Source organism: Pinus tabuliformis, chromosome 9 (genome assembly GCF_031772625.1).
Source record: "Pinus tabuliformis cultivar Carrire ecotype Pingquan chromosome 9, CPIR1, whole genome shotgun sequence".
NCBI classification, from domain to species: Eukaryota; Viridiplantae; Streptophyta; class Pinopsida; order Pinales; family Pinaceae; genus Pinus; species Pinus tabuliformis.
In genome coordinates, this window is record NC_142307.1 from 642,847,469 (window position 1) to 642,919,557 (window position 72,089).

The window sequence follows — 72,089 nt, forward strand, 5'->3', positions numbered from 1 at the left end:
GTGGAATTTGGCCCTAGTTGCCAATTTTAACATATTCCCCTGAAGGTTGTAATCATCCCATCTAAATTCATGGTCGTTCCTCAACATTTTGGAAATCAGTCTAGATATTTCAGCAAAGTTGAGACAATGCCATAATTATCTTCTTCAAAAGACCAAGTGGAATTTGGCCTAGTTGCCAATTTTAACATATTCCCCTGAAGGCAGCTCTATTGTAATCATCCCATCTAAATTCATGGTCGTTCCTCAACATTTTGGAAATCAATTTAGATATTTCAGCAAAGTTGGAAATCTTCCCTAGGAAAGACTGGACAGCCTTCTTCTTAGTTCTGGGCAAAGGGATCCCTCAAGCAAAGTCCAAACCTATCAAGGGGAAGAACTATGGACACAAACAAGCAAAATTGCCCACTGTCACTTTAGCAATTTTGCCCCTCTTCTTGGCTAGTTCTTTAAACGAATTTAGCAATTTTGCCCCTCACTTCTTGGCTAGTTCTTTAAACCAAAGGGGGGCTTCCCTATGTTAAAACTCAATTCTAAACCTGCGGTTGGTATGGTGAATAGCAAAATTCAAAGAGGACTAGATTTTTTGTATTTCTTCAAAAAATACTAGATATGCCAATTTAGGAGTATTCAAAGAGTGCATTTGAACAAATGATGCATCAACATGTAGCAGCCATACACATATGTAAATGACATTCACTCAAATACCATTTTCTTAATACCATTCAGATGCTTGCAAAATTGTAACATAAGATGAAGCTTATTTTGTTGAAATGTCACACACCAAAGAGTTAATGCACCATTAATGGATTAAAAAGTTTTCCCAACATGTCATATGAAATTTGTGTGAAGTGTCTTAATCTTCCATGTAAATAATCATCTTCAAAGGAAACAATATGAAATCATGAATTTTTGCAATGCAGTTTCTTAACAGGGCTCAATGCCAAACTCTCATGAGATGATGAAAATATTTAAGGAACCAATTTTCTGAGTATCAAAAACATTCCAAAGAACATGACCATTGCACTATCGACTTCATTTGCCCAAATAACTGTTTAAAAAAATAATTCCAAATGAAAATTCGATTTAGGATTTCATATGCATACGATTCCTCATATGTTGTGCGCTGTTACAGCTTGTTTAGAATCCAACAAATGAGCATTCGAAAATGGCATTCGGTTTTCAAGTAGTGAAAATGTGTACCATGAAACGAAATTATTTGCAATTGCACCAATCTTTGTAATATTTCAAGATGCCTGTTACTCGTTTTAGGGTTTAAAATTCAGAGTTTAATTCCCCAATTAAATTCAGATTCGTAATTGCTATCAATTCACCAAAGTTGCAAATTTATTCTACCTCAAAGGTATGAAATTCAAACCTGTAGAAATGAAGTACTGCTGCTGAAGATGAACCTGCAGGTCGACTTAGAGAGAGGCGAGCCAGTTGTCTTTCACTTCATTGACCAAGAGCCAACCTGTAAGTCGAGTTGCAGGGTTGAGAAGGGCTTGAGTGATAACTGAGCGACTGGTATGAAGAGCCTGGCCGCAGGAAATGAGAGTGCCGCAAAGCTTATGAAAAACGGCCTGGAGCTGCGGGCTTGATGCCCTGAATTGGCTCAAACGATGGCTCAATGCCACAATGAGAGCAGGCCGCAAGAGAGGAGCGTTGGTGCTCCGATGGCTTGCTCAAAAAATGGTCCGTTCGCAACCGAAAGTTGTCACGACAGAGAGCAAGGAAACGCCAATTTGAAAAGGGCTCTGCTTTGGAAACAGTGGCCAATATGCAGAGCGTAGAGCCAGGGGTTCGACGGCAGAATTATACCGAGGATACAGGTTGGGATCTACGTACGTAACTCGCGAGTAATTCTTTTCTGTTTTTTTAACGGTTTCAAACTAATTTTAAAACTAATGTGAAACAAATAAAATTTCAAATACCAGGGTGAAGGGAAAAATAGAAAAACAAAACCCACACGAAAAATAGAAAAACAAAACCCACACTCAAATTTTAAGGCAAAAAATAAATAAATAAGGAAAAGATTAAAAACGAAATTCAGATTTTAAGTCAAAATATAAATAAATAAAATGATATTTTAAGGTTTATTAATTATGGTCTATGAGATTATTAGGTCAATTTTTTTGCGGTTCAAATTGATGATGAACTGGCCCAACTTCCAACAATCCCCTCGCTAAAAAGACAATGCCAAGAAACTAATACTAATAAAGAAGTAAAGCAAAACTTAATTTTTAAAGTAAACAAAGAAATCTAAATAAAATAAACCCAAATGAAATATTCATAAAAATAAAAATAAATTCTAATTTAAAGGAAAATAAATCTAATCTTCAAAATCATTTTTTTTAAATACAAGACTAAAATATTTAATCCAAGAAAAATGTCTAACATAAAATAAATATAATCCAAAAGGTCTTCCAATCTAATAAATATAAACTATTTCAAAATTTAAATCTCTTAAAATATAAATTTAATGAACCTTAAGTTTAGGAAATTTATAGCAAATGAAATAAAATTGTTGTGTATTTGATTAATGAAATGATCTTTGTATTCATAATCTTTCTCCTCAAAATTATTTAATTCCAAACTAATATCTTGAATTTCTCCCCTAGGACATAAGAGAAAAATCAAGAACCCAAATCAAATCCTCTCTTCACACTCATGTACTCACAATATGATATTGTGAATTCCTTCCACTTGAAAGTGTGGGAGGAAAATCAAATACCCAAAAAGAAAAACTTCCACTTGAAAGTGTGGAAGGAAAATCAAATACCCAAAAAGAAAAATGGAAGAGCTAAAGAAGAAATGTTAGCATTTTTTTATTATTCCTCTCGAAAGTATTTTCGTCATACAAAAGGGGGATCGTGGCATAAGATAAATCCGTTTGCAAAGATCCTCCTAAGTCAAAAGAAAATTTTCCAGACAACAACATTCCCTAAGAATCGGGTACATTAATGACCACAATGTACATCAAAAGAGTAATGTCATGATTTAGAATTAAGTGCACAACCAAGTTTTTAATAACACCATAGACCTTAACTTCTCTTCCATCCATTGTGCACACATTTCGATAAGGTCTAGTTGTTTTCAAGGCTAATTTTTGTATGACACTAAGGGGCTTGATGTTGGTGGAAGCCCCAGTGTCGAGCATGCAATCATGTAGATAAAGGTCATTAATAGCTAATGATATGTAGAAAGGATCATACTTCCCATTTTCCCCTCCTCTATCAGTTAATTGCAAGAGGATAGGTTGATCCTGAGAGGGGTCACCTTTCATAAACCCTGACATGTTACCTACCCTCTTTTTAAGTGATGGGATTTTCAAAATTTCAAGCAAGGGAACAATAATATCAACCTTGGTCAAGTATGATTCCACATCAATATTTATTTCTACGTCACTTGACACCTTGGAAGTTGATGTTCCTTCTTGATTATCCGTTCGTTGACTTGGTCTCTTAAGTATTCTTTTAGGTTGACTCTACTCTTGAGATTCTTGAGCCTGATCTTGTTGCCTCCCCTTTCTATGATAAGACATCTATTTGTTATCCATTATTATTCTCTTAATTTCTTCTTGGGAAGGCTTGGGGACCAAAAGTCTTTGCACAACCTCTTGATCAGCCACCAGATCATTAGCATAAATGTATTGGTCACTGGCTTGACTTGGTGCCTCTTCTACATAGTTGTTGAGATCATTTGGGTTTTCCTTGTTTCTTTCATTTGCAAGTTGTGTTATCTCTTTGGCATACATGCAAGTTTCTTGTCAATGAGGCATGCAACAAGGAAAACCCTAAGGAGTTTGTTCTTATTGCACCAAATTATTACTGTTAAGAGGAGCAGGAGGTTTTTTATTATGTTGATTGGATCTTGGCCTATCCCAATTTGGGTTTCCCCTAGGCTGAAATCTACTTTTCCTTTCTAATTAAAGAATCTTAATTTGCATAGCCTAGTTTTATTATTTGAGGGATTCAGTTTGTTTACAAAAAAATGTCTCCACTCTTTTCATTGCATCGGCTAACAATTATATCATTTCAAATGTTGATTCAATGGCACTTGTGGTATTGTTTTCAACCTTAGTCTTGGATGAAGAGGGCCTAGAAGGGTTAAATGGTTTGAGATTTAATGATTATAAATTATCTTCTATTGTAGTAGCATACTCCTTAGTTTCCCCTAGAGTTGTTGGGGCCTTATCCCGCAACAAGAAACTAGATTGTCCTTCAAACTCTAGTGTAATGGAGCAATATCATGTCATCACTTGGTTTCAAGTTGTCAGGGAATTTTGCTATTAATTTTTCAAATCTATCATCAAACTCCTTAGAAATTTCATTTTCTTTCTTCTTCATCTCATAGAGTTGGGTGAGCATTAAGAGAGGATCTTTTCTAACTGCCCATTTCTTCATGAAAGCATTCCAATCCATGATGCTATTATCAGGGAGACAATTAAACCATGTTCTATAATTCCCAACTAAGCTTAAATAAAAAAAATTCATGACCACATCTTCATCTTCATTTGTTACATCATGTTCACCTACTTGTAAAAAATTTCAAGATGTGTTTCAGCCTTAATCGTGTCATCACTAGCAAACTTTGGTAACCACTTCTCATATTTTTCAGGCATATTGTGAGGATAACCCCTAATTTTGGACATGTCAAGTGGCTTCTAAACATTTTTCACTCAAGGCTTGTCACCCATGATGATTGTTTGAGTTTGGCTCACAGAAGGATTTGGATTCACAGGAATACTAATAGAGGAAGTTTGGGAAACCTCTTTCTTCCTTCTTTTATAGACTTTTTCAGGGTTTGAAAGGCTACGACAGAGTGTTTGATTTGAACTTTGAGTTGAATACCCTCGGTTAGACCCTTCACTCAATGGAGTAATTAGGTGAGCCAATTAATAAATCTTTCAAAATTTACTCACCAAGTTCTATTGAAATCAATGTTGAATACCTAGGGAATGTACTTTATCCTTGGCAATGACACCAAAAATGTTATCTCACAAGTTCTCCCTAAAGCAAAGTCCAAACCTATCGAGGGGAAGAACTATGGACACCAGAAGCAAAATTTCCCATTGTCATTTTAGAAATTTTGCCCCTCACTTCTAGACTAGTTCTTTAAACCTAAGGGGGCTTCCCTGTGTTAAAGCTCAATTCTTAACTTGTTGTCTGTAGAAATTTTGAATAATATAACACTTATTCACAGAGATTATCCCGATTATACACTATTTGCGGAATGCATGCATAATACATAACCTCCTCTGCGTTGATCATAAATTTTGCAAAATTAAGAAACGATCGCATGCGCACATTGAAACATCAATCACACATATCAACACAGTATGTACTGGGGAAATCATACAGCTGAAAACCCCCAACTATCTGTATATTATAATGATAGAGAACATGTAACAATACATAGTACAATACTCCTCACAAGTACTCAGTACTATCTCCACCTGCTACACACAAACTAGCTCAGATTTGAATCAAGTCACACAGTTCAAATCTCCTCCACTGTTTGCCTGCCTCTACTGCGCAATCCAAAGTGAGAATAGGAATGATCCAAGCTGGTTTTCCTTGGCTTGTACTACGCAATCCTCTTTGGCAATCTCAATCATTGATTGTACAATTCTCATGCACAGCTATAGTCACAACTGATAGTAGTCTCCACCTCGAACACCTGTCTCCACTGAACTGTCCATGCACTGAGTTAACTAATGTATTCTTTAGTTGATTTATGAGTTAATAATTAGTGAATTAATTAATAATTAATTCACATCACTCATGTATGTGGCAGTTAGACTAAATACAACTAGTTCAACTAAGTCAAACTGAACACAACTCCATCAACTCCTCAATCAACTCCACCAAACTCAATCACTTGAGTTCTAACTGAAGTCCATCGTGCAATAGCTCAACTAACCCATAAGAAAAGCGTATTTCCTTCTGGCAGTTGCATGTGCCACATCCGTAGCTCGAACTGAAGTGCTCCAAGAGGATAAGATAATGTTTATAGTCCAAATATTATTAAGAGCTAATAATATTCGATTGTTCTATTTTTAGACTAGCAGTATAAAAATAGACTCCGCCCATATGTCTAAAAATAGAAGTCCATCTATTTTTACCAACATGAGCAATCATCCACAAATAGCATCCTGCAACTCATAGACCATGATCCATATGTCTAAAAATAGACATAGTCTAAAAATAGACTTTGTGCCAAAAATAGTCTGCGTGCCCACTTAGTGAAGGTGACTTCTTTTCACTAAGCTCCATCATCTTGTTGCATTTTCAACACTCCCTCTCAACAAGATATGGATTATCTACAACCCCTATCCTGCAACTCTGGAATGTTCTGCATGCAACACATTTGCCTGGTCCACTTGCTCCAACAACACTTGAAACAAAAACACTCCCAACTGACCACTCTGTTGGGCTAGGAACATACTTTGATGTTGAAGCTCTACCTGCTGCTGACAAGTGCTCCCTCTCTGACATCTGCGCTACTGCAACATCTCCATGCATCTCGCACCATTGCACACTTCTCTGTGCCACCTAGCACTATGCAAAACACTTGTGCCTCTCGCATTGCTGCAGCCTGCTAGCTATGCACTGTCCTGGGATTCCCTACACTGTCACTCTCTCTGCCGCTCCATCCACATCTGTCTCTACCCAATCAGTCAGTTCTTGCTACTCCACATCGGGGCTCCCGTAGCAAGGTCTCATCCAAGAGGTTGGGTACCTCAAGGATCCTACCCCTCCTCCTTGGGACGATCACTCTATATCGCCCCACCTCCTACCTGGAGGTATGGCTGCATGTGATCCCTCAGCCCACCTGGCTCGAAGTTTCCCCCTACTGGAGGTCTCTGCATGAGTAGATGTCTCTATTCGATCTCCTCTCAGCTTCCCTTGTTGTGGCTGCTCCACAACCTCCTGAAGCTGCTGCACCAATTGTGGCTCCTCCACAATCGTCTAAGACTTCTTCTGGCTCTGCATGTTGAGAGGTAATATACGCTCCCTCTCAACCACCAAGTCTCCATCAGTTGCCTCACTGCTCAAGGCTTTGCATGCATCTTGAACCTCAAGAGCATACAGGTTCTTGACCCGTGAACCAATCTGCTTCACCTGTCTAATGATGATGTGTCCAAGGAAAACCTTTTCCTTACTGAAGACTACATCATAGCCTCTGTCTTCCAGCATCACGATCGACACCAAGTTTCTCTTCAGTCCTAGTACATACTTGACATCGGTCAAGGTAAGGTGAGCTCCATCCTCCCTCTGAAAAATAATCGTGCCTACACCTGAGACACTATACTTCTCATCATTACCCATCGCTATGAGTATCTGTAGATCTTTCTCCTCCAAAGTACTGAACAAACTCTTGTCACCGGTCATGTGGAAAGAAGCTCCACTGTCAAGAAACCAACCACTTCCCACCATGGATGAAACCATGCATGCAAAGAGTGTGAAATCCAACTCAAACTGTGAAGCAAGTGCCTCACCTTCAGATCCTTCCCCGGATCCCTTCTTGGATTTCCTCCGTGGACAATTTGCAGCATAATGGCCCACCTCATGACAACGAAAGCATCACACTTTCGATTTGTCAACCTTCTTCCCATCATTGGAAGAACTAGATTCGGAAAGAGAAACCTTCTCCTTCCCCTTCTTTTCTTTGGCAGCCAAAGCGCAATTTTCTTCATCAGATGCCTTTGATGAAGATCCGTCCCTGGTATTCCGCCTGATCTCCTCTTGCACAAGATCTGACCAAAGTCTCTCCCATCCTGGCAATTTCTCCCGACCATTAACAGAGTCCTGATAGGAATGCCAACTCTTCGGAAGACCAAGGAGAGCCAAGCTCACCAAGTCCTCATCATCGACAGTCACCCCCACACTTCCCAGCTCATCCCAGCATTGAGTGAACTTCGTGAGATACTTGGGCATACTGTCTCCTTTCTCACACTTAATGTTTCTGAGTTTATCCTTGAGCGCCAACTTCCTCTGGTTGCTCTTGCTTTGGAATAAATCTGTCAACGCTTTCCACATCAAGTATGGAGAAGCCTTTCCATGCAGGCTGGATACAATGTGATCCTTCACACCCTCCAACAGAATCCTTCGACACTTTGTTGTCTTCTTTTGCCAAGCCTCAACATGAGTAGCATCAGTAAGCTTTGGGACCTCAGCCTCTATGAAATCCTTCAACCCATTGTCATCTAACACCGCCTCCATCCTATCTTTCCATGCAATATAATTCGAGTTGCCTTCAAATGCATACTCCAATCGCAATCCGTTGAAAGACATTTCAACTTCGACACCAAGAAAACACTGCTGCAAATTCGAATTCCACCAGCTCAAAACTCAACCACTTCTGATCTAAAATTCGTGAGAACAAAGTATTTCTCGTACAGAGATTGACTGTATGGGCATTTACTGGATATCTCAACTTCCAAAATAAGGATGAATCCAGAGGCTACCTGGCCCGATTATAGACTCTGCCTGAAGAAATAAAATGTAATCACTTTATTAATAATAGATCTAATGATCAACTCTGCTCGGATACCATGTAGAAATTTTGAATAATATAACACTTATTCATAGAGATTATCCTGATTATACACTATTCGCGGAATGCATGCATAATACATAACCTCCTCTACGTTGATCATCAATTTTGCAGAATTAAGAAACAATCGCATGCGCACATTGAAACATCAATCACACATATCAACATAGTATGTACTGGGGAAAGCATACATCTGAACACCCCCCAACTATCTGTATATTATAATGATAGAGAACATGTAACAATACATAGTACAATACTCCTCACAAGTACTCAGTATTATCTTCACCTGCTACACACAAACTAGCTCAAGTCTGAATCAAGTCACATGTTCAAATCTCCTCCACTGTTTGCCTGCCTCTACTGCGCAATCCAAAGTGAGAATAGGAATGATCCAAGCTGGTTTTCCTTGGCTTGTACTGCGCAATCCTCGTTGGCGATCTCAATCATTGATTGTGAAAATCTCATGCACAGCTATAGTCACAACTGATAGTAGTCTCCACCTCTAACACCTGTCTCCACTGAACTGTCCATGCGTTGAGTTAACTGATGTATCCTTTAGTTGATTTATGAGTTAATAATTAGTGAATTAATTAATAATTAATTCACATCACTCATCACTAGTGTATTTGGCAGTTAGACTAAATACAACTAGTTCAACTAAGTCAAACTGAACACAACTCCATCAACTCCTCAATCAACTCCACCAAACTCAATCACTTGAGTTCTAACTGAAGTCCATCATGCAATAGCTCAACTAACCCATAAGAAAAGCGTATTTCCTTTTGGCAGTTCCATGTGCCACATTTGTAGCTCGAACTGAAGTGCTCCAAGAGGATAAGATAATGTTTATAGTCCAAATATTATTAAGAGCTAATAATATTCGACTGTTCTATTTTTAGACTGGTAGTCTAAAAATAGACTCTGCCCGTATGTCTAAAAATAGAAGTCCATCTATTTTTACCAACATGACCAATCATCCACAAATAACATCCTGCAACTCATAGATCATGATCCATATGTCTAAAAATAGACATAGTCTAAAAATAGACTTTGCGCCAAAAATAGCCTGCGGGCCCACTTAGTGAAGGCGACTTCTTTTCACTAAGCTCCATCATCTTGTTGCATTTTCAACATTGTCGGTATGTGAATAGCAAAAATTAAAGACGATTTATTTTTTTAATCCTTCAAGTATGCTAGATATGCCAATTTAGGAGTATTTCAAGAGTGCATTTGAACAAATGATGCATCAACATGTAGTTCTTCATGTTGGTTGATAAGATGAAAATACCTAGCTCAACACCTTCAACAACACATCCAGCTTCAACAAATGGTTAGACACCAACATAGATACGATAAATTAATCACAAGAAACTTAGCTAATGTTACCAATTTACTTAAGAACCTAACCAAGGGGACAACCTTACCTTTGTTACGCATGCCTTTGGGCTAAAACACAAAGTATTTCCCAAGTCTTCTAAGTTCGAGTAGGTGGATGATGATTTTTTTAAGGGGAATAAGGGATAATGTATCGATTAACTTCCAAAGTTATAAAGTGTGTTGAGGGTATAGTTTTGGTTCAACTAGCCGATTAAACTATGGCTAGGAACTTTATTTGCAAAGCCTTGTGAGAGGGAGCTCTTGCTACTTCGACCTACACTCACTTCCCCTTTATTTTATTTTATTTTTTCATTTGATTCTTTTTCTAATTCCTCTTTCTTTTGATAGGCATTCTACCCTTATGACTTTGAAGGTGGGAGGGTGGGGGCATGATGAAGTAGTTTCTTTTGAGTTTTTTTTTTCTCTTTACCTATTTAGCCCTTTATATAGTTTGATTTGATTATTTTTAGGCTATTCATTTTTTTTCTTTTTTGAATGACCCTATTTTGATGATCTTTGGTATGTTAACCATATGTCAAAATTTCAAGCAAGGGAACATTAATATCAACCTTGGTCAAGTATGATTCCACATCAATATTTATTTCTACATCACTTGACACCTTGGAAGTTGATGTTCCTTCTTGATTGTCCGTTGGTTGACTTGGTCTCTTAAGTATTCTTTTAGGTTGACTCTACTCTTGAGATTCTTGAGCCTAATCTTGTTGCTTCCCCTTTCTATGATAAGACATCTATTTGTTATCTTTTATTATTCTCTTAATTTCTTCTTGGGAAGGCTTAGGGATCAAAAGACTTTGAACAACCTCTTGGTCAGCCACCAGATCATTAGCATAAATGTATTGGTCGTTGGCTTGACTTGGTGCCTCTTCTACATAGTTGTTGAGATCATTTGGGTTTTCCTTGTTTCTTTCGTTTGCAAGTTGTGTTATCTCTTTGGCATACATGAAAGTTTCTTGGCAATGAGGCATGTCACAAGGAAAACCCTAAGGAGTTTGTTCTTATTGCACCAAATTATTACTGTTAAGAGGAGCAGGAGGTTTTTTATTATGTTGATTGGATCTTGGCCTATCCCAATTTGGGTTTCCCCTAGGCTGAAATCTACTGTTCCTTTCTAATTAAAGAATCTTATTTTGCATAGCCTGGTTTTATTATTGGAGGGATTCAGTTTGTTTTCAAAAAAATGTCTCCACTCTTTTCATTGCATCAACTAAGAATTGTAGCATTTCAGATGTTGATTCAATGGCACTTGTGGTATTCTTTTCAGCCTTAGTCTTGGATGAAGAGGGCCTAGAAGGGTTAAATGGTTTGACCTTTGATGATTGTAAATTTTCTTCAATCAGAGCATCATACTCCTTAGTTTCCCCTAGAGTTGTTAGGCCCTTATCCCGCAACAAGAAACTAGTTTGTCCTTCAACACTCTACTGTAATAAAGCAAGATCATGTCATCACTTGGTTTCAAGTTGTCAGGGAATTCTACTATCAATTTATCAAATCGATCATCAAACTCCTTAACAGTTTCATTATCCTTCTTTTTCATCTCAGAGAGTTGGGTGAGCATTAAGAGAGGATCTTTTCTAACAGCCCATTCTTCATGAAAGCATTCCAATCCCTGATGATATTATCAGCGAGACCATTAAACCATGTTCTAGCATTCCTAACTAAGGTGAAAGAAGATAACTTCATGACCACATCTTCCTCTTCATTTTTTACATCATGTTCGCCTACTTCCTTGTAAAAAATTTCAAGATGAGTTCCAACCTTAATTGTGTCATCACCAACAAACTTTGGTAACCACTTCTCATATTTTTCAGGCATATTATGAGGATAACCCCTAATTCTGGACGTGTCAAGTGGTTTGTAAACATTTTTCACACAAGGCTTGTCACCCATGATGATTATTTGAGTTTTACTCACAGAAGGATGTGGGTTCACATGAATACTAACGGAGGAAGTCTAGGAAACCTCTTTCTTCCTTCTTTTATAGACTTTTGCAGGGTTTGAAAGGCTGCGACAGAGTGTTTGATTTGAACTTCGAGTTGAATTCCCTCGGTTAGACCCTTCACTCAATGGAGTAATCAGGTGACCCAGTTAATAAATCTTTCAAAATTTACTCACCAAGTTCTATTGAAATCAATGTTGAATACCTAGGGAATGTACTTTATCCTTGGCAACGACACCAAAAATGTTATCTCACAAGTTCTCCCTAAAGCAAAGTCCAAACCTCGAGGGGAAGAACTATGGACACCACAAGCAAAATTTCCCATTGTCATTTTAGAAATTTTGCCCCTCACCTCTAGACTAGTCCTTTAAACCTAAGGGGGGCTTCCCTGTGTTAAAGCTCAATTTTGAACTTGTTGTCGGTATGTGAATAGCAAAAATTAAAGAGGACTTATTTTTTTAATCCCTTCAAATATGCTAGATATGCCAATTTAGGAGTATTTCAAGAGTGCATTTGAACAAATGATGCATCAACATGTAGCTCTTCACGTTGGTTGAGAAGACAGACAAATATCTAGCTCAAAACCTTCAACAACACATCCAGCTTCAGCAGCTGGTTAGACAACAAGATGGATAGGATAAATTAATCACAAGAAACTTAGCTAATGTTACCAAATTACTTGAGAACCTAACCAAGGGGACAACCTTACCTTTGTTACGCATGCCTTTGGGCTAAAACACAAAGTATTTCCCAAGTCTTCTAAGTTTGAGTAGGTGGATGATGATTTTTTTAAGGGGAATAAGGGATAATGCATTGATGAATTAATATCCAAAGGTATAAAGTGTGTTGAGGGTATAGTTTTGGTTCTACTAGCCGATTAAACTATGGCTAGGAACTTTATTTGCAATGCCTTGTGAGAGGGACCTCTTGCTACTTCGACCTGCACTCACTTCCCCTTCATTTTATTTTTTATTTTCATTTGATTTTTTTCTAATTCCTCTTTCTTTTGATAGGCATTCTACCCTTATGACTTTGAAGGGGGGAGGGTGGGGCATGATGAAGTAGTTTCTTTTGAGTTTATTTTTCTTTTTACCTATTTAGCCCTTTATACAGTTTGATTTGATTATTTTTAGGCTATTCATTTTTTTTCTTTTTTGAATGACCCTATTTTGATGATCTTTTGTATGTTAACCATATGTTAAGGGAATTGTGGATGGAATGGAAATGAAAGGGATTTAATAGAAAGGGTTAAATATGAAAGGGATATGAACACGCTACCCAACTTGATTTCCACGTAGTACCTAGTGGTCTATCTTAATGGTATACTATCCAAAAGTAATTATGTCCCAAGGGTTAGAAGTAGTAACATGGTAACATTTTTACTAAGTTAAAAGTGAGAAAGAATCCCTCTAATGCTACTATCTAAACAACAAGATGAAACCTTGTCGTCATTTTTAGATGAAGAGGCTAAGCAATGAAAGCATACCAACCATTAGTCAAAGCAACACGAAACAACATCTAGCACATATGAGATCAGGAGCACGACGAAATGATACACCATTGTGAATGATCTATGAGCACCAGGAATGTAATTAATGAGTGGAGAAAAGCGGGTCTAAGTTGATAAGAGATCTCATCCGAACAACAATAAATCACACCAACTGAGTGTGTCTATGTGCGAATTGCCTTATGGGCAACATCTGGCTCTACCTGTTGGTATGTGTGTTGTGCCAACGTGATAAGTGCACTAGGAAACAATGTGCTACCAATCAGTGGTTCTCCAAATACGTATTCTAAAAATATTGAATGGTTAATTAAATGGATGAAATTAATATGTGCTAACAAGATTATAGTAAGGAATTATTATGTTTAAGACAATTGTGCTAACATGATGCATGTTGAGACAACTGGTATGCACAGGAGTGCAAGGGGGTAGGACTAATGGCTGTTGCACAGAGAAAAACACGTATAACCTCCATACACCTTAACCAACAATCTGTAATGTAGAAAAAGATGTAACTCTGGGAAATGAGTTTGTGGGAACTTCATGGATGAGGTGGGGGGATGTTTTGTATGTCTTTGTTGTCGCAAATTTTCTTGTTGTATTTTTTTGAACTTGAGCATGGCCATGTTGCTTCTTGAATTTGCCTTTGTATTGTTATGGTGGTTTCTTTTGTTTTTGCTTTTTGTGGTTTGGTTTGGATGGTTGTTGGGTGTGAAGAAGGAAAAAAGGAAAAAGAGATATGGAAGAAGAGTTGAATAAGAAACCCAACCTAAAACGAAAACCTTCAACAAACCTTATGCACGAAATAAATGGTAGAAAGGAAACAAAAGAAAATGACAAAATAACTAAAATGGACATGACTAATTCCACCTGAACAAAAAAGATAGTGATAGAGTAGCCATGAGAATGGCGTAGGAAGGAAATTGTCCTAAGTTCTAATATTGCTTGGCTGATATATATTTGATATTGTGAAATCATGATAAAACCAAAATGATGCTATCTAATGTGACAGTTCATTAGTTCTGAACCATCATGAGTTGCAAGGTAAGTAATTAATCCTTCAAAATATTATAAAAATGGAATTGGTAATTCTCATGTTTGAGATTTTGCACTGAAGTCTTTTTATAGATTTCATGTTACTTGGAATATCCATTGGATAAATGTACAAGATGATTTATTGTTGTTAATTACTATTGATGATGTGCTTATATAGATTTCTAACCCTTGTTGGGTGCATGAATGTGTTAAACTCACACAAATTATAGACAAGACTAGATAACTTGTGATATCCATATTATTCACAAAGATGTAGATATAAAATACATGTTCTTACGATCCCTGGTTTTCATATCCAAGTGTTCTCTTGGACTCCATTGACTGTTCATATTCCACACCATAAGCCTTAGCAAATTAGCTATCCAACATTCCCCTCTTAATCCGAAGGGGTATATATGAGTCCAAGAAGAGAGTTGAAATACAAAAACTACAAAAAATCCATGGTAGGTTGATTGTGCTCTCTTAAATGATGGTATAAGGTGGGAAAACTCGAGGTCTCAATTGGTGGTTTTTTAAGGATGACCACCAACATTAGAACACTTAGTGCAATTCCTGAAACAATTCCAAATTTGGCTAGAGGCTGAAATCTTCTACTAAAGTAAGTGCTCCCTATTGTTGTGAAAAGGGAGAGCATTGAGGTCTCAACCTGGAACGCTTGATGTAGTTCCTAGAACAGTTCCAAATTCGGCTATAAGCTAAAGTCTTTTGCTAAAGGAAGTGTTCTAAAAAAGGGAGACCATTGAGGTCTCAACTTGCAATAGTTTAAGGAATGCCACCAACCAAAGGCTTAGTCATGGAGAATTGCTTTGTCTTTAGCTACAACTCTGAATCTGGGTATGGCTGACTTTGACTCTAGGCTCAAGTTGTGGCTCAAGCTCACTTGATGTATCTTTGAAGCTTGTAGATGACCATCAATCCCCCCCCTGTCAGATACAAGGTCAGAAGATGAAGAAATCTCAACTGCAATACGTGTCAATATTCGAGAATGTACTTTGAAGTATGACTAAACTAACTTCTTGATTGTTGAAGGCCATTGCCAACAAGCGATCCATCCAAGGTGAATCTTCGTTCTTACAAGAGGCTTGTTTCTGAAGCATTTATTTGAATGATGAGTATTTTTATGACAATGCTCACACGGGTGAAAATCAAAACAATGACCTTCCATGCCAACTCTGTCACAATGTTGGCATCTGACAATTTGTTGTGGCTACTGTGGAAGAGGAGCAGGATCTGGAAGAGGTGAAGATGAACCATCATGAATAAACCCAACACTTTGAAAATGAATGGGCTTAGAGCAGTACAGAATATGAAATGACACATCCTTGTCATATGCAATACTAGTTTTGTTCCTATTATTGACAAGCTCTTCCAAGGTCCGATGATTGGCTTAGAAAGTGCAACTTGAATTTTTGTATCTTTGTGCACATATAACCCTGAAATGGGCACTTGATGTGAATCATCCTCAACTTCAAATTCTTGCGGCTAATGGGAGTTTGTCTCAATCTCAAACATAATACTGTTTTGAACAAAAACCAGTTTAGAATGATGACTACGTTGTTGCAGCTGATCTTGTTGCAGTTGTGACTAACGCTGCAAAAATTCAATCTTGTCTTGTGCATTTTGCAAGCAAGTTCAAATGTTAGAAAGAGTGTCCTTACTGGTTTTTGCTGTATCATGAGCAACTAACTGTATTAGAGTACGTAGTAGTTTTAATACTTCGCCAATTTGAGCCATTTCACAACAATTGAAACTTAGTAAATGAAAGGTATAAGCTTTTCAAACACTTCCACGATATGCGATCATATAATGTGACAATATCACATACAAAATGTGTCCCAACAATCTTATTACATACAAAATGTATGCCAACCATCCAAAAGATCTTTGAACCAAACCAAGAAGTGGTTTGAGTATTCCTTCATTCATTGTAATCCTTTCGTATGCCCCTTTATTGGGGATTGCTAGGGCCACTTCTCCAACTAGAAAGGCTTCAATATGACACTCATTTCATTTTACAACCTTGGACTCTTGGCATTGTGTGTTATCGTTTCAATAGTTGCAGTGTGGGCTTTAATTATTTCCCTGTGCAATGCCAATAGGTAAGTAGATTTTCTCGAATGTTCTTATCTGAATTAGTTCATTTTCGAAAATGGCTACCAAAACCAAAATTTCAACATGTTGGTTTCCTCACAGAGTCACCTTTTCGTGCCTTGTATCGAAGTTGTGCAGAATTGTCTGTGGTTGGAGCTCCTTTTCATTACCTAACATTAACTATTTGAAAATAAATTACCACTGCCAAATGTGGTTACCGCTTCTTTGCAATACGACTGCTAAATGCAATTAATGTCTCTTCTATGCTCCTCCAACAAGAATATATTTCAAAATGAATTCAAGCCTACAATGATCCAAACAGATATTGGTGGCCACCCACCTATTCCACCTAGACCTCCAGTCGGTTTTATTTGTTTCTTTGTTTATTTCAGCATTTACTATTTTTAGCAGTTTTTCAGGTCCTGAACTTCAGAAGCAATTTTGACCCCCTAAACGGTGTTTTTTGAGGTCTGTTGTAAGATGATAGCCATAGGCAAGAGCCTATGGCAAAACCTGTAGTACTTGGAGAGACCTTTACAACAAGGTATCGTACATGTCAAATGGAGATAATATGACCAAGTTATGACCCCGAGAAGTTCGTTGCCTAACTAACCCAACGGGGCCCACAAACTCTTGGTGTTACATCTCCTAGGGTTAGGGTTTTCGATGTTTAGGGTTTTCTCATGTTTTCCAATAATAAATGGGCCTTTGAGCCTCATTGTAAGATAGTTGAGAGGCATGTGGCTGCCACATATCTTCTAAGAGATAAGCTATTATCACCCGAGCTAGTCTTATTTCCATTATGTTTGTAAGCATATTTCAATATTTGATATTAATGAAATGAAGTGTTATTTCTGTTGCATCTTTGTATTTATGGTTATATCTATAATTTGTTGCGTTCTTGTTTAAATTCAGATCAGTGGTTGTTACATAGCATTTTGTCACTGTCCCTGTACTCCCCATTCCACGATCTTGGAGGACCTCTACAGTGAACCCTACATGCTTTCCCATCATGAAGAAACTCCCATCATGTCCCTCTTCATGAGCAGAACAATTCCCTTTTGCATCATTTCCCAAGAATATTCCTTTTACCCCAGTTTACAAGACCGGCGCTAATGACCTGTTTCCTCCTTGCGCCGATTTGCAGAGATTAAAACCAAGACTAGCGTTGTACGACACTACTGAGCCTTTTCTCAGTCGCGCCGATCCTCTTTTGGCAAGTTTTTTAAATATGGAGTTGAAGCTTCCAGGTCTAGAAGCTTCGTAATGGAAGTCTGGTAAATGGTTGGGCTAGATGGAGCTGAGGAAGTCAGTTTGGGCTCCTTTCCCCTATTAGGATGGAACCAACCCAAGAGATAAAGCCTTCTCCCATGATAAGAGGAACCATCTCCCCTCTATCCAAGCTATATAAACCCCTCCTTTTACAAGCTTCACTAGTTTCAGTCTTGGTATTTTTGGAGCTTGAATAATCAGCAAGACATCTATAGCTTGTAGCTCTCTAGTTTATGTTTGAGGGAGAATAGTGTGTTTGGTTTGGTTTGAGACTAAAGGGAAGAGGCCTTAAAACTTCCATTGTTGGGGCTATCCATGAGATGTTAGTAGAAGTGTGGGAACCCGGATACGTCGGAGGAGACCAGCAACGTCAAGGCATTGGTTGTAATCTCTTTCTAAACTTATATGAATACAACTATTGATTGATTTCCTACATTGAAGTGTTATATTACATTTGATGGCTTAATGTTCCTTGACCTGTTAAGTAGGCTGAATACAATTTGTATGCTATCACGTTTGTTGTTGTTGTTTGTTTGCTTGTTTCAGGTATTCGAAGGAAGGAAACAGAAAGTAGCTGGAGTAAGGAAGCAGGATCATCACCAAGTGGAATAGCGTTCTAAGAGGTAGGCCCTCTTATTTGATTCTAGCTTAAGGAAGTTTTCCATAGATTGTTTGTTTGTGGCTAGACCCGCTCTCTCGGGCTAGAGGAATTGTTTGTGTCCGCATTGAGAATTTACCTGCACCACAAATTGGCGACCATATTGGGGAGCCAATCCTTCTGTTTGATTGATTGTCATTTTATGGTTTTGTGTGAACTTTTCTAGTATCACCATTTCCCTTTAGTGTTCTCTGCTTTGCCTGGTTTACTGCTCTGAGTCTGAAATTTACAGTGGCAAGTCTGGTTTTAGCCTTTGAAATTTTTTATTTTTTCCTTGAATCCTTGGTCAACGCGTTTATTTTTCTGACAGTCACGCCGATCAACGCGATTTTCTCTAAAACAGTCGCGTCGACCCCCTTCTGGCGCTTGTTGTCAGTTAGGCAGTCACGCCAATTCTTGTAGGTGAAGATCAGGGTTTCCCCTAGATCATAACCAGTGTGTCTTGCCCTCTTGATTTTTGCCTCTTAGCTTGTTTTGACTGTGTTCTCCCTGACTGGAAAGCTTCATTAGCTTGGTTTATGTGCTTGTTTGGTTTGCCTTTTCTTCACTTGGTTTCTTGAGTCCTTGGATGGTTTGTAGCCCTAGGGCATCTAGGTCGTCATCCATTCACCTGTTTGTGTGCTCAACAAGTCAAGTTGTTGGTTAAGTTGGTTCACAAGTGTTTATGATGAATACATTGATTAACGTGCCTACCAGGTCAAAAGATTATCAAACTCCTACCCCGACAATAGGGAAAGAGAAAGAAGGTACCCCTTCTTCTACTCCATCCAGTTTTGGTCCTCTCCATATAGAGCGACCTAATCCTGATTCCGCCATTCGACCACCTTCTCGAGGTGTGCTACGAAAGTCCTCGTACAATCCAAATGCTTGAGTCGCTCAACATTATAATATTGTTGAAGATTTGGCTCAAGCGCCATCAACTATGTCTTCTCTCGAGGTCCTTCAAAGTTGTCCTTCTCAGCGAAAATCATTATTGTCGGCTATTGGGGGTATTGATCCAACTGACTCTAATCTCATTTGTTTTGATCTGGAAAACCACGTTCCGCGTTTACCTCATTAGATTGCTTTTCTCATTCAGGTGATCATAAATGAGAAAACCATTCATAGGACCATCATCGATGAAGGTGATTCTACCTGCATCATGTCTGTCGCTTGTTGGAAGGCAATTGGTTCTCCTACTCTGAACCAATCCCCTAACACTTTGGAAGCTTTTGACGGACACGATTTGCGACCATTCAGTGTCCTTCCCAACCTTGCCATTACTTTGGAGGGCAAGACAGTACACGTCGAAGTAGAGATCGTTGACACTAATCTTAACTATAATCTTCTACTTAGACGGAGCTGGACCCATGCCATGCATGTTGTAGCCTCCTCCCTTTTCCGTGTGATTCATTTTCCCCATCAAGGGAAGATAGTCACAGTCAACCAACTGTCCTTCTTTTCCTCTTCCTCCTCAGATGGCAATGTTCCTTATGTAAAGCACATTGGTGCTCCTTATGAGAGTGTGGGGGCAGGACTCTTTAAAGATCCTACCTTGATGGGTATTTTTCTGCTCCCACCTCCTCATGTTGCCTCTGTCAACATGATCTCAGTCAAGTCTGATCCTCGGGTCATTCCTCACCAGATCTTGTTGATACACGGGGCGAGGTTATGCAGTTAAGCCCTGCCAAAATTAATTATATGGAGATTGTTTCGGCTTCACCTTCGGTATCCTCTAATCATCCTGTTTTGAGAACATCTCTCGATGCGTATTCTCAATCCCCGTGGCTTGGTTCTTCGGAATCTCCCGATCCCTTAGCCGAGAATTTTCTTTCTGACGAGAGTATCATGGAAGTAATGTCTCTAGAGGAAGTACCTTGGAACGACACTCATCATCGTTCCTCGTTCTTGCCTGGCCGGACGGTCATGTTTGTTTGTCTTGAGAAGTTCTCTTCTCAGTTCCCGACCCTACCACTTCAGATGTCAATCATGACCCATGAATTTTGGTTGGAAGGGAACATGGGTAACATTACCCAAACGATGTCAATTGATATTTCTGTCAAGCCTAGTGTCATTGAAAATGTCCATATCGGGGTAACTTGTTCTCCAGATGAGATCAAGATCTATACTTGTCTATTCCAAGAGTTTCGGGATGTGTTTCCGTGGTCATATGAGGAAATGCCCGTCATTAACCCAAGTATAGTCGTGAATGAGATTCCAACTTATCCTCATGCGAAGCCCATTCGCCAACGGCTTTGTCCAGTGCACCCTAGAAAAGCGGCCACCATTAAGGGTGAAGTTGAAAAACTTCTTAAAGCTAGATTTATTTATCCAATCCCTCTTACAGATTGGGTGTCGAATATTGTACCGGTGATAAAGAAACAAGGCACTATTCGTGTTTGCGTCGATTACCGTGATCTCAATCATGCTTGTCCAAAGGATAATTACTCCACTCCCTTCATTGACCAAATCATTGATGAATGTGTTGGGAGTGAATTATTTTCCTTTATGGACGGTTTTTCTAGTTACAACCAGATAAACATTGTGTCGAATGATCAAGATAAGACAACCTTTATCTGTTTGTGGGGGACCTTCACGTATAAAAAGCTCCCTTTTGGCCTTAAGAATGATGGGGCTACATTTCAGAGAGCGATGTATTATGCATTCCACGACATTTGAAACATCGTTCAACCTTACTTGGATGATCTCCCTGCTCATTCTCGTAAACGCCATGATCATCCTGATCATCTCCGGCAAATTTTTCTTCATTGTAGACACTACAACATTCGACTGAATCTGCATAAATGTGTCTTCTGCATCGAATCCGAATGACTCCTTAGCTTTATCGTTTCGAAAGAAGGCATTCGCCTTGATCCTCTTAAAGTTGAGGCCATTGTTAATTTACCCCCTCCATCTTTGTTGCATCAACTGCAAAGTCTGCAGGGAAAAGCAAATTTCCTTCGTTGTTTCGTACTGAACTATGCTGAGCTAGCTTCAGGGTTCACCCGGTTGCTCAAGCAAGGAACCCCATTTGTTTGGGATGAGGTTTCCAAAAGTCTTTCGATGACCTAAAAGCTGTCCTCATAAATGCTCCTTTGCTACACCCTCTGAACTATCATCGCGATTACTTCCTTTATCTAGCTGCAACCTCTAGTACCATCGCTATGGTGCTGGTACAGGATGATGATGAAGGCAATGAACATGTTATTTATTACCTCAGTCGCAATCTCCTCGGCATTGATATGCGTTATGCTCATGTCGAGAAGATGGATTTCGCTGACGTACAGGCTGTTCAGCGCTTTCGACATTACATTCTCCTCTGCACTACCACTGTGATTTCTGAATGCAACCCCATGACCTACATCCTGACTCGTTAGTTACTGTGGGGCAAATATTCGAAGTGGATTGTCATCTTCCAAGAATTTGATTTGGTGTTCACTACTGCAAAATCTAAGAAATCACTAGTCTTCGTTGAATTGATTTGCTTCCTTCCCTCTGCTTCTCTTCCTGTTGGTGCTGATGAGCAGCTCCCGGAGAGACTCTTTTCCTGATTAGCACTCTCAACCCCTGGTATGGTGATATCTTCATGTATCTCCAGACATTCACCTTCTGGTTTGTGTTGACCAATGATGATCGTCAACGCATTCGGCATCACTCTCAACCTTACTATATCATTGGAGATACTTTATACCACATCGGTGTCGATTCAATTCTTCGTCCTTGTCTCACTCTCGAGGAGGCTGAGTGAGTCTTGAATGACTGCCATTTTGGCACATGTGGCTGTCATCTGTCTGGATATGCTACTGCTAAAAAAATCCTTCTTTGGTTATTTTTGGCCCTCCATCTTCAAGGATTGCATCCTTGTTGTTCGCAAATGCCATGAGTGCCAAATTTATCAGCATAAAATGCACGCCCCACCTACTCACCTACACCCCATTATTACCATTGGTCCTTTTTCCAAATGGGGCATCAACTATATGACCTGTAACCCTCGTTCGACCGGGGGGAATGGGTATATTATCGTTGCTGTGGATTATTTCACCAAATGGGCCGAAGCGATGCCTACATACTCTGCGGATGGTAAAACGACGGCTCAATTTCTATTCAATCACGTTATTTCTAGGTTTGGAGTGCCTCAGGCCATTGTCACCAACCATGGCTCCCATTTTCAAGATTACATGATGGCTGAGCTGACTTCTACGTTGGGTTTGCACCATGATGGCTCAAACTTGTATTACCCTCAAGCCAATGGCTAAGTTGAAGCTATGAACAAAGTCTTGGCTACGATGCTTTAGTGCACCATTGGGATGCACAAGTCAAATTGGCATCTCATGCTCTTTTCAGCTCTGTGGGCTTACTGAACCTCGACCAAGGATGCAATTGGATTCACACCATTCCATCTAGTCTACGATCTGGAAGCAACTTTACCGATTGAGTGCAAAATTCCCTCACTTAAGCTGGTTGTCGAACTTCTCCCCGAGACCTCACCTCAGGAAGAGCGCCTCTTGTATTTAGAACGACTGGATGAGACTCATCGTCTTGCTGCTTTGGTCATCGAAGCACAGAAAAAAGCGGGTCAAGTCCCATTTTGATCAGTCTGTCTCTCCTCGAGCTTTTTCCAAGGGCGATTTGGTTCTTCTATATGATCAGGCTAATGATAAGCTGGGGGTAGGCAAGTTTGAACCCATGTGGCATGGGCCCTACATTGTTAAACGTGTGTTACAGAAAGGGGCCTATGAGTTGATTGATTATGAGGGAAATCCCTTAGACAAGCCCCATAATGGGCTTTATCTCAAAAAGTATTATGCCTAGGTCATCTTGCATGGCTACTTTTGTACAATAGTGTGTTATTCATTTTTGTGCAGTGTGGTTTGGTGTGTTGTTTTGCAAGCAGCTTTCCTGCTTATTATGTTTCTACCTGCTTTGCAGATGTCTATGTCTCCTCACATTGGTTTCGCTGATGGTGCTTGTCGTAGTACCGGAATCTATCATCCGCAGCATGGGCCATTTATGACACCCATAGTGAGTTGATTGATCTTAAAGGTCTTTGTTTAGGTCGAACATCTAATAACACTGGTGAGTACAACGCAATTACCGAATTGTTGTCAGAAGTTATCGCTCTTGACATCCGGGAATTGGTTGTCAACCTTGATTCACAACTTGTTGTTCTTCAACTCAACGGGCAATATTCTGTTAGAAACCCTCAGATATTGAGAATGTATTTGCATATTTGTCTATTGGAGAGAAATTTTGATTACATTACATATCATCATATTCCTAGACATATGAATACATTGACAGATGCATTAGCTAATTATGTGTTGGATAGACATTTGCGAAACATGTAAAAATAAAAAACAAAACATTTGTACCATAGTAAGCAAGGAAATATAGCATATATCTATATATATATGTGTGTGTGTGTGTGTGTGTCGATAATGTTTTTCATACATCAAAACCCCCAAAAATAATATGTGTATTCAAATACATCTATGGCTCGCAGGCCTAAAAAATGTAGAATGCTAGACCTATGAACTAACCGGCATGGTGATCATGGTAGTACATAACTTCTCGTACTACATGAGTCAACAGTCGGCGGATCCGGTGTGATACCCCCACTGTGTGCCTCTGATACTGGCGTGGAATGTTACCCACCCTAGCATACTCTGGGATATTGTGGGTTAATCCTTGAGGTTCCACGCGATCTCCTCCTCATTATCGCTTCCTTCCTGATAAGGAGCGATATCGAATTATCGAGCAATGCGCCTAGAAATTGGGGACATCCTAGCAGGACGCTTTGGTCCCACATCTACATTTACAAAATCGAAATGTCATGAATGCATGTATTTCAAAAAAAAAACAAAAAATCAAAAATTAAAATTGTTTGTTTTCACCTCCATCGTCATAATCTTCTCCCTCTGGGAGCGGCATATCTGGATCGTCACGGAAGTCGGTATTGCTATAGGGCCAATCCTCTACTACGATCAACTGTCGCCGTAGCCACGAGAAGAAGGTGGGCTTATATGACATCTGTTGGCCCCAGTAATCCTAGGCATCAATGCACTCCAACGGACCATCCATGGGTCTCGTGGCAATGGCGGTTCCACCTCAACAAGTTGGTAGTGAAATAGCGGGACCCGCTCCAGAAAGAAGGTCACTAGAATAGAACCATAGCAGAACTACTTCAGGTTTCCCGCCTTGGCTTTTGATAGCTGGCGCTTCATGTTTACCTTCATGGCTTCCGCCCAGTTGAAGATAGTCGGTGCCGTACAGTCAATAGCATACTGAAACTTCGACTTGTTGGACTCATGCTGTGCTTGAGCCCCAACCACTCTGTTGATGGTCAACAACAACACTTTCAGCACAAGATCCTGAACACTCATGATCTCTATCTTGCCGCTTTTTGATTTTAGTGCTTCCGGGCAGTGTTCTGCGAGAAACATGTTCACACTTGCCCCAATAGGCCTGGACCCATACAGATTGACTGGTTCCCCTCTTCGGGATAGTCCTGTGATGAAATAAATGTTGAAAGTTTCCAACTCCAGTTCTTGGTCCCGGATCATAAAAACTTCCCAATTGACATCCTAGAGACTGATCAGATATCGTAGCAATTCGGGTTGAGCCCACAGACCTGGTGTGAGGAAGAATTTGAGGAGCCCACAGTTCCTCAGGGCATTCAAGCAATTTGGGTCTGCCATTGCTTGTGTATCAATGTCCTCATGCTTGTGTTCCTTCCAATCAACCATTTTTCGCGATGTTTTCCCTGCAAAAACCATAAAATCAAGTCAATAATCATCCTTGGCTAGAGAAATTTGGATCAAATCAGAGAAATTGGGCAAAAACTTGGAAATTTTGTGTTCATGGTGCCATCGCAACAGTTTTAATAATAGTAGCGCTGACGGTGTGGTTGGCAGTGTTAGCATGGAATCGCGCCGACTGAGGGCAATTTTTTTTTGCTAAATCCTCCTCAAGAAATAAAAAAAAATGGTTAAAAACATGAAAAACGAGCATTAAAATGAAGCTAAAGGTCTTGGCTCTTACCTGCAACTGACAGATCATCGAATGGCCTCCCGGATCTCCCGAAATCTGCTCCTGAAAATCTAGGGCACAAATGGGTGAAAAGTTCTCTACACAAGGTAAAATGGTAAAAATTAATTACTTTTTCCTCCTTTTATTCATTTTTCATGAAATATTAGGGTTTTAAAAGTGTTTTTAACATATTTTTGCCTCAGAAATTGGATAATGTGTTTACCTTTTGTGCAGCGGAAAGTGATAGATTACTGATGATGGTACTGGAGTCACGTTTAAGCTCTTTTCTCCACTCATAAAACTCAAATGAAAAGATCACTAAGTATTTTTCCCCTTTTGACTCGTAAAAGATAATAAAAATGGGGGGTTTGCTTTTAAGTTCTTTTTTACTCTTTAAAAAACGAAAAGATTGTCGATCTCTTGTCGTTTTGAACTCGTTAAACACTGCAAAACGTCATGTACCCAATATACGTTTACCCCTTTTTCGGGCTGGGATAAAATATTCATGAAAAAGGTACTCCTTGACTGAAATGGTCAAGTGGTTCTCTCAAGTATCGTTTTCTACCTTTTCGAGCTCGAGAGACACAAATGTACGAAAATGGACCATGTGGAGTTTTCTTTTCCGTGTCTTTTTCAAACTCTCTAAATCTAAAAAAGATACCGAGTTACACTTTTGTCGGACTCGTTAAAAAATTAAACGACATTGGATTCGTCACCATGATGGACATGAATTTCTCCTGCTGGGGCTCATTAAACTTGCTAGGTCGGATTCGTCCGAAGGATGAACTTACAGTGCAAGCACATGTTATCCCCTTCAAGCTTGTGATAAAAAATAATTAGGGTACCTACCAGAAATGGTGGGGGAAAATGGGAAATTCTATCAGTTGTGTCGGCAGCTCACTCTTGAACATGACACTTTCTGCTTCGTGTCAGGTTGGGATATCCTCCTTTTCATCATTGACCTTCCTGGGTTGGGCCATTCATTTTTTCCTTCCATTTGATCTCTGCCACATCATCATGACCACCAATCTTATGGATCCAAAAGCTGCCAAACTCCAGAGTCGTGTCGCCAATATGTTCAAGAGTTAGTCCTTCTACAGTTACACTTACTCTTGATTCTCTGTATCATCTGAAATAATTGCATCCCTTGGTCTTGTGTCGATGATGTGGGATACATCATGGCCCTCCTTTGACACGGTCGATTCTTGTCGAATTCAACTCATTATCCAGGAAGCTGGCTGAGAGACTCCCTTCCAGTACCTTAGAGCATGCCTTAATGGCAAGTTCTTCACACTCGATGACAAGGTCACATCATTGGCTTTCAATCGAGTGATTTCACGGGCGTTCGACTTCAATTCCTTTATTCATATTCCGTGGATTTTGCTGCTGGTACCTTGAGAGCCATTGTCATTATTGGTGGTTTCTCTCGCGCTTGTTAACGGTTCACATCATTGACCGGTAATCAAGCGACTTTCTAGCATGTTTGACTTCAACACATTCATTCACATGTTAGAATTTGTACTTTGATCGGGTCGTGTTGGAGCGCAAGACCTTGGGCTCAGATTACACAAGTCTAGGTTGCGAGGCGATGTGACATGATCATGTTGATATACATGTCTCTTTCAGATGGATGGCTGCAACCATACCATGAGTTGTTATATGTGATCCTTCTCATTATTGGATGGCTACGACCATACCTTGGTTTCGTTACGATCCTCTCTATTGGATGGTTGCGCCCATGCCTTGGATCCATTTACATGATCATTCTCTGGATGGTTGCATCCATACCACGATTCATGTATCATTTGTCAGAGTTTTCAGTGATGTATATGTATATATGCTTACTTGCAGGTTTTTCGACGACAGACTTCGGTTCCCCACATCTACTTGTAAAGCATTTCACCCCTCCCTCTAGTTCGGCCTTCATGCTTTAGGGGGCATCTGTTACACAACATTTTGTCATTGTCCCTGTACTTCCCGTTCCACGATCTTGGAGGACCTCTACAGTGAACCCTACATGCTTTCCCATCATGTCCATCTTCATGAGCAAAACAATTCCCTGTTTCATCATTTCCCAAGAATCTTCCTTTTACACCAGTTTACAAGATTGGTGTTAATGACCCATTTCTTCCTCGTGTCGAATTGCAGAGATTAAAACCAGGTCTAGCATCGTACGACGCTACTGAGCCTTTTCTCAGTCGCGCCAATCCTCTTTTGGCAAGTTTTTTAAATATGGAGTCGAAGCTTCCAGGTCTAGAAGCTTCGTAACGGAAGTCTGGTAAATGGTTGGGCTGGATGGAGCCGAGGAAGTCAGTTTGGGATCCTTTCCCCTATTAGGATGGAACCAACCCAAGAGATAAAGCCTTCTCCCATGATAAGAGGAACCATCTCCCCTCTATCCAAGCTATATAAACCCCTCCTTTTACAAGCTTCACTAGTTTCAGTCTTGGTATTTTTGGAGCTTGAATAATCAACAAGACATTTATATCTTGTAGCTCTCTAGTTTATGTTTGAGGGATAATAGTGTGTTTGGTTTGGTTTGAGACTAAAGGGAAGAAGCCTTAAAACTTCCATTATTGGGGCTATCCATGAGATGCTAACAGAAGTGTGGGAACCTGGATACATCGGAGGAGACCAACAATGTCAAGGCATTGGTTGTAATCTCTTTCTGAACTTATATGAATACAACTATTGATTGATTTCCTACATTGAAGTGTTATCTTACATTTTATGGCTTAATGTTCCTTGACCTGTTAAGTAGGTTGAGTGCAATTTGTAGCTATCACATTTGTTGTTGTTGTTTGTTTGGTTGTTTCAGGTATTCGAAGGAATGAAACGGAAAGTAGCTAGAGTAAGGAAGCAGGATCATAACCAAGCATAATAGTGTTCTAAGAGGTAGACCCTCTTATTTTCTTCTAGATTAAGGAAGTTTTAAATAGATTGTTTGTTTGTGGCTAGATCCACTCTCTTGGGCTAGAGGAATTGTTTATGTCCGCACTAAGAATTTACTTGCACCACAGTGGTATCAGAACTGTCTGCTCTTTCTTTGTTTTTCTTTGCATGTCCCCAACGAGGTCGAGATATAAGGAGTTAGGGCTTGAACTGGTCGAACCTTTGCAAGACTAGCCTCTCAAATCCTGATGGCCTCCCATGGCGGAAGAAAAGAAAGACGAGGGGGCAAGAGATCCTTTCAAAATCTTGCTCGAAGAAGCCCTCGAGCGACAAAGGAACACGATGATGGAACTTTTCACAGATCCTTCAACAACTACCCAAGGGCGTCACATCTACTTCCAACACCTACTCTGGAAGCGCCACACCCTTTAAGGTACAAGTTAATTTTGACATTACCATATTTGAGGGTCAAATAGATGCGAATGCAATATATAAATGGTTAAATATATTAGAAGGATATATTTTTCCTCATGATTTTCCAGCTGGTAAAATTTTGCTTTTTCTCTTCTCAAAGTCGCCACCACGTCAAGGACTGGTGGGAAACCTACTATGAGCAGAAGGATGAAAGTATGCCCTCACTATTTTTGGTCGTACCCACTTGGGATTCATTTCGAGATGCCATCAAGGAGTAGTACTACCCTGTTGGGAGCTATGAGGATAAATACATAAAGTGGACCACACTGCGACAAGGAAGGGACCAAGACGTGCTAGAGTTTACCAATGTTTTTCATACCCTTCACACGAAGTTGGGTATCAAGGATTCTGAGAAACATTTGGTACTCAAGTACCGTGGCTGCCTACACAAGTACATCTAAGATGAGATGGATTTCCTAGAAATATCTCGCTTGGAACGATGTACCGATACGCCGTCAAGCTTGAGCAAAAGCTTAAATAGAAAAAATGAGACTCTGGATCTGCGAATCCGAAGCAAGGGAAAGGCGCCCCCAAACAACATAGCAAAGTGCAAATCCAAGGTGGGGCAACCCAGGATAACTCGTCGAAGCCGTAAGCAAATAACAACACCACGAAGAAAAAGAAGGACACGGGAAAGTGGTGTGAGTTCCATAAGAGCTCCACTCACAACACAAGTGAGTGTCGGGCCAAGCAGTCACTGGTGGCCGAGCTGAAGGCTTCTGAGTTTGACACATGTTCCGACTCTAAGTCAGAACCCGACAAGGGGAATGACAAAGGGAATAAAATCATTGACGCAAAGCCAGTGCCACTGTGGCCACCACCAAGATCTAGAAGATTGAGCCTGAAGATCCAGAAGAGGGGGAGCGCCTATTCCACTCACAGATGTGGGTGAAGGGTTCTCCGCTGCAATTCATTGTCGACAGTGGGAGCCAAAAGAACCTCATTTTAGCAGAGGTTGTGAAGTGGTTGGGCCTACCGACTACAACACATCCATAGCCATACACCATCGGGTGGCTTCACCAAGGACGAGATCTCTGCGTCAGCCAACTGTGTCGCCTTCCTATAGCATTAATCCCTTCATGGATGAGATATTGTGTGATGTCGCTCCTCTTGAAGTTTGTGATGTATTATTAGGACAACCATACTTATGGAAGTGACATGTTGTATATGAGTCTAGACCTCGCTCTGTTATTATTTATTTGGGTACTAAGTTATACAGGATACCAGAGGTAGCCCCACCTACCGCCATCTCTTTGATCTCTGCTAAGCAATGCAGTAAGGTCATCTCCTAGATTGGGAAATTTGTTTTCTTTCTGATTCATTCTCAAAGTAAGGGGAAGGTCATGGCCACATCCATGGCCCCCAGGAAGGGTTCCTCCAAGTAGCATAAGCAGGTGGATACGGTCGTGGAAGAATACAGGGACATCTTCTCCTCACCCACATTGGTACCCTTGCATTGTCAAGTCAAGCATTCAATCGATCTGACTCTCAGAGCAACTCTACCCAACGGGCCGATATATCGTTGCTTCATTTTGGAAAATGAAGAGATCAAGCGACAAATCCACGAGTTGCTACAAAAAGGGAACATCTGACCAAGTTCCTCACCTTGTGGGAGACCGATTGTACTTGTACAAAAGAAGGATGGGACCTGGAGGCTCTACATTGATTATCGGGCACTAAACAAAATCACAATCAAGAACAGGGATCCAATCCCACAGATTGATGACCTGTTGGAACAATTCAAGGGGGCCAAGTATTTCACCAAGATCGATATGAAGTCTGGTTATCACCAGGTTCCAATAGAGCCCATAGATGTATGGAAGACCGCCTTTAAATCTAAGGCCTTTTCGAATGGTTGGTTATGCCCTTCAGGTTGACAAATTCCCCTGCTACTTTTATGAGGCTAATGTATGACATCTTGCGGACATTCACTAACTCATTCGTGGTGGTTTATCTGGAAAACATCCTCATCTTCGGCAAGAGTTGGTAAGAACACTTGCAACACATTTGGCAGGTCAACAATGTAAACTTTGAAACGGGAACTATAAACTCAAAACGGGAACTCTGGCCAAAAAACCCCAAAAAAACATCAAAAACAATGCTAAAAACGAAAAGTGTGTATACTGGAACGATGTTTTTATTTTTTAGGCGTTAATTTTGAACATGTTTTAAAAATGGCAGTAACTATGAACTTTACTATGAAATTTTCGTGCAAAATATAGCTTCAAAATGAAAGTGATGATACTGGAATAATGATTTATTTTTAAGGGTCAATTTTCAACATTTTTAAAAATGCTAATAAAACCAAATTTTTATGTGTCAAACAAAGTTGTTTATGAGGAAAAAAAACACATTAATGTTTTTGGTAGAATATCATTTTTCTTTCCTAAGTATAAATTTAACATGTTTTCAACCATAACATGCTAGGGTGGGCGCCACAGCCTGACTCGTCCCCTACCTCTAACCCCCCTCTCGACACCCTCACTACCTTCACCCACACCCCGCGCCCCTGCCCCCTTTAATCCCTACAAACCCAACCCAACACCCGCCCGAGCGCCCTCACCCTTCCCCCTGCCCGGCCCGGGCACCCTCTCAACCCCCGCCCCCCCCAACCCCCCCCGCCGGCCGGGGCGCCCTGCAACCCTCCCTGCCCGGGCGCCCACACAACCCCCCGTGCCCAAACCCTCTCAACGCCCCCCTCCCCTGGCTCGGGCGCCCTCACCCGCCCCCAGAACCGACCCCCCACCCGGCCCCAGCGCCCTCACCCGCCCCCCGGCCATGGTGCCCTCACCCACCCTCACCCGCCCACCCACCCGGCCCGGGTGCCCTGCCAATCCCCCCCGCCCGGGCGCCGACACAACCCCCCGCGCCACAACCCTCTCAACCCCCCCTCCCCCCGGCCCGGGCGCACACAACCGCCCCCCCACCCGGCCCCGACGCTCTCACCCGCCCTCGGGCCCGGGCACCCTCACCCACCTTCACCCGCCCGCCCGCCCGGCCCGGGCGCCCTCACCCGCCCGCCCGCCAGGCCCGGGCACCCTCACCCGCCCCCTCGCCCGGCGCCCTCACCCGCCTCCCCACCCGGGCGCCCTCACCGGCCCGCCCGCCGGCTCGGCCCGAGCGCCCTCACCCACCGAGCCCGGGCACCCTCACCCGCCCGCTCGCCCACGTGCCCTCACCCGCCCGGCGCCCGCCTACCAGCCCGAGCGCCCTGACCCACCCTGCCTCGGCCGCGCCCCCGCCTGGCAGGCGGCAGGGCGATTCCCGGAATCGCCATGCCACCTGTCGGGAGGCGGAGCGGGCCGCCTGCCGGGCGGGGGCGTGGGCTGCCCGGGTGACGCCTGGATCCGCCGCGCAGCGGCACGACCCGGGCGGCCTGCGCCCCCGCCAGGTAGGCGGCACGACGATTTCGGGAATCGCCCTGCCGCCTGTCGGGCGCGGGCGCGGGCCGCCCGGGTGGCGCCTGCCTCGGCCGCGCCCCCTCCCGACAGGCGGCAGGGCGATTCCGGGAATCGCCCGGGCGAACAGGTGAGGGCGCCAGGGCGGGTGAGGCGGGTGAGGGCGCCAGGGCGGGTGAGGCGGGTGAGGGCGCCGGGCGGGCGAGCGGGAGAGGGTGCCCGGGCGGGTGAGGGCGCCGGGCGGGCAAGGGCGCCCAGGCGGGTGAGGCGGGTGAGGGTGCCGGGTGGGCAAGGGCGCCCAGGCGGGTGAGCCGGGTGAGGGTGTCGGGCGGGCGGGCGAAGGCGCCCGGGCGGGTGAGGCGGGTGAGGGCGCCGGGCGGGTGAGGGCACCGAGCGGGCGGGCGGGTGAGGGCGATTCCGGGAATCGCCCGGGCGCCCTCACCCGCCCGCCCGCCCGGCGCCCTCACCCGCCTCACCCGCCCGCCTGGCACCCTCACCCGCCTCACCCACCCAGGCGCCCTCGCCCGCCCGCCCGCCCGGCGCCCTCACCCACCTCACCCACTCTCGCCCTCGCCCGCCCACCCGGCGCCCTTACCCGCCACAGCCGCCCGCCCGGCGCCCTCACCAGCCTCACCCGCCTGCCCCGGCGCCCTCGCCCGCCCGCCCCGGCGCCCTCACCCGCCCGCTCGCCCGGTGCCCTGACCCGCCCGCCCGCCTGCACGGGCGCCCTGACCCGCCGGCCCCCTCGGGCACCCTCACCCACCCTGCCTCGGCTGCGCCCCCACCCGGCAAGCGGCAAGGCGATTCCGAAAAATCGCCCAATCGCCTACCGGGCGGTAGCGCGGGCCGCTCGGGTGACGCCTGCCTCCGCCGCGCCACCCGGGCTGCCTGCGCCCCTGCCCGGCAGGCGGCAGGGCGATTCCCGGAATCGCCCTACCGCCTACCGAGCGGGGGCGTGGGCCGCCCGGGTGGCGCGACCGAGGTAGGCGCCACCCGCCCGGCAGGCGGCAGGGCGATTCCGGGAATCGCCCAGGCGGGTGGGTGAGGGCACCCGGGCGGGGGCGAGCGGGGTGGGTGGGTGAGGGCGCGGGGCGGGTGGGCGGGCGAGGGCGCCAGGACGGGTGAGGCGAGTGAGGGCGCCGAGCGGGCGGGCGGGAGAGGGCACCCGGGCGGGTGAGGGCGCCGGGCGGGCAAGGGCGCCCAGGCAGGTGAGGCGGTGAGGGTGCCGAGCGGGCAGGCGAGGGCGCCCGGGCGGGTGAGGCGGGTGAGGGCGCCGGGCGGGCGGGCGGGTGAGGGCGCCCGGGCGATTCCCGGAATCGCCCTACCGCCCGGGCGATTCTCGGACGGGCGGGCAAGGGCGCCCAGGCGGGTGAGCCAGGTGAGGGTGTCGGAGGGCGGCCAGGCGAAGGCGCCCGGGCGGGTGAGGCGGGTGAGGGCGCCGGGCGGGCGAGGGCACCCGGCGGGCGGGCGGGTGAGGGCGATTCCGGGAATCGCCCGGGCGCCCTCACCCGCCCGCCCGCTCGGCGCCCTCGCCCGCCCGGCACCCTCACCCGCCTCACCCGCCCGGGCGCCCTCGCCCGCCCGCCCGGCACCCTCGCCCGCCTCACCCGCCCGGGCGCCCTCACCCGCCCGCCCGCCCGGCGCCCTCGCCCGCCCACCCGGCGCCCTCGCTCGCCCGGCACCCTCCCCCGCCTCACCCGCCCGGGCGCCCTCACCCGCCCTCGCCCGCCCGGCCACCGTACGCGCTCGCCCGCCCGCCCAGCGCCCTTACCCGCCACACCCGCCCGCCCGGCGCCCTCACCCGCCCGCCCGACGCCCTCACCCGCCCGCCCGGCGCCCTCACCAGCCTCACTCGCCCACCCTCACCAGCTTCACCCGCCTGCCCTCACCCCCCGCCCGGCGCCCTCACTCGCCCGCCCGCCCGGTGCCCTGACCCGCTCGCCTCCCGGCACGGGTGCCCTGACCCGCCGGCCCCCCCGGGCACCCTCACCCACCCTGCCTCGGCCGCGCCCCCACCCGGCAAGCGGCAGGGCGATTCCGAGAATCGCCCTACCGCCTACCGGGCGGTAGCACAGGCCGCCCGGGTGACGCCTGCCTCCGCCGCGCCACCCGGGCCGCCTGCGCCCCCGCCCGGCAGGCGGCAGGGCGATTCCGGGCAGGCGGCAGGGCGATTCCCGGAATCGCCCTGCCGCCTGCCGGGCGGGGGCGCGGGCCGCCCGGGTGGCGCGACAGAGGCAGGCGGCAGGGCGATTCCGGGAATCGCCCGGGTGAGTGGGTGAGGGCACCCGGGCGGGGTGGGTGGGTGAGGGCACCGGGCGGGCGGGTGGGCGAGGGCACCAGGGCGGGTGAGGCGGGTGAGGGCGCCGGGCGGGCGGGTGGGAGAGGGCGCCCGGGCGGGTGAGGGCGCCGGGCGGGCAAGGGCGCCCAGGCGGGTGAGGCGGTGAGGGTGCCGGGCGGCCGGGCGGGTGAGGCAGGTGAGGGCGCCGGGCGGGCGGGCGGGTGAGGGCGCCCGGGCGATTCCCGGAATCGCCCTCACCCGCCCGCCCGCCCGGGCGGGTGTGGGCGCCGGGCGGGCAAGGGCGCCGAGGCGGGTGAGGGCGCCGGGCGGGCAAGGGCGCCGAGGCGGGTGAGGCGGGTGAGGGTGTCGGGCGGGCGGGCGAGGGCGTCCGACGGGCGGGCGGGCGAGGGCGCCCGGGCGGGTGGGGCGGGTGAGGGCGCCGGGCGGGCGGGTGGGCGGGTGAGGGCGCCCGGGCGATTCCCGGAATCGCCCTCACCCACCCGGGCGCCCTCGCCCGCCCGCCCGGCACCCTCACCCGCCTCACCCGCCTGGCACCCTCGCTCGCCCGGCCGCCCGACGCCCTCGCCCGGCCGCCCTCGCCCGCCCGCCCGCCGCCCTTACCCGCCACACCCGCCCACCCGACGCCCTCACCAGCCTCACCTGCCCGCCCGCCCCGGCGCCCTCACCCACCTCACCCGCCCGGCGCCCTGACCCGCCCGCCCGCCCCGGCGCCCTCACCCACCTCACCTGCCCGGCGCCCTGACCCGCCCGCCCGCCCGGTGCCCTGACCCAACCGCCCCCCCGCACGGGCGCCCTGACCCGCCGGCCCCCCCGGGCACCCTCACCCACCCTGCCTCGGCCGCGCCCCCACCCGGGCGGCCCGCACCCCGGGCAGGCGGCAGGGCGATTCCGGGAATCGCCCAGGCGGCCCTCACTCGCCCGCCCGCCCGCCCGGCGCCCTCACCCGCCTTGCCCCCCCGGGCGCCCTCGTTCTCCCGCCTGTTCGGCGCCCTCGCCCGCCCGACACCCTCACCCGCCTCACCCGCCCGGGCGCCCTCGCCCGCCCGCCCGCCCAGCACCCTCACCCGCCCGTCCTCGCCCGCCCGCCCGCTTGGCGCCCTCGCCCGCCCGTCCCGAGCCCTCACCCGCCCAGGCGCCCTCGCCCGCCCGCCCGACGCCCTCACCCGCCTCACTCGCCCGGGCGCCCCGCCGCCCTCACCCGGCTGCCCGCTCGCCCGGCGGCCTCACCCGCCTCACCCGCTCGGCGCCCTGACCCGCCCGCCCCCTGCCCGGGCGCCCTGACCCGCCCTACCCCCCCCCGGGGGGCGCCCTCACCCACCCTGCCTCGTCCGCGCCACCCGGGCGGCCCCCGCCCCGGCCCGGAAAGTGGCAGGGTGATTCCGGTAATCGCCCTGCCGCCTGCCGGGCGGGGGCGCGGGCCGCCCGAGTGGTGCCTGCCTCGGCCGCGCCACCCGGGTGGCCCGCGCCCCTGCCCGGCAGGCGGCAGGGCGATTCCCGGAATCACGGGTGAGGGCGCCGGGTGGGTGAGGGCGCCCGGGCCTGGCGGGCGGGCGGGTGGATGAGGGCGCCCGGCAGGGCGCCAGGTGAGGGCGGGCGAGTGAGGGCGCCGGGCAGGGGGGCGGGTGGGGGCGCGCGAGCTGGGCGGGTGAGGGCGCCCGGGCCGGGTGGGGGAGCGGGTGAGGGCGCCGGGGCCGGGTGGGGGGGGCGGGTGAGGGCGCCCGTGCCGGGGGGGGGGGGTTGAGAGGGTTGGGGCGCGGGGGGTTGTGTGGGCTCCCGGGCCGGGGGGGGGGGGTTGGCAGGGTGCCCGAGCCGGGGTGGGGGGCGGGTGAGGGCGCCGGGGCAGGGTGGGGTGTCGGTTGGGGGGGCGGGTGAGGGTGGGTGAGGGCGCCGGGGCAGGGTGGGGTGTCGGTTGGGGGGGCGGGTGAGGGCGCCCGGGCCGGTGGAGGGGGGGGTTGAGAGGGTTGGGGCGCTGGGGGTTGTGTGCGAGATTCGCAGACATCAAAGACCCATTAGAAGAGGAAAATGAGCAAAAGGAAACAGAAAATATTGTGGAAGAAGGCAATGAGGAAACTCTAGAGGACGAAGAGTTTGGATTACGTGACATTGTTGATTAAATTTAAGTTATGCTTGTAAATCAAGCTTTGCAATGTTTTGACTTTGACATTTTATGAGAAGAATAAACACTCAATTAGGGTTGTTATACGTTCAATATCTGTAATATGTGATTTTCGAATTGATTTTTAAGTTAATCATTATTTTTTGAAAAAAAAAGTGATTATTATTATTTTTTTGACATGAAATTAATAAAAAAAGCTATTATTTAACCATTTTTAGTTAAAATTATCATATAAAAATTGCGATTTTGACATGTCAATTCTAGCAAAAAATTATCAAAACGTGTAGTTTTTTAGTTATATTTATGTTAAAAATGGTTATTTTTATGTCCATTGTTAAAAATATTGTTTTTTAGAAACAATTATTTCATGTGGATTGAAAAATTAATTAAGGATGTATAAATATGTAGAATATCGAAAATTCTAAATATCGACCTCCTAATTTAAAAATGCAAAACAATAAAAACCTCACTAAAAAAAAAAGTTAAAATTAAAATAAAAAACAAGAAAATGTGAAGAAAACGACCACTTCAACAATGATCAAATTTACAAAATAATTATTTACATTTTATACATTAGAAAATTTAAAGCCAAAAAACAGGTCTTTTAAAAAAAGGGGGTGATGCAGAATACTCACTTTTTTAAATCAGCATGAAAATCACTACGATTCTAAAACGTAATGTACATAAAAAAATTAAAGTGCCAAAAACTATGCTCTAAAAAAAACATGTTTGTTCTGCATCACCCCTTTTCAAAATCAGGTCACTTTTTTGCTATCTCTACGAAACCGGTAACAATATCAGTTCCCGTTTCAAAGTTTACATTGTTAGGTCCTTCAAACCCTTTGGTTGTACAAAATGTGTGCCAACTTGGGGAAATGCACCTGGCATGAGCCATATCCAATACTTGGGTTGCATCATAGATGAGCATGGCATGCATGTGGAATCGACTAAGATCCAAGTCATTCGGGATTGGCCAACCCCGACCACTCTAATGGAGCTTTGCAACTTTTTGGGTCCTACAAATTTTTATCAGAGGTTCGTGTTGGGATTATCCCATATTACTTGGCCTTTGAGTCAAATAATACTAAGGGTGGGGCGAAAGCAAAGTTTTCCTGGTCCAAGTCCCAACAAAAGGTGTTATTTGAGTTGAAGCACCTCTTTGTTTTGCAACGGTACTCACCTGCCAGACTTGCAACAGCCATTTGAAATCGAGACAGACGCCTCAGACTATTCTATTAGTTCAGTCCTCACCCAGCATGGGCATCTAGTGGCCTATCATAGTGAGGCACTTTCTAATACAATTCGGAAGTACCCCACCTATGATAAAGAGATATATTCCATTGTGTAGGCTTGCCAACAGTGGAAGCACCACATTCTGGGGAAGGAGACAATCGTCCACACATATCACCGACCTCTTCAGCTTATACAGACACAAGGGACGTTGCAGAATGATCGCCATCAAAAGTGGTCTACATATCTGCAACAATTCCTCTTGAACATTAAATACAAAAATGACAACACCAATCATGTTGTAGACTACCTCATCCAACACCCAGTTGCAGCACTGAATACTGTTCTCTACTCTTGTGGTCATGAGACCTTTGGATGACTGCAACTATACAAAAGTGATCCAGAGTTTGCTTCCACATACCAGATGTTAGTAGATGGAAATCAAGTTCCTCACTTCCACCGCCAAGACACATTATTATGCTACTTGGGCCACCTTTGTGTTCCTTCTAGCAAGCATGCCAAGCTAATTTGGGAGGCGCACTACAGTCAGGTCGCAGAACACTTTCGTGTGGAGAAAACTTTGGCTCTACTACAAAAGTACTTTTATTGGCCCAAACTCCGATTGGATGTTGGGAAATATATCAGATCTTGCACTACCTACGCCATTGCCAAGCCAACCATCAAGAAGCAAGGGCTGTACACTCCTTTGCCTACTCATAGCCAGCCGTGGGAATCCATATCCATGGACTATATGTCTGGCCTCCCTTCTACCAAGCATGGTAATGACTGTGTATTCGTGGTCGTGGACAAATTTTCTAAGATGGCTATATTGGTGGCCTTTAAGAAGAGTATCATTGTAGAGGACACTGCCAAACTCTTGTTTGAATGTGTATGGGTACATTTTGGGATCCCACAGACCATTATATCAGATCGGGATAGTAGGTTTTTGAGCACATTCTGGTCAAGCCTCTGGACACTATTGGACACCAAGCTCACCAAGTCGATTGCATTCCATCCCTAGGTGATGGCCAGACAAAGGTCGTCAATAGGATGATAGTGCTCATACTCCACATGTACAACTCCAAGCATCCTCGAACCTAGGATGATAGTCTTCCATATGTGCAACACAGTGATAATAGATCTCTCCATAGCTCGATTCATCATCGTCCCTTTCAAGTGGGTCTAGGATTTCAACCATTGTGTCTAATTGATGTTGTCATGCCTCACACAACTACACAAACAAAATCCACCCATGTATTGTCCAAGGCAGATAAAGTGACCAAATTTATTGAACACATCCAACACATCTGCCAGTAGGTTCACAACATCCTAGAGAAGTCAATTGCCAAGTACAAGCAACAACATGATCAACATCGGGTGCCACACAAGCTTCAGGTGGGCAGCAAAGTTTGGTTGCATTTTGTTGACATGGAAAATGTGCACGATGCCAACATGGGGAACTAACCCGATCACAAGCCCCAATTAGACTTGCTTTCGTATGGATTGGCTAGCTTCGACGGGTTTTATGGGACCCCGTAAACCATTTGCACATGTCGAAAGATTGCTTCTGGGAGGAAGACTTCAATTAAATGAACAGAATGAAACAACTAACCTCTATGTATTAAATCCTATCTATACTACTTCTAACTACTCTAATCAAGTCCTAGCTACTCTAATCTATCATGCAAGAGCATGATACAAAGGTTTAAACATCATATATATGTTCAGCAGGAGTGTGATAAAGAAGGTTAAACATCATGCATAGATTCAAGTCCAAATGAATCAATCACTGAATTCATAGCTGGACAAGACTGTATTAAAGCTAAATTGCAATCCAATCACTCATATAGGAATCCACATTCTTCTATGGAATTAAAACTGCAAATGATGTTTAATTTAGTTTCAAATCAGAGACCATTCATAAGTTAACCATGAAAATGAATCACATTCAATTTAACAAGACTAATAGTGAACTGTAAGTCACCAATATGCATAAATATAAATCACATTTATATTCATGCTAGTAACAACACTCTGATCCAAAACAATACAATGAGTCTCAAACTAATGGCTCCTTCTTCTCTAAAAAATAGTCCTCCTCATTCACAATAAAGCAACACTGTTCTACTCGAAAATCAAAATCCCTTTCTCCTCTTCGGAGGTAATACTTATACAGCTCAACATGACCCTCCCCCATTGAATTTTCACCTCCTTTATTTTCAGTACACAGGTCCGAACATACAAAGGAGAATGGTCCATGAGGCTGTTGACATGTCGAAGTCATCTTTGCTGGAGCGTTCTACTTCCCATGGGAGGGACAGAGAATGACTGCGTATCATTTCGTTGCACTTGTGTGGGATGGTTATTATTCCATGTCATTTCCCAAAGAAAACTGAAGATACCGCGCACCTCATCCCACATCTGGCATGCCTTGAGGTTTATCTGGAGGGAGGGACATCTTGGTGGATCAACGCTGTGATCCCCTTTCGACACAGAGCATGCCTCCATTATGCATTGTGGCGGTTCATTCCCGTTTCTGTAGACTACGCTTTTGCAGTATCAACACTGGGGGGCAGAGGTGTCATCTTGACATACATCGCTTTTATCTGCTACTAGATCCATTCGAATTTACTTGCAGAGATAATTCCTATTAGAAGTGATTATGAAAATATGATAAAATGCCCAAGAACAGTGCTCGTAATCATTGAAACTTTAAATGATAAGATGCAATGAAATCAAAAGGAGCGAATGTGAAAGAATCGGCCCTTGGCTTAGCCAACGTCGTGCTGCGATCGAGTCGCGATCGCACATCTCAATGGGCAATCATGTGCCATATCACCCTTACCAGATTTCCTTTGAGAACTTGGATCATGACATCTTACAGGAAACATAGGAATACACGGAAAAGACCGCATTTGACTACAAAGCCGAATTTCAAACTTTATAAGCTCGGACGCATAGTTATCGCGGGTCCGTTTCATTGAATTGGACCTTATGCATAAGTGCTAGACCTCGCCGATAGCGATTTAGCGATGGGGAAGGTGGACCTAATAACATATATATTCTGTTTAATAAGATCGGTGGGTCCGCTAAATTGCATATTGCAATGTGCGCAGGCCTAGGACTCCGCTGATTGTGATATGCGATTCGGCCAGACCTGATACATATATAGGCTGTGTTTAATAACGCGGTGGGTCTGCTATATCACATTGCATTTTGTATATGATCCCGTGCTCCGCCGATATGTGATAGGTCCCGAACCCGAAATGAATATGTGTTCTGGTTGATAATGCCGGCGGGTTCGGTGCATTGTGGTTGCGTTATGAATAACCCTTGGGTCTTGCTGATTGCGATTGGCGATGCGATTGAGGACTTAATCGCATCACAATTATTCATGATTAACAAACCTTTTCCCTTGATGAAGGCAATGTGCGATAAGTGATAAACAAGTATGTTAAACGTGTTTTCTGAAGCATTTCCCTTATGAGGAGTTAAAAGGGGCATAAATATGTGATAGGAGGTTTTACGTGTTAAGTACATGAACGGCCACAGTAAAGGTTGGGGCGATTATATGTGCGGGCATAAATGTACCATGAATACTTATGAGGATTGAGAATGGTCCGATGAGGGAACGAGAGTGCAGGTTTTAAATAAATCATGCTGCAGAGATATTTTCAAGGGGAAGTCTTGACCATTAAGAATTGAAGGGTTAACCCGGCATAAAGTTAGAGTTATTGAGATGAAAGCAGATCATTTGGGGAAGTGAAAAATCCAGCTTCAAGGGGACCCATTTAAAATTTGCTATCAGAGCATGTTTTAATAGGGTGGTAGTTGTGGCCACAACAAATGGTGAACCGCTGGGTGAACCAGTTATCTCTGTTTCCAAATAAACCTTGGATCAATAAAACATCAGGGTGTTAAGATAAACTTGAAATGAAAATCATACAAATGAATAGGCATGGGTTCCACTTTAACATTAATTGTTTCAGGCGGGATAAAGACAAATAGCTTCTTCTTACTGATAAGGTTTTGACAAGCATTCTCCAATGGTTATTATTATGGGATGTATTGACCTTCCTTTACCTGTTGCCTTCTTTCAAAAATCCTTTTGGGGCCATCACTGGTCTGTCAATACCTATTTAGGTGTGTACATCAGCTCTATATTATTCATCAAACTCGATGTAGATATGTTTATCTGCACTTTACATAAGAATTCGAGTGGTATATTTTCATATGGTTGAATGGGGTGCAGTCATGGATCATGCCATATTTTTAAATTGCTTAAGCAAGGTTGGGTTTGCTGTGTCAACCAGTACTCTGAGCCCAACAACAGTCCTTACTCTAACCGACTGCCCAAGCAACCTGTCCTTCTAGATTGGCACAAGGACTTGACATTTCATTTCTTTTTAGATAAGTCCTTCCAGTTTCAGGCACAAGGACTAGAGCATAATTCGATATGCCACAAGGTATATGACAATGAGCTTAGCCCATGAAAGAAGGTTTACTTGTGAGTAACAGGTATTGGACCATTTAGTGTAGTGGATGGGACCAACCGAGAATGACTGTAAACCTTACAAACAAGCATAGGCTAAGTCTGAGTGGGGTTTATTTAAATGCAACGTTCCTCCATGCCAATCCAGTTGTAGTTATACATTTTTTGTTTTATAAAGATGCCCCTACATGCTCCAGAGTTATCAGCAGATCTCATACAGTTCCCAACAAATGCCAATGAGGGGTTTTAGTTTGCATTCCTTTGCTAGTTCTCAAGTGCTCATGCGCCGATAGAAAGTTTGTTTGATCTGCGGGGACATGATGGATTCAGGAACAACAGAATCATCAGCTAGTTGATGAGGAATGGAAAGGCCGAGAGTAGTGAATGAGGGCAAATCTGAAGGGTAGAACAAGAGGTGAAGACAAGGCTGGAGGATAGAAATCAGATGGCTGAAAAAGGCTAAAATTGAAAACAAGAAGAAAATGAACTCGCATAAAAACAAGAAAGGGAAAGACATAAATGTAACTAAACTAATAGCAAAAATGAAAATGGATTCTAACCTACTTAGGAAGTAACCACCATTTGGTGGCTACTGGAAGTATCTCTTGAGATGCTGGCCATTAACAAGGAGTTTTTCAGTTTCTCCCTATAAGGTTTTCAATTTGAAAATTCCATGACCAAATTTTTCCACAACTTGGAATGGGCTCAGCCATGAGTGTTGTAATTTTGTGTGCTTACCTGTTGGCTCACTCATGAGAGATGGAAAGTAAATAAATTTTTCGATGAAAGATATCACCTCGTCTTCACTTCCGTTTATAAGTTTGTCAAGCTCCCTTTTGTTAATGGCTACATTTCTGAGTGTTCTCTTGCAACGCAAGAACTCAGGGATTTGGTTATCACCTTTGAACACCTGCCAATTTGAGATGTTATTAGTTATGGATAACCCAAAAATATTTTCAACATAAAGTTTATTCTTGTTTAATCTAAGATTAGGCAAAAGTTTCGCAACCATAGCAATCATCGGATCAACATTGTGGTTATACTTTCGAGGTATATATGTGACATTGAAAGAATCGAAATTGCCAATTAAACTCCACACCTCATGTTGGTACCTCACCAGGTGTGGCAAATTGCATTGTATCCTTTCCTTTACCTGGATCACCATTATCTGTGGGTCATCAAAAACTCTAAGATTTTTTATATTCCCTTCAATGGCTCTTCTCAGGCCTTTCAACAAGCCTTCATGTTCTGCTGTGTTACTGGTGCGCGTGCATTCCAACCGACTGGCCATGAGGCGTTGGTTCCCTAGTGGGCCAATGAAAATGTTCTTTGCGTCTGCACCTTCAAGACAGTTAGAGCTATTAAAAAAGAGTGCCCAAAATGTATAATCTAATGCTACATCAATTGAACTATTATATGCAAAATTAATCCTATTATCTACTATAGTGCAGGATAGCTCATCAGTTGGATTGTGGGGGTGTTCAATTCTTTCTTCCAACTGTGTGTTTGTCCAAGCTTCCTCGACTATTTCTGCATGGCACTCCTCAAAACAGGTTTCCGTGGCATAAACATTGGAACTATAATTCCCAAGGATAGAGTTATAGAACATTATAGGTTCATTGGGGCTGTTTGGTTCCGTTACCATGTAGCTTTCTCGATCCACTCTCAGCGTATCACTTTTTCCCCTCTGAGGAAATAAAAGATGGGACCAATCAGTTGAGAAATATCCAATATCCATTTAGATTTGATGACCAATCCCTACTAAGCAGCATTCCATAAGCCTCAGGTATATCCACCACCACTATATCAATGACTTGAGTGTATTGAGGTTTGGCATCCATCCGAATCAACACATCTTTCAGCTCCCCAATAACTCTCACATTCGTTCTGTCCAACTACGTAATTCGAGTTTCAATTTTAACGGGTATTGCCTGAAGTATCTTGGCAACAACATAAGGCATAACAGTGGATGAGGGGCCAGAGTCTACCAAGCAATTGTGCACATTCATGTTGAAGATTTCAAATGTGATAAGGAAGGGTGGAGTCATAGATTTTGATTTCCTCCCTATCATGGTTGCACTGACATCTTGGGGCTTTCGAGTCATTTTAGACAGAGTGGCTTCCATGGCTAATGATATTTGGGCTGCGCTGGAGGTACTAACAGGTCTGGCCACTGGCTTCTTAGTTTGGCCGCTTGGGGTAGTGGGGGTTTTGTAGCTCCGCTCGTTCATAGCTTTCAAAAACAAATCTCTTTACTGCGTTAATTTTAACAAGTCAAAATATGTGATATTGGCCCTAGACTTCTTGAGATCATCCACAATATTGTAATCAATGTTATAAACAGGATATGGCAGAGTAAACATACCTGTTTTTCCATTCTTAGATGGGAGTTTACCGTCTTGAGTAGCCTTTGTTGCAGTGGGAGATGCATTTTCCTTATCTGGGTGACTTGCAACAGGGGCATTCTTGGATTGACCGCCAGGCCTACTATTCTCGAGAGGGACTCTAGGAGTGGATGCTTTCACAGGGCGAACATCTTGCTTTGTTCGGTCTAGGGGCTTTTTCATATCTGGGAGTGGCCCTTTACTTCGCGTGTGGATTTCGTTAGCGTTGATTTCTGTAATGTTATCTCCTTCGTCGTCATTCTCATCCCTATGGAAATCCCACAACACATTGATTTGGGTTTCCTCATTCGAGGGCTCTTCTACTTGGTATCCTTCCTCGTCTTCTTGTTCTGGTTCAAGCTCCAGTACAGGTTCTTCTTTGTTAAGGAGTGATCCAATAAGAGCCAACTCTTCTGTTTTTAAAGCTCATTCATTAGGTGGAGCAGGCAATGCAAGCTAGTCATGACCACCTTCTATTTTCTTACATTAGAAAGGCTTGAAGGTCTTTCTGTTGTTGTAGTCTCCTCCATTACCACTAATACTCTCTCCATGATTCCTTCTCATATCAATGACTTTGTTCGTAAGTTTTTTAATGATCCGATGCAACCCTTCCACATCCGTGGTGTCCTTGTCTTTAGTTTCAACCCCTTTGTTATCATTTCCATTATTCTTCTTGGATGTCTGAGGGGCTTTCTTTTCTCCAACTGTGGGGTGGCACGCTGTGAGGTTGATCATTTCATTTTCAACTTTCACCACCTCATCGATAGCACCTTGTAAGGTTTGCACATTACTCCTTTTAACCCATATCGCTGTAGGGACATGGAGAGCAGAGATATAGAATTCTATTAGCACCTCTTCAGTGGGTCTAGCGTTAACTGGGATTCTGTTGAACAGGGTGATGAACCGGATATTAAAATCCTTAACCTTCTCCTTGGTTTCCATTTTCATCTGGGATAGTTCTAAAACTAAGGCCGCAAGGGTTTTGTCATCACCAAACTTGTCTAAAAAGGCCTGTTGAAGTATCACAAGAGGTGATTGACCCTATTCTCAAGCTGAAATGCCATGTGGAGGCTACACCGGTCAAAGTAAAGGAGAATAGGCGGCACACCACATCTTCATCGGCGACCCCCAACCTGCGCAAGGCTAGGAAGAACGAGCAAATATGGTTATTAGCGGTATCTCCCCACTTAAGGTTGAAATTGGGTAACACTCTTTCTGTATTTTTGGGTAAGGGATACTACTGCTCAGGTACCGCTACAACATCCTGTGCAAGCTAGGGAGGGAGTGCCCCTGGAGGAGGTGGGGGTTGATTCTCACCCAGAGGAGGAGGTGGAGGTTGATTCCCATGCGGAGGAGGAAATTTGGCCATATTATGGATAGGGAAGTTTTGGTTGGAGACTTCTCTGTTAGGATTCTCAAAATCAAGCGAGGAGTTGCCTTTAGAAGGGGAATCCTTAGGAATTTCTTCCCAAGGGGTGTCGATACTTTGCAAGGATTCTAGCACAATATCTTCGAGAGAAGTGGCTGCAGATGTATCTTTGCTCAGGGTAAAAATCCTTGGCTTTCTCTTAGTTGTCGGAGATAGAGAGTGAAAGATGGGAAGCTAGGAGAGGGAACGAGTGTAAGCCTGAGTAAGCACTCTGATTGGTTGTTCCTGAGTGATAGGATACTCCCACAGTCTCTCTTCCTTGGGTGACCCGGAAACAGGGCTTAGAGGGGTCTCTGTTTCTTCAAAATAAGGCTCTTTCAAATGTGTAGTAGGATCTCTCCGACCTTTAAGATCCATACATTAATCCTTTTGAATCCATGCGTGGCACTTATAGATGAAATCTTGAAAAGCTGGAGAGGGCGGTTCAGGCCCTCCTTCTAGCTCCAATATGTTGACATGGCAAATGTGCATGATGCCAACAAGGGGAACTAACCCGATCGCAAGCCCCAATTAGACCTGCTTTCGTTTGGATTGGCTAGCTCTGACGGGTTTTATGGGACCACGTAAACCGTTTGCACATATTGAAAGATTGCTTCCAGGAGGAAGACTTCAATTAAATGAATAGAATGAAACAACTAACCTCTATGTATTAAATCCTATCTATACTACTTCTAACTACTCTAATCAAGTCCTAGCTACTATAATCTATCCTGCAAGAGCATGATATAGAGGTTTAAACATCATATATATGTTCAGCAGGAGCGTGATAAAGATGTTTAAACACCATGCATAGATTCAAGTCCAAATGAATCAATCATTGAATTCACAGCTGGACAACACTTTATTAAAGCTAAATTGCAATCCAATCACTCATATGGGAATCCACATTCTTCTATGGAATTAAAACTGCAAATGATGTTTAATTTAGTTTCAAATCAGAGACCATTCACAAGTTAACCATGAAACTGAATCGCATTCAATTTAACAAGACTAATAGTGAACTGTAAGTCACCAATATGCATAAATATAAATCACATTTATATTCATGCCAGTAACAACACTCTGATCCAAAACAATACAATGAGTCTCAAACTATTGGCTCCTTATTCCCTAAAAAACAATCCTCCTCATTCACAATAAAGCAACATTGTTCTACTCGAAAATCAAAATCCCTTTCTCCTCTTCGGAGGTAATACTTATACAGCTCAACATGACCCTCCCCCATTGACTTTTCACCTCCTTTCTTTTCAGTACACAGATCCGAACATACAGAGGAGAACGGTCCATGAGGTTGTTGACACGTCGAAGTCATCTTTGCTGGAGCGTTCTACTTCCCATGGGAAGGACAAAGAATGACTGCATATCATTTGATTGCACTTGTGTGGGATGGCTATTATTCCATGTCATTTCTTGAAGAAGACTGAAGATACCGCGCTCCTCATCCCGCATCTGGCATGCCTTGAGGTTTATCTGGAGGGAAGGACATCTTGTTGGATCAACACTGTGCTCCCCTTTCGACATAGAGCATGCCTCCATTATGCATTGTGGCGGTACATTCCCCTTTCTGCAGACTACGATTTTGCAGTATCGACACTGGGGGACAGAGGTGTCATCTTGACATACATCGCTTTTATCTGCTACTGGATCCATTCGAATTTACCTGCAGAGATAATTCATATTAGCAATGATGATGAAAATATGATAAAACGCCCAAGAACAACTCTTGTCATCATTGAAACTTTAAATGATAAGACACAATGAAATCGAAAGGAGTGAATGTGAAAGAATCGGCCCCTGGCTTAGCCAACGTCGCGCTGCAATCGAGTCGCAATCGCACATCTCAATGGGAAATCATGTGCCATATCACCCTTATCAGATTTCCTTTGAGAACCTGGATCATGACATCTTACAGAAAACATAGGAATACACAGAAAAGACCGCATTTGACTACAAAGCCAGATTTCAAACTTTATAAACCCGGATGCATAGTTATCGGTGGGTCCGTTTCATCGAATTGGACCTTATGCATAAGCGCTAGACCTTGCCGATAGCGATTTAGCGATGGGGAAGGCGGACTCGATAACATATATATTCTGTTTAATAAGATCGACGAGTCTGCCAAATCGCATAACACAATGTGTGCAGGCCTAGGACTTCGCCGATTGCGATATGCGATTCAGCCGAACCCGATACATATATGGGTTGTGTTTAATAACGTGATGAGTCTGCTATATCACATTGCGTTTTGTATATGATCCCGGGCTCTGCCGATATGCGATAGGTCCCGAAGCCGAAATGAATATGTGTTGTGGTCAATAATGCCGGCGGGTTCGTGCATTGTGGTTGCGTTATGAATAACCCTTGGGTCTTGCTGATTGTGATTGGCGATGCGATTGAGGACTTAATTGCATCACAATTAATCATGATTAACAAACCTTTGCCCTTGATGAAGGCGACATGCGATAAGCGATAAACGGGTATGTTAAACGTGTTTTGTGAAGCATTTCCCTTATGAGGAGTTAAAAGGGGAATAAAGATGCGATAGGAGGTTTTACGTGTTAAGTACGCAAACGACCACAGTAAAGGTAGGGGCGATTATATGTGCGGGCATAAATGTACCATGAATACTTATGAGGATTGAGAAAGGTCCGATGAGGGAACGAGAGTGCAGGTTATAAATAAATCATGTTACAAAGATATTTTCAAGGGGAATTCTTGACCATTAATAATTGAAGGGTTAACTCGACATAAAGTTAGAGTTCCTGAGATGAAAGCAAGCATTTAGGGAAGTGAAAAATACAGCTTCAAGGGGCCCATTTAAAATTTGCTATCAGAGCATGTTTTAATAGGGTGGTAGTTGTGGCCACAACACATTTGTAGAAAGAATGCCTTACCGGAGCCAATCGGAAGCTCAGACCACTCCGATATGGTCCTTACACCATTACCAAGGTTGTGGGAGACAATTATTTTGAGCTTAGCATTCCCCCATTCCTTGGCCTGCAACCAGTGTTCAATGTGGATCACCTTCGACCATACTTCCCACCATTGCTGGACACATCAGACATTGCATAAAAACCCACACCAACAGAGTTAAATCCATACTGCATGGAACATGCCACAACTTATCGGATTATGGACACATAGGTCAAGTGTTGAAAATGGCAACAAGAAATGCTAAAAATATAAATTCTATAAATAGCATTGCTATAAATAGAATTTCAGGCATCCGCGTTGGACATAGCAACAAGAAATGAAAAATGGAAGTGCTAAAAATAGCATTTATATAAATAGTATTTCGGGATAGATTCCAATTTTAGTTAGTCCCTGAACTAAAATTGAGAAGTAAAATTTGAATTTGATCTTTAACAACTATTTGTAAAATAATTAATTAATTCATCTTGAGTTAATTAGTTGGTGAAATTCAAACATGAAGTCTTTGTGAAGACATGCAACAATTATCCCTTTGATTGAGGAAGTTATCCCTTAATTAAGGAGATAAGGATGAGTCATATTTGAGTTGTAATTAGTTAGCTCAGTTAACTAAGTTAAGTCCAGTTATATTAGTTCAAATAGTTTGTTGAACTGTTTGTGAGTTCAGTTAGTTAATGCATGCATGCATGTAACTGCTGCACTTCAGATAACTGAATATTCTCTCATAAATAACTCATGCATGTCAGTTCAGTCAGAGACCCAGTTGAGATCAGAGAAAGGGACAATGTACTATCAGTTGGAGGAATTTTCATATATAGGAAACTCATCCACGCAGAAGGAACTATCTCCTTCAGGATTGCGCAGTTACTTCTGAGTTTAGTGAGCAGTGTGAGAGGTGAATTCACACAGGTGACAGCATTGGACCCCAGGAGAAACTGCGCAAGGAAATAGGAGGATTGGAGGGCAGAGGGGAAGGTTTGTGAGAAGCCTTTGACTGCCTATGAGTAGCAGAGGGATTGTACTGAGAGTTGGATAGCTTGTGAGCTAAAGCTTTGTGTAATCTGAAGATATTTCCACTTGTATGATAATACAGATATCGAGGTTTTTAGCTAAGGCTTTCCCCAAAGTATTCTTCAGTGTTTCATGTGTGATTGATTTCTTCTTCTCTATTATATGTGTTCTGATTGATCTAGCTCAAATTGATTAAGCTTCCACAAAGTTTGATTGTAGAATTAGATCTAGTATTTTGCTTTAGTATATTGCATTATCAGGTGATCTATAGTGGGAATTTCTACATGGTATCAGAGCAAAGGTGATCAAAGCGAATAAAAATATAGAAAGAAGGGAGAAGTTCGAAGGTTGAAGTTCCTAATCATAGAATTCGAATTCTTATCACATCTCAAATTTCCCCAATGGCGTCCAACGGTTTAAGACTTGAGTATGCCCTTGATGGCAGCTCGAATTATATAGCCTGGAAGGATTGCATGGAAGTAGTATTAGAGGACAACGGTCTAAAGGACTTGATTGATCAAGAAGTCCCCAAGCCGACAACAACTAATGCTACAAAATTGGCGAAATGGAAGAAATGTGTGGCTAGAGCGAGGAGAATCCTCTTGGAGGGAGTTCGAGACCACATTGTCTCGAGCCTCCATGGGTAGGAGACACCGTTTTCAATGTGGAAAACATTGAAAGATCTATATCAGAACAACAATGATTAGAGGAAGATGGCGCTGAAAGACAAGCTTCGGAAAATCAAGTGTGAAAAGGGCGACACGATCTCTACATATCTGAACAAGCTCACCACCTGCAGGGATGAGCTTGGAAGTGTAGGAATCATGACAGCCGATGATGACATGGTGAGTCTTGCTCTCCTCGGTCTTCCTAAGAGCTGGCATAGCTACCAAGACTCAGTAAATGGAAGAGAGAAACTGCCAGATTGGGAACGACTTTGGTCAGATCTAATGCAGGAGGAGATAAGAAGAAGCACCAGAGATGGTTCTTTATCTAAGGAGGATGAAGAAAATTGTGCCTTAGTGAGTAAGGAAAAGAAAGGGAAGGAGAAGGATTCTCATCCCAAATTGAGTTCTTCCCATGGTGGGAAGAAGTTTGAAAAATCGAAAGTGTGATGCTTTCATTGTCATGAGGTGGGAAATTTTGCAACAATTTGTCCATTGAATAAATCCAAGATGAGATCCAAGGAAGGATCTGAAGGTGAGGCATTGGCCTCACAGTTCAAGTTGGATTTCACCCTCTTCGCATGCATGTTTTCATCCATGGTGGGATGTGGTTGGTTTCTTAACAGTGGAGCTTCATTCGACATGAGCGATGATAAGAGTTTGTTCAGTACCTTGGAGGAGAAATATCTCCAGATACTCATAGCGAAGGGTAATGATGAAAAGTGTAGTGCCTCAAGAGTAGGCATAATTGTTTTTCAGAGGGAGCATGGAGCTCGCATTACCTTGATAGATTGAAGTATGTGCCAAGACTGAAGAAAAAATTGGTATCGATCGCAATGCTGGAAGACAAAGGCTATGATGTAGTCTTCAGTAAGGGAAAGGTTTTCCTTAGACACATCACCACGAGACAGGTGAAGCAGATCGGTTCACGAGTCAAGAACCTGTATGCTCTTGAGGTTAAAGATGCATGCAAAGCCTTGAGGAGCAAGGCAACTGTTGGAGACTTGGTGGTTGAGAGGGATAGTACATTACCTCACAACATGCAGAGCCAGAAGAAGTCTCAGACAATTGTGGAGGAGCCACAATTGGTGAAGCAGCTTCAGGAGGTTGTGGAGTAGCCACAACTAGAGAAGTCGAGAGGAGACCGAGTGGAGGCATACACTCATGCAGAGACCTCCAGTAGGGTGAAATTTCGATCCAAGTGGGCAGAGGGATCACATGCATCCATACCTCTAGGTCGGAGGTGGGGCGATGCAGAGTGACAGTACCAAGAAGGCTGGAATAGGGGTAGGATCTTTGAGGTACCCAACCTCTTTGATTAGACCTTGCTATGGGAGCCTCGACGAGGACTAGCAGGACTAGCTGAGTGGGTAGAGACAGATGCGGATGGAGCGGCAGAGAGAGCTACAGTGCAGGAATCCCAGGACATCGCAGAGCTAGAAGGCTGCAACAACGCGAGAGGCACAAGAGTGTTGCACCAGTGCAGGATGGCACAGAGAGGTGTGCAATGGTGCGAGATGCATGGAGTGTTGCAGCATCTCAGAGGTCACAGATGGAGCACTTGTCAGCGGCAGCGGAAGCTTCAGCCTCAGAGGATGTTTCTAGCCCAACAGGGAGGTCAGTTGGGAGATTTTTTTTGTTTCTAGAGTTGTTGGAGCAACAACACTTGGGAGAAGTATTGCATGCAGAATATTCCAAAGGTTTAGGATCGGGTTCGAGTTGAATGCCTTTCTTGTTGAGAGGGAGTGTTGAAAATGGAAACAAGAAATGATAAAAATAGAAATTCTATAAATAGCATTTCAGGTATCAGTGTTGGACATAAAAACAAGGAATGAAAAATGGAAGTGCTAAAAATAGCATTTCTATAAATAGTATTTCAGGATAGATTCCAATTTTAGTTAGTCCCTGAACTAAAATTGAGAAGTAAAATTTGAATTTGATCTTAGCAACTGTTTGTAAAATAATTAATTAATTCATCTTGAGTTAATTAGTTGGTGAAATTCAAACATGAAGTCTTTGTGAAGACATGCAACAATTATCCCTTTGATTGAGGAAGTTATCCCTTAATTAAGGAGATAAGGATGAGTTGTATTTGAGTTGTAATTAGTTAGCTCAGTTAACTGAGTTAAGTCTAGTTAGATTAGTTCAAATAGTTTGTTGAACTGTTTGTGAGTTCAGTTAGTTAATGCATGCATGCATGTAACTGCTGCACTTTATATAATTGAATATTATCTCATAAATAACTCATGCATGTCAGTTCAGTCAGAGACCCAGTTGAGATAAGAGGAAGGGATAACGTACTATCAGTTGGAGGAATTTTCCTATATAGGAAACTCATCCATGTAGAAGGAATTATCTCCTTCAGGATTGCGCAGTTACTTCTGAGTTTAGTGAGCAGTGTGAGAAGTGAATTCACACAGGTGGCAGCATTGGACCCCAGGAGAAACTGCGCAAGGAAATAGGAGGCTTGGAGGGCAGAGGAGAAGGTTTGTGAGAAGCCTTTGACTGCCTATGAGCAACAGAGGGATTTTACTGAGAGCTGGATAGCTTGTGAGCTAAAGCTTTGTGTAATCCGGAGATATTTCCACTTGTATGATAATACAGATATCGGGGTTTTTAGCTGAGGCTTTCCCTAGAGTATTCTTCTGTGTTTCATGTGTGATTGATTTCTTCTTATCTATTATATGTGTTGTGATTGATGTAGCTCAAATTGATTAAGGCTCCGCAAAGTTTGATTGTAGAAGTAGATCTAGTATTTTGCTTTAGTATATTGCATTATCAGGTGATCTACAATGGGAATTTCTACATCAATAACACTCGCCAATAGAAGATCCAAATATATCGAGTTGTCAAAGTTGCCAACACCTGCACCAAGGCGAGGGACTAAGTTCAATAGAAATTTCCTCACCTCATGGAGGCTCTGCACGCAATGGGGACCATTGCTTCCTAAGGGGGTAGGAATGATCCAGGTGGATATTGGTGGCCACCCACATATTCCACCTAGACCTCCAGTCGGTTTCATTTATTTCTTTGTTTATTTTAGCATTTACTATTTTTAGTAGTTTTTTGGGTACTGAAATTTAGGAGCTGTTTTGACCCCCTAAATGGCGTTTTTTTTTTGTTAGGTTCGCTGCAGGCCCATTGCCATTGGAAAGGGCTTATGACAAAACCTGTAGTACTCAAAGAGACATTTCCAACGAGGCATCGTACACACCAAACAGAGATAATATGACCAAGTTATGACCCCAGGAAGTTGGCTGTCCAACTAACCCCAATGGGGCCCACAAACTCTTGGCATTACATCTCCCGAGGTTAGGGTTTTCTCATGTTTTCCAATAATAAATATGCCCTTGAGCATCATTGTAACACAATTGAGAGGCATGTAGCCGCCACATCTCTTCTCAGAGATAAGCTACCATCGCCTGAGCTAGTCTTATTTCCATTCTATTTGTAAGCATATTTCAATATTTGATATTAATGAAATGAAGTGTTATTTTTATTACACCTTTGTATTTATGGTTATATCTGTAATTTGTTGCATTCCTGTTTAAATTTGGATAAGTGGTATCAAAGCAGTCTTCTCTTTCTCTGTTTTTCTTTGCATGTCCCCAATGAGGTCGGGATATAAGGAGTTAGGGTTTGAACTGGTCGAACCTTTACAAGACCAGCCTCACAAATCTCGACGGCCTCCCATGGCGGAAGAAAAGAAAGACGAGGGGGCAGGGGATCCTTTCAAAATCTTGCTTGAATAATCCCTCGAGCGGTAGAGGATCGTGATGATGAGCAACTTGCCTAGATCTTTCAATGGTTACCCAAGGGCGACACATCTACTTCCAGTAGCTACTATGGAAGCGCCACACCCTTTAAGGTATAAGTTAACTTTAACATTCCCATATTTGAGGGTCAAATAGATGCGGACGTCGTAGATAAATGGTTAAATATACTATAAGGATATTTTTTTGTTCATGATTTTTCTAGCTGGGAAAATATTACTTTTTTCTCTTCTTAAAGTCCTCCCACCATGTCAAGGACTGGTCGAAAACCTACTATGAGCAGAAGGATGAAAGTACGCCCTCACTATTTTCGGCCGCACCCATTTGGGATTCATTCTGGGATGCCATCAAACAACATACTACCCTGTAAGGAGCTATGAGGATAAATACATAAAGCAGACCACATTGTGACAGGGGAAGGGACCAAGACGTGTCGATGTTTACCAATGTTTTTCATACCCTTCGTACGAAGTTGGGTATCAAGGATCTGAGAAACATTTGGTGCTCAAGTACCGCGACTGCCTACATAGGTACACCCAAGATGAGATGGAGTTCTTGGACATCTTCTTGCTCGACACGATGTACTGATACGCTGTCAAGATTGAGCATAAGCTTAAACAGAAAAGTGATACTTTGGATCTGCGAATCTGAAGGAAGGGAAAGACACCCCCAAACCACAGAGAAAAGGTCAAAGCCAAGGTAGGGCAACCCAAGAGAACTCGTTGAAGCTACAAGCAAAGAACAACACCACGAAGACACAGAAGGACACAAGAAAGTGGTGTGAGTTCCATATGAGCTCCACTCACAACACAAGTGAGTGTTGGGCGAAGCAATCATTGGTGGTCGAGCTGAAGGCTTCTGAGTCTGATGCATGTTTCAACTCTGAGTCAGAACCCGACAAGGGGAATGACAAAGGGAAGTAGATCATTGACGCAGAGCCCAGTGCCATTGCGGCCACCACCAAGATCCAGAAGATAGAGCTTGGAGATCCATAAGAGGGGGAGCACCTATTCCACTCATAGATGTGGGTGAAGGGTTCTCCGCTTCAGTTCATTATGGACAGTGGGAGCCAAAAGAACCTCATTTCAGCAGAGATTGTGAAGCGGTTGGGCCTACCAACTACAACACATCCGCAGTCGTACACCATCAGGTGGCTTTAGCAAGGACGAGATCTCCGCATCAGCCAGCAGTGTTGCCTTCCCTACAACATCAAGCCCTTGCTCACTATCATCTTCCTTACCGTGTCGGCATATCATCCCTTGCGCATTATATCAACAATTTACCAGTTGATCCACGAATCCATCTATACACTTTTTAAATTTTAGTGGTCGACCATACATACAAACACCATACCTAATTGAAAAGGTCGTTTAACATTCCAGAATTAGACTTATCTATCTATATATATATATATATATATAAATATAAATATAAATAAATATATATATATATATATATATATATATATATATATTAAAAAAGAAAAAACCTATATATCTCAATTTAGTTGGAAGGGTGAAAAAAGTAAGATATATATATATATATATATATATATAAGTGAAACTTTTGAGGGGTTTAAGAAAATAAGAAAATAAAAATCAAAAGGAAAAATACAATATTATATTGGAAGGTTTTATATTATAAAAATATTATATATATTAAGATGGGAGCGGGTTTAAAATAAAAACGGTTTCCGTAGTTTCCATTCATACTTTTGAAAGGGTTAAAAGGGCCAAGTTGAGGCATTATTAAATTAATTAGTTCTTGTCGAAGTAGACAATTTAAAAAAATAAAAAAGGTGAAATGGGGTCATTATAAAAATAATACTCTATATAATAAAATATAAAAAGTAAATATTACAATATCTTGATCAGAAAGGAATACAGTCTAATTCATAAATGAAAGAAGGAATATTTTTAGAAACCTCACTCTACTATGCTCTAGTGCTATTTAGAATTAAGAGGACTCTTACCAGAAAATATATTACTATTTATATCTCGCTCTCCAAAGAAAAAAATTGTATAAACCCTAACCTTGCTAACCAATTGGTGATTCCAGAGTCAAATCTAATTGAAAAACTAGCCCACTGGGATAAAAAAAAGATATGACATAACTGATTTACAATTAAACATTAGGGATTATACATTTATATCATAATTCTCAGTTCAATCCTTATAGAGCCATCAATGTGACATTATATTGGGTTCACCCTGGATGGAATCTCTAGGTTCCTTTATCCTAAATACGAAGAAGAAGTTTTTAACATTTTCTTACAGGAAGAAGAAAATAACATTACAAGACATTACATTGAAATCATATTCAGTAACACAATAAGACATACAAGATATCTCAAAAGTAATTTTTCAAGAAAGTAAAAAGGCCATACAAAATATGCAAAGGGAAGTTGACAAAATCACCACTAAAAAAAGGAAGAAGTTTTTCAGTTTAAGGACCATAGTGACAAATTACTGGCACAAAAAAGAAGCTTAAGAAGGATAAGAAGTCATTGAAAAACAAGCTACAAAAACTTTTCGAGAAGGAAGCATCAAAATCTTCAAATTTAGAAATTCAAGTTGAAGAAAAAAGAACAAATAAATATCCAATGAATATCACAACTCAAGAAGTTGAGAAGCCAGTGGAAGTAAAAACATATTTTGATGTTGCACTTCAAACGATGAAAATTCCAAATGAAGATTTTGTAACCAAATCAACAATAACAATACTAAAATTAAACCAAAAAGCTGTCACACACATGATAAAGGAAAATCAAACCACAAGAACTCCTTATCGACATCCAAATCACAAGAGAAAACAACTCAATCAGTCCACATATAAGTATCACTCAAAACAAAAACAATGAAATTATGTTCCAAAGACTACTAATGACAGTGCACTTCATTCTTGTGATAAAAATTTACACGAAGTATCCAGTAACCGCAAGATTCCACAAAATATTAATTTAGGAAGGTAAGATCTCTTCTCAGTGTGATATTTTTTTTTTCATCACTTAACGGATCATATCATCTTGTATCAAAAAAGATGACAACCCCAGGAATTCGTAAAGGATGCAAAGATATTACAAGACAAGAAACAAATGACACACCTTTTCAGCAAGGACAAAGCATTTTGAATAAGAATGAAATGTTATGCATAAAATATATATATATAAATAATATAAATAATATAAATAAATATTAATGATAATAATAGTTAATTAAATAATAATTATTTATTGAAGAGGCATGTCTCTAGGGACATGACCATTCATGAAGGGGCACTTGCCTAGGTATATAAACAGACCCTCATTTGTAATCTCATATCATCTCATATTAATTCTTTAATTAACTATTCAATACATATACATTTTTATCCTCAATGGATGTCTTCGTGTACCAAGTGATTTCAAGAGAAGAGCCAATGATTAACCAAGTAACTTCCATACTCGAAGGAAATCAGATACTTCAAGTAAATCAAGAAATTGACACAAAGAAGATAAGGGGAAATCATACCACAAGAAATTTGTAGCTACACCCAAATCATAAAAGCAAACATATCAGACAACCTACAAATACATATCACTTAGACGAGCGACAAGTGACTTATGTTCCAAAGAAAGTGGATGTCTCCACAATTTAGTCTTATGATAAAAAGTCATATGAAATATCTAGAAACTACAAGATTCCACAAACGATTCATTTAGGATGGCTAGATCCTTTCTTGGTTCAACACTTTTATTTATCACTCAAAGGATCCTATCATCTTGTATCAACAAAAATGACAACTCCAAGAATTTGGAAGGATGCAGATAGATTACAAGACAAGGAAGCAGATGACATGCTTTCTCATCAGTAAGCTTTGAGGACAAAGCTTTTCGAAGAGGAAGATAATGTTATGAATAAAATATATAAAACAAGAATAAAAGTGATATAAATAATAATAATGATGAATAATGATTAATTAACCAATAATTAGTATTGAATGTGCATGTCTCTAAGGACATGGCCATTCATGAAAGGGCACATGCCTAAGTATATAAGCAGGTCCTCATTTGTAATAATCATATAGCATATCAACAATTTTATACACTATTCAATATATATATTTCTTATCCTCAATGGATGTCTTCGTGTACCAAGTGTTTTGATGATTATTGCAAAGTACGAACTTTGTTCGTTACATACGATCATGAAAACAACAAATAAATGAAAGAATTAAATAATTGATGGAGCAAATTCAACACTATGACATAAGCAAGGTATTTAATTATCCCATTTATTTATTTAGGATTTTAATTTTTATACTCTTACAAGTCGCTTATAAAAAACTCTTTATTTTTTACAGAGATTTTAAATGATTTTGTTCCTTGGGTTATGCCTACGAAGGGTGGTGTTGGTACTAGCATCATTGCTACACTTGCACAACATCATATTCACATATGAGTGGCACACCAATCATTCTGACCGATACACACCTAGATTCAATGTTGGTCCCACACCCCCTAACCAGCACATGACAAATTGTGCACGTGATGATGTGGATGTAGAACACAAAATTTCAAATCTTGAAGCATGCTTTCCTAGATGTTCCCATGTCACTAGCACAGAAACACTACTTGTTACATTTTTGGTAGAGGATGAAATTATCCCTATGCAAATACAAATATATATATCTATATATATATATATATATATATATATATATATATATATATATATATATATATATATAAGAAGTGCTTTCATTATTATGTACAATCTAATTGAAATTTATGTATAATAGCAATTATTTTAAACTTATGACAATATCATTTTGCAAGAGATGATATATTTTATAAGCACTTGAAAGACTTGAATTTGGATATCATTGGGCACACCATGCGCACAAGGTGGAATGCCTAAAGTTCCAAGTTAAAAGAAGAACTCATTAACATGTTGGTTGGCCTATTGGATGATGATTCCTTCTACAAATCTGGAGTCACCTCAAAAGAAGGTGCATATTTAAAATATTTGCGGGAACAATATAGAGTTCATTTTCAAAAGAACCTTAAGTATGAGAGTCCTCCAATGATTCTAGAGATGGAATGGAAGGCCCTAGTGGAATATGAAAATGATAAGATGCTCCAAAAAGAGGAAAAGTCACCACCTAGCTAAGGAAGGTATGTGACACTTATAACAATGTAATTATGATGCTTTATCGTCATTGTGATATCAAATACGTATTTGAAACTTTTCAACACAAGCTCCTAGACACAACCAAAGCCACAAAGGCTACAATAAAAAAACATGAGCAACATGAACTTGGCCTGGGTGGTTACTCCAAACTGGTCGTGTGAATTATAGGTATAAAAAATTTAGTTAATGCATCCAAATAATAAATAGTTAACAATTTTAATTTAATTGCACAAAAGAAGAAAAATTCATGTTCTTATGTAAAATTCTAGGGGTTGGAGTTCAAAGAAAGTCTAACAAAGGAAGACCTAAGATTGCTTTTAAGCATGACTATCAAGCCATGGTTGAATACAGAAAGAGCTTCGAGCAAACACAACATTCCAACACTCAAATCGACACACCTAAAATAAATGAAGATTATTTATAATTGATTACTTTTACAATATATTGGTTATTATTTCTAGCCATAAAATAATGTGTTTGTTTGTTTTAAGTAGGCAAGCAACGAAGAAACACATCCTAGTGATGGTGGAGTGCCACCCAATGAAGGTGGTGTACAACTCATTACTGGAGGTATTTCATGTGCTATAAAAAATGTAGTATGTATTACAATTAAAAATATTTAGTTACAAATGGTGTATTAATTATAATGTTTTCCATTTCAACTCTAGAGCATGTAGAAGATGAGGCTAGACAAGAAGACGAACATATGGCTGCATCGAAACTACTCCGCTTGCCTCCGCTACTCAAGCGGGTAAAGAACACTTTAATGCTCTTTTTATTAATGAAATGCTTGTAATAATAATAACAAAAAAATCAATTTAACATTTCTTTCTTGTTGCAATTGATGATCTACTCCTCTTGCAGCAGCCTCGACATCGTGAGCAAATGACCATGGTGTAAAAATTATTTGCAGAGGCCATAACAACTAAAGGGGAAGAAGGAACTAATGGCATCATTTCTCAATACATTTAAAAAATAAAGAAAATGAAAAAGAAATGATTGTACTAGTTAGGTAATTAGAAACATCTTGTACCATATTATGAAAACATTTTTTTGATGATAAAATTTATTGAGATGAAGTATTTTGTGTTTATGATTAATGAATTAATGTTACATGTTAATGAATGATTTCTATATGTTTCTTTATGTAAAAAACCACATATGTTTCTTTATAAATTTTTTTGTTTTTCTAGTGTCTATGCATGAACCTTAATGTGTTGCTTTAAACTATTTTCTAGTAGATAAATTTGGTAATCGGGAATTGTGAGTGATGTTGGGGGGAGGGGAAGGGACATAAGAGCTTCCATCTTCACATGGTTTACCCTATTGGTAGAGGATAGATTATGATTTGGATAATCATGGAAGAAACCTCTTTACATCCAACAGAGCAACAACAAAGTCAATGCTGACTTCACTGCTTCTTTGTTAAATCGAGGTGTAGGTTTTAACCCCATACAAAAATGACCTGCATACGAATTCTAAAACACAGAAAATAAACAATGAGAGCATAACACATAAAACACATATACACAGATATTTCCCCCTGGATCCCAAAATGGGACTACCAACTTGATTTTTCATTATGTTCATTTCAATGTTACAATACATATTTATACATGCCGAAGCATCCAATACCATGGACCGAAAACCATCGCGTCCAAAACCATGGACTGAAAACCATCACGTCCAAAACCATGTGTGAAAAACATGCACAAAACCATAGGTAGGTTCGCCCAACCTAATATAGGGTCCAAAAAACAAAATTTTCCGGGGCGCTACCCCAAACTCCATAGAGTGGGGTTACCTGCACCCCTCAAACCCCATGTGACCCCCCCGCTACGCAATTGGTGCAACAAAGGGGGGGCTCCGCCCCCCCTCTAACCCCCGTTAACTACGTGGGCTAGTTGTGTAACGAATATAACACAACCCAACACAAGGGAGGTTTGCTCCAAGATAAGACTAATCCAATAAATTATTCTTGAAACCAAGAGGAGCTCATTCAGGTTTTCATACACTCAACTCTTTTTAATTATTATTTAGTCATAAAAATGTTTTTTAATTTATTTTTTAATTTTGCTGATTCTTAAGTGTTGGTTAAATTAGTAGAACAATTGTTGGAGGAGATTGTAGTAGGAAGCTTTGGCGTTGACTCAAAGCAAGCTCTATTTGCAACTATGGGACCTTTAATTGAGGTACTTTTCATATTGTTCTTACTATTAGTTTATGTTGTCCTTGCTCTGGAACCTATGTGGTTTGGATAAGTTGTAATTAAACATTGCAAGCTTTTTAGTGGTTTGCCATAATTGACTCACTAGGTGCTCGAATTAGTAACTAAAAAGATTGTGTTTAACATATAAAATTACATTATTACGTTTAACATATAAAATTCAAACAAGCATTAATCATAGTCAGAGTCCTATTAATGAAAATCCACCTTGTATGATAGTCAGAGCCCTATTATGCCATGTGCACAACCTTTGTGTGTGTGTGTGTGTGTATCCTTTCTTGTCTGGTGATTCAAAATTAGGGCTTAAGGCATGAGAACATGATTCTACCTTTACATAAGCTAGAGATGAGGCTTGAAAGGGCTTTATTTAGATTGACAAAAGGGCACCGTTAGGGCCACCTATAAACATAAATATATCTATGTTGACAAAAACACCTATAATAAAGCCTAGTTGATGCTGACTAAATTATTGGTATGCCGTTAACGCCACTGACTCTTGATCAATTTATCAAAACTTCCTTTATGAGGCTACAGGAAAATAAAATTCTTTTAGTTATAAAAAAACATTGATTTTCTATCTACATAACGATACCATTCAACAACCCTTTTCTACCAACTACCTACAATCATTGAATTCATCTCATAGTGAAAGTATCTATAAATAATATCACTCCTCTCTTGGAATAATAGCGTGAGTTGGTTAAACCCTGAATCCTATGGCTCAATAAACAATTCAATTCAATTCATCTATCTATGGGAATGTACAACAAATACAAAAATGCCACATCTTCATAACTAAATCAATACTCACACTTTAGGATTACCCAAACACCCTTTAGCTGGTCTTCAGAGGGACAAACTTGGGTTTTTGGTTTAAGTTATTATGAGCACCTATGGCATTTTAGGGCTATTGTAATAGTGACCAGTATTAATTGAAATAGTGACTGCTAGCATGCAATTCCAATCCACTTACAATGAAAGTGTGGTTCTTAATGTTAGAACTAGAGGGATCTTTCCCATATTAATTTTTCTGTAAATAGGAAGGCAAACATAAAATTTTATTCATGTAGTGACATCTAATTGTTTCTTAATTATTTTGTCGTGCATTTCACTCATAGAATTCAATGCTAGTGGTTTTCTTGTGAGGTGAAATTGAATAGAAAATACCAGTGGCAAGACACTATTTCCAGGGATAACAAATCTACAAATTTGGGAAATAGTTAATTATAATTACTAAGTTGGAATTATTCTTTAATAAGATTGCAATCCTTGCAGATGCTCTGATCTAGGACTTGTATTCTATTTTCTTTTTGAACACAAATTATGCCTCCAAAATGATTTTGTAGGAGGATGTTCAATTAACTTGTGGTGGAAACTATTCACACAATGCTCAAAAGCTCACATTTTGGCTTGTCCACCTCATTGTCAGGTTGGTCCACCTCACTATCTTGGGTTTATGGGCCTGATAGTTGTATCTAACACACATGGTCATAGTGATGGGAGCCTCTCAGAGAAGAATGGGCATAAATGCTCCCAAACCCAAACATGTGGTTGTCACCATGCCTGCAAGCAGATAAATGAGTTTTCATGTGGCCCACAGTCTAGTACACTAGTCAAATACCATTTATTCAAGGCATAATACCACATAGTGCATTAAAGCATGTTAGGGCAAGTGAGTGGCAAAATATGAAAGGGGACACTTATTTAGAATGTTTTTTTTTTCTCGGTAAAAGACTAAACTATTATATTTTGTACAGGAGTAAAAAATACATCATGGTGAAACAAGAGAGAATCAGGCTCTGGGTATGTCACCCAAGAGCAATTGAGGCATCCAAAAAACTAGCCCACGCAGGGGCGCCAGACACAAGAGCCAGACTTCCATAAGAGCACACCCACGCAGGGGCACCAACCATTTCATCCCACGCAGGGGAGAATGACCTTACCCAAATCATTAACACAAAATTCAGGAACAGGGACATTAAACCAGGGCACGAAAGAGACCAGAAGCATTGTTACTATAACTGAGTCAAAAAACAAACAGCAGAAGACACCAGAAGACCAAACAAAAAGCCATAGGAACCTTGTGCGCGGGCATCATCAATCGTCCATTTGCACTTCCTCTACCCGGCACCAACCATAGGCTTCTCTTTCAGCAGCGGTGGGAAAGGTGTCTTCCTCCTCGCCAGTTCCCGCCCTCTGTTCTTGCTTGCGTTGCTTTGCGTTTTCCGGATCTGAGGCCGCACCTTTAACCTCCTGCTCCTTATCAGCTTCAGGGGCCTGTGCTTCATGCTTCTGATTGTTAGTCGTCCTCTGCCCCTATTCATCCAGGGCATCCTCATCTTCCCGGGCATTTTCGATGAACAAGACTGAGACATGCGCGCTGATCCGCGGATTGTTCATGGCACTGCTGAAATTGAAGATAGCCGAACCAAAGGCAGGCAAGGCATTCGAGCTCGAAGCCCCTGCATCCATGAATTGGCTGGAATGGAGGGGGTTAGCTCCAGTGGAGCGAGCAATGTTGCAGTGGCAGCAATGGACAACATTGTCCGCTTCATGACTACGCAAGATTCCCCCTCTAGAAGTGCCTCATCGGCTAAGCAGACACTGTCGAGGTCTCACCATTCTCGTAGGAGGCAAGGGAAAGAAATTCCAACAGACCACGGGGTAATTCAGACCCCCTGCAACCAAAGCCGACTGAGGGATGAACCAGACAGACGGAGAAGATATCCCGATAGAGACGGAGAGGCCAGGCAACTGCATTACCACCAACATTCTCTGATCCCATACTGCGATATCCCTTATGACTTCACCGGCCCTGCGTTGGAGCTCCCCCGCCATAACTGCTGTCGTCGCCTGAGCCGAATTACCTCGCGGAGCATTAACTAATCCCTGCCATTCCACCTTATACCATCTGTGATCGATAGCTGTATTGTCTACGACTGCCACGTGATGGCCATTGGCCGGCATGTGGCCATCCCCCATCGCCTGTCCCATCTCAGTTAGCACCTGCATCCGGGGCACTTATTTAGAATGTTGCGTGAATATCCTAAGTAAATTTGACATACTCATAGGAGATCAAAGGAACAATTGACATAAGCTATAAAATGCCAACTTTTGTACTCCTAAAAGCCTCAAAGACTGGAACTATGACTAAAATATAGGTCCTATATTCCATACCTCCAATTTGGTGGTTGTCAGCAAAAAATATTGCTAATTTTTAACCTAACTGTATTTATAACTTCATTGGACATAAACAATAATCCACACTCCTAGTCCATTACATTAGAATGATGATTTCTTTCCTATTGGATTATATCTCAAGATGACTTTTATTTATTTTCCATGCAAGGTTGGATTTTGAATTGGAGAACTATTTGCAACATTGTGATTTTTTTTGTAACATCTTATAAAGGAATATAGATCTTGAGCATCTCATGAGTTTCATAAATGGTGTACTTTTGTGTAATCAATCTCATTATCTATTGAAATACTATTAGGACTAGATCCACCTATGACCATCTCATCTTGGAACACAAAACAGTTTGATAAGTTGATGTGCATAGGACATCTATAATTGCTAAGTTATTAAACATATATCTTATTCTATCACTGGACATCTTGTTATGATATACTTTCTACTTGACACTTCCAATCCTACATGGGTTGAATTTGCTTTTTTTTTTTATAAGGTGCACTTCAACAAGAGCGTTATAATAATTCGTCAGTTGAGTAATTGCATTTTTCTTTCTTTCAATTTCTATTCTGACCATATTATTATAATGTCTTATGTTGTGACATTATTTTTTTAGTAGGTCTCTGCATTCCTCTCCCACTACTTTCCATAAATCATAGAATATGGTTTCACAACCGACTTAGAGAGCCAGGTATGTTCCTTTTTGGATTTGTGAATCTTTGATATGCTTTGTTTTAAGGTCTGTGCCATACATTACTAAAATATAGTGTATCACAAAAGTAACTTCATAGGTTATTATTAAACTCCTTTAAGCTTTGATATGCTTTGTTTAAAGGTTTGTGCCATACATTACTAAAATCCAACGTCTTATAAGAGTAGCTTCATATTCAGATGATTATTTAAACTTCTGATTCAATACTTGGAGTTTATATTAGAAAAATGGTTCTAGGCAAGCAATCAGTTGATATCTGAGTTGTGTACAGCAAGGATGAAACCTCTATATCAACAAGTCCTATTTTTGGATACTTGCAACCAACACATTTGAGAGGCAGAAAGAGCTATACGTTTTGGAATTGTCTATAACTATTCTACTTTTTGGATCTATTTTGGTCATATATTCATCGAGTTTGGTTGTGATTTCACTGATTTTAGTCGTATATGGGTCTAAAAGGTAGATGGGTCATAGGTTTTAGGTTGTCCTCGTTAGAGCATCACTATCTGGTTATTTGATGGTACAAGATAGACTTGCTAGTATATCCTCTCTAGCAGAATGTTTTGGATGTCTCTAGTTAGGGATGGAAATACTTGAAGCATATTGAGTAATATATTAAGAGTTATATCAAATAATCATTTGTGAAACAATTAGTCATGAGGTTTTTTAGTCCTATTTTCTTGATAGTTATCCTTTTCTTCAGTGAATTTATTTTTTATGTTTTCTCTTTGATCTATTGTTTGACCAAAGTTTGTGGTTGTGTTTTTCCCACTTCCATTGGGTTGCTTATGTAACCTTTCAATGACTTGTTCATGTTAAACTTAAAATTATTTTTATTCCATCATTTTCAAGTAAACTTTTGTTCCTAAGAGTAGTGTTTTGTTGGCAAGCTCCTTTTATGGAAGTGGGATTCTTAAGTTTGTTGTAGTTGAAAAACAAAAGATTGTTTGTTGTTGCTTATATAGAAAATATTGATATGTTAGTTTATGTAAATGAAGAAATGTCGATAGATGTGGCATAGGTAAATGAAGGAATGTATTTCATCTTTAGTTATCCCTTATAGTGATCAAATAAACATGTCTAATAACTTTTTGTAATAGATTCATGTGGTTATGATTGTGATGCAAACAATATTAATAAAACTCGTGTCGCGTGTTTAAAATTTTCCTTACTGTATTTTGAAGAATTTTGATAATGAATCATATTTCTTTTATGGGGTGTTATTTAAAGAGTTGGATGATAACCCATATGTGTACAAAACCAAAGATGAATAATGTGGCCACTTGGGATCTTTTTCAAAGAGCTTATGAACTTAAATACATGGAATGGAATTGGTCTTCTCCAAAATCATACATGACTATATTTGGTCATTTTTAGGAAGACATGGGATCTTTGTGAAAGAGTTATGAAACGTTTATGGGAATTAGTACTGTGTTCACCAAAAGAGGTAAAATATCATATTGAAAGCTCTCAAATTTGGAAACCTATGATCACACACTATACATTTTATAGACAAGTGAAGAATTCCAACAATTCTTTCTTCTTGACCATCACGGTGAAGATTAGATTTTACCTAGAACATCTCATAGAAAGTGGAGCCTCTATATTCCTTATAGACGCAAGAAGGAATCCTTTTGAATTTTCAATAAATATGTCAAACTCAACATGGGAATTTTTGAATTCACATATGGAGTGAGCAAGATGATATATGGGTTCAAATTTGAAGTGGCCACCAAATTTTTTTTTGTTTATTGAAGATAAAATAATATATTTGTGGTGAATCACATTCAAGTCAATTCATGATAATTCTAGCTTCTAGTTTGCTATTACTCATTAACTGTTAGTATATATTTACAAATAGTTAGAAAGTTAGGCAGATCCGAGGGATATTTGATTATGTTAGAGTTCCAGTGGATATTTATAGGCTAGATAATTAGTCGATGCTTTGGGCTCCAGGCTCCATTTTTTCAATTGCTGCAAGAAAGCACATGCGTTTGAAAACTATGGAAAAATATACAAGCAAATAACATCTTGATACTAATTATTTCGTAGCCAAAATAACCGATATGGATGCATGAAAAGAGACAAAACAAAAGGACTATAAGTCTTTGGATGAGAATTTCATGTTGTGAAACATACATTTGTTTTTCTTGGGATGTAGTGGTCTCCTCCATTAGCCATGTTTCAGAAGGATGAATGGCGTTGATAACTAGGAATTGGAAGACAAGAAGAATTGCTTGGTGCCTTCAAAACTCGGTTCTTTGTTAGCATATATGTTGCCCCCTTGCACTCCAATGTTTGTGTTGATCTCCTAGAATCCTAGTGTCTCATCAACTTCTTGTATATAAATCATTTTAAGGGAAGATATATCTCATTCTTGTTAACCTCTTAGGTGGGATTAATATTTGAGAAGTGAGTAGTCAGGATGATGTATATGAAGGTGTGGATGAATGACATATGGGAGATAACAAAGGATGCATCATGTCAGAAGATGGTTTCTTCCCATCTCCCCGTAGATCTTACTCTTCTAGACCTTACTGGTTTCTCTTGTATTATTATTGACTCAACTAGTGGGATTGGACTCTACACTGCAAGGTGGGGGAATTGATTTCATCAAGGTTAACCATTTTTTTTGTGTGTCTATATTTTCACATCATAATCATGTTTAATGTTAATTTTTGGATTTTTGTTGTGTGTAGGTTTAAGAGTTGTCTGAAGTTTCTAGTGGTATCACCACCCATCATCAGGTACTCATGGGTGGTGAGACTACTCTAAACATCTAGCAACTCTAAAATTTCACACGACAAATCCAGAAATTGACATTAAACAAAAGTTTTAATTTTGTTTTCCTATTCATGTCATTTTAATCCATTGTTTCTAATGGGCATGTCACAAAAATCTTGTAATGGCAGGTGCCCATGTTGTTATCCCCTGTCGCAACACAAGGGTGGCTTCAAAGCTTGTCCAAAAATGACAAGGAAATAAAAAAAAAGCAAATGACATTACAAGGAAAAGAACATCTAGTGGAAGTTTTTGCACAGCCCCTATAAAAATAGCCCAAAAATCTGTTTCTAGCGGAGGTCACTAGCAGAGGTGGGTGGGTGGATGTTTTAGTGGATGTTTCTTTGACGATGTGTCAAAATTATTCAAGCGCACTGGTGCTTTATTATCAATACATGCACCGAGGCCGCATATAACATGGTGCACTATAGAATATATTTTTTTGAAAAATAAAAAACCACAATGCGCTAAATACACAAACACACCGGTGCTTGAAAATCCGCTAGCACCAAACTCCTTCATATAGTAAAATGTACCTGTGCTATTAGATAATGACGTCCCCATGCGGTAAATGAATAACAACGACCCAAGGCATCTTATAAGGAGTACCGATAGACGGTTTCTAATTTCTAAAAAATGAAAGGTGCTATTCTAAAACCACAACACCGATGCTTTACAAGTAATGTAAGGCCCCGATGCGTCTCGATAAAGCACCATGATAATTTTAAATTAAAAAAAAAAAAAAGAAAAAAAGAAAAAAAAAAAAAAAAAACCATGGTGCTTTTGGATATAGCCCTCCATAGTGCTTCACGAAACACACCAGATGAGGGTTAAATAAAAAAACCCTCCCGACCGTAATTTTCATTTTTACCATCTAGAGTGCAACTGAGCTCTGAGGCACTGGTGCCACTCTTGCCATGTGCAAGCACCCTGACATTGGTGCTTCTCTTTCTCACCACCTTTCAGTACGGTGCTCATTGTTTGAGTTTCAATTTTGTTCAAATAGTGTGAAAATTTGTTTTTCTCCATTACGTGTCCACAGTGCCTCCCCGACGACCAAATGTCCAGGTAATATCTATGTTTCTTTCTAATTTAAGTTTTTATCAAATGAGAATTGTAAATTAAGTTGAATTTGTCATTGTTTTTTCATTTTTTTTGGCGATGCACGGTGCGCTCGATACGTTTAGCTCGCACCAGACGTGGTTTGCCCTGTAAATTTACTGGTTGCACCACGTTTTGGTGTGTGAACATAACACACTGCCATTTTGGTAGTTCATTTTGTAAATATAAATGCACCAGGAAAGATGTGACAGATTGTGTGTTAGTGCATCACTCCCGATGCGTTTATATTTACTAAACACACCACAAATACATATTTTAAAATATTCCTATATCTCGGTGCATTCGATAACCTGAACGTGTCGTTCTGGTTCCAACAAGTTATACGTTCCCACCGGTGCACAAGTATGCGCACCGCTATGAAAACTTAAATTTCTAAAACACCCGAGGTGAATCATACTTATGTGTGCACTGTTACCAGTGTGATTATAGTTGAAAGTGCACCAACGCCAATGCATGACTGTGATTTGAGTGCACTAGTAATTTTTTTTTTAGATTGAAAGTTATGTTTCCATAGTTATAATAAATAAATGTTTCATTTAATAAAAAAAATCGTATTTTATGTATGAGGCTGATGTATTTTATATATAAATCATGTAGCAGAGACGTCAGTAGAAGGAGAAACACTAGGAGTAGAATCAATAGGAGAATCCATACAATATGGTCCGACCATGGTAGGCGAGAGAGAGGGAGAGGGATTTATACCCTTGCCCTATTACTGTAGTGACTAAAGTGATCTTGAGCAATGTAGGCCTCCTCAAGTACTATGAGGAGAGTACATCCCTAAAGGCACACTCTGTCCTATTGGTGCATCTGATTCATCGATGGAATGTCCAACAACATCCTTTCCGTGTCGGTCCTGAGTTGTGGTATAGGCCCACTAAAGAGGAAATTTACTTTATCACTGACCTATCTAGGAGAGGGGAGGATTTCCCCCAATTCCCTAATGCCCCCCATGGTGTTGCATCTGAGAGTCATCTTGCGTACACTTTGATACATGTCAGGCCTCATGAAGTCCATCCATCAAATTTTCAGGTCCATGCTGGACACTATGAATTTCCTCTTTTGCTACAAAGGAGGCTAGGTGCCTCTCATTATTAGTCAACTAAATTTCACATTCTTGTGGTGATGGAAGTGGATTAGGTCCCTCTTTTGTATTATGTTGATTCTTTTATTCAGATACCACATTGCATCAGATGGTTTGCCATTTTTTTGATGTAGTTTTGCACGGATTTAGATAAATGGAATGTGTTGTCGAGGTAGGGGAGGGAGATCTTCGGTTTTGCTTTTGATATTTTTTGTTTATTTTTTGAGAGGTCTCCGGAGATGAGGCCTACATTTTATCGTTGCCCTCCTAGGTCGATCACTGAGGCCCAGATACACATGTGGGGGTATATGATGCCCAAGAGGGGCATGTTGGAGTTTTCAGCTAGGATTTCAGACGAGGTACTGGCGCTGCTGGCCAATGAGGATGACCATGCGTTTGTCGTGTTGGGCTATCTATACGTGGGGATCAATTGGAGAGGGTGTCCGAACATATTCTTCACAACGGATGAGCCTCAAGATGATAGAGGTAATATTAGTGTTTTCATTAAGTTAATCTAGTTTCATTTTCTCGTTTTAATGAATTAGAATAAAATTTATTCTATTATTATGTTCTTTAACTTGTTTTAATAAATTGTTTAATGAAATTGTCTAATTATTTTGTGTATTATATATTTTGTAGACGTCGGCTCATATGATGGGGACATGCCTCCTACCGGATGGAGGAGATGAGGAGATGGGCGAGGCCGAAGAGGTTGAGGGTGAGGCACATCCTCATGAGGGAGTGGGCATCCAGAAGTGAAGTCCTGCTATGCGATGTTAGATGGACTACTGTGATAGATTGGTCAACGTTTTGGTTTGGAAGGGAGCCCGCTCTGCAAGGCCTCGAGATATCAACGTGGATCATATGTTCATGGATATCTACATGACTTGTTCGTGAGATATGATGTCTCTTATGTGACATCTCATCGGAGCTATTACTTTAGTGGCAATGATGGGGGTTGCAGGGCATCATGCATCAACACATCCATCAGATAAGGGTGGTCATGATGATGAGGAGGGTGATGATGATGATGGTGATGATGATGATGATGGTGATTCTGATGCTTCTGGTGGTGCCACCCCATCGGATCATGGATGCTAGGGTGTCGGTGATCTTTTTGGTAGTACACCTGCTCGTAAGTCGCCTGATGATGTTGATTAGATGCCAGAGCTAAAGGACGTGTCATATGTTTCTCCTGACAGACTAGCCACATACTTCTA